Source organism: Nicotiana tomentosiformis, chromosome 2 (assembly GCF_000390325.3).
Source record: "Nicotiana tomentosiformis chromosome 2, ASM39032v3, whole genome shotgun sequence".
Taxonomy (NCBI): domain Eukaryota; kingdom Viridiplantae; phylum Streptophyta; class Magnoliopsida; order Solanales; family Solanaceae; genus Nicotiana; species Nicotiana tomentosiformis.
In genome coordinates, this window is record NC_090813.1 from 106455735 (window position 1) to 106526741 (window position 71007).

At 37.7% G+C, this 71007-nt stretch overlaps 6 protein-coding genes across 16 annotated transcripts; 3 read left to right on the forward strand and 3 right to left on the reverse strand.

Moving 5' to 3' along the window:
• Positions 1 to 5132: 5132 nt before the first annotated feature.
• Positions 5133 to 8604, reverse strand: LOC138905349 (uncharacterized). The gene is made up of 4 exons (XM_070193858.1): positions 6920 to 8604; positions 6679 to 6739; positions 6183 to 6563; positions 5133 to 5435 (listed from the first exon to the last, which is right to left on the reverse strand). Exons 1-4 carry the CDS (start codon positions 8602 to 8604, stop codon positions 5133 to 5135), a joined length of 2430 nt encoding a protein of 809 aa, XP_070049959.1.
• A 13918-nt stretch (positions 8605 to 22522) lies between these two features.
• On the reverse strand, positions 22523 to 34746 carry LOC104120120 (probable starch synthase 4, chloroplastic/amyloplastic). 4 transcript variants are annotated; one of them, XM_070195939.1, is made up of 21 exons: positions 34536 to 34609; positions 34107 to 34392; positions 33472 to 33519; positions 33337 to 33361; positions 33170 to 33248; positions 32950 to 33078; positions 31696 to 31900; positions 31125 to 31259; positions 30540 to 30644; positions 30236 to 30334; positions 28343 to 28472; positions 27863 to 27913; positions 27654 to 27764; positions 27206 to 27315; positions 26860 to 27028; positions 26106 to 26192; positions 25678 to 25749; positions 24271 to 24384; positions 23299 to 23360; positions 23090 to 23186; positions 22523 to 22912 (listed from the first exon to the last, which is right to left on the reverse strand). In XM_070195939.1, the coding sequence occupies exons 5-21, from the start codon at positions 33234 to 33236 to the stop codon at positions 22793 to 22795; spliced, it is 1863 nt and encodes a 620-aa protein (XP_070052040.1). In that variant the 5' UTR covers positions 33237 to 33248; positions 33337 to 33361; positions 33472 to 33519; positions 34107 to 34392; positions 34536 to 34609; the 3' UTR covers positions 22523 to 22792. The 4 variants fall into 4 exon arrangements, with proteins under 4 accessions (XP_070052040.1, XP_070052039.1, XP_009630115.1 ...); XM_070195938.1 differs by lacking the exon at positions 34107 to 34392 and having other exon boundaries at positions 26860 to 27021; positions 27202 to 27315; positions 34536 to 34746; XM_009631820.4 differs by lacking the exon at positions 34107 to 34392 and having other exon boundaries at positions 34536 to 34745.
• Positions 34747 to 35115: 369 nt separating this feature from the next.
• Positions 35116 to 40340, reverse strand: LOC104120121 (protein spt2-like). Of its 8 annotated transcripts, XR_004503386.2 has the most exons (11): positions 39959 to 40340; positions 39182 to 39264; positions 38850 to 39088; positions 38151 to 38268; positions 37773 to 37850; positions 37531 to 37654; positions 36939 to 37423; positions 36649 to 36776; positions 36436 to 36522; positions 36138 to 36224; positions 35340 to 35487 (listed from the first exon to the last, which is right to left on the reverse strand). XR_004503386.2 is itself a non-coding variant. In XM_009631830.4 (10 exons), exons 2-9 carry the CDS (start codon positions 39200 to 39202, stop codon positions 36154 to 36156), a joined length of 1284 nt encoding a protein of 427 aa, XP_009630125.1. In that variant the 5' UTR covers positions 39203 to 39264; positions 39959 to 40339; the 3' UTR covers positions 35116 to 35487; positions 36138 to 36153. The 8 variants fall into 8 exon arrangements, 7 of the variants coding, with proteins under 7 accessions (XP_009630125.1, XP_009630122.1, XP_018634536.1 ...); XM_009631830.4 differs by lacking the exon at positions 36436 to 36522 and having other exon boundaries at positions 35116 to 35487; positions 36629 to 36776; positions 39959 to 40339; XM_009631827.4 differs by lacking the exon at positions 36436 to 36522 and having other exon boundaries at positions 35116 to 35487; positions 37785 to 37850; positions 39959 to 40337.
• Positions 40341 to 50740: 10400 nt separating this feature from the next.
• Positions 50741 to 51616, forward strand: LOC138905350 (uncharacterized). Its single transcript, XM_070193859.1, has 2 exons — positions 50741 to 50924; positions 51063 to 51616. The coding sequence occupies exons 1-2, from the start codon at positions 50741 to 50743 to the stop codon at positions 51614 to 51616; spliced, it is 738 nt and encodes a 245-aa protein (XP_070049960.1).
• Positions 51617 to 51891: 275 nt separating this feature from the next.
• Positions 51892 to 53534, forward strand: LOC138905351 (uncharacterized). Its single transcript, XM_070193861.1, has 3 exons — positions 51892 to 52311; positions 52400 to 52483; positions 52650 to 53534. Exons 1-3 carry the CDS (start codon positions 51892 to 51894, stop codon positions 53532 to 53534), a joined length of 1389 nt encoding a protein of 462 aa, XP_070049962.1.
• Positions 53535 to 62890: 9356 nt separating this feature from the next.
• LOC108949207 (uncharacterized) lies at positions 62891 to 64272 on the forward strand. The gene is made up of 2 exons (XM_070193862.1): positions 62891 to 63654; positions 64131 to 64272. Exons 1-2 carry the CDS (start codon positions 62891 to 62893, stop codon positions 64270 to 64272), a joined length of 906 nt encoding a protein of 301 aa, XP_070049963.1.
• Positions 64273 to 71007: the final 6735 nt, after the last annotated feature.

The window sequence follows — 71007 nt, forward strand, 5'->3', positions numbered from 1 at the left end:
TTTTGAATGTGCAACTTTTTCTAATATCCACCATATAACAGGTAGCCCCTACTTAATGATACATTGTTCCCTCAAAACCCAACTTAAAACAAGTAAGGGTTAACAAAAGAACTTCTTGTTCTAAAGATATCAAGCTTCAAATAAGATTAATCATCAACTTAGTAAATACTACAGGCTTAAAATTTAGAAGAAGCTTATACGAAAATCAGCTGTGGTCCATATCTCTTCAGACTGAAATGACAGAATTACACTATCAGTTGATGACACAAATGTGTGTGTATGTGTTGGGGGTGTCAAACCTCCCTTTTTCCGAGGGGTAGGGGTAGGAAGTTTTTCCAATTAAAGTGACATTATTCGAAATGGGATTATTTGTTTCGGTGAGAGTCGCCACTTGAAATAATTTATGGTGTCTCAAGTCACTGGTATATTTTAAATCCCAAATCGAGGAAATTTGACTCTATTTTTGTGGTCTGCGAATACAGAAGACCGGGTAAGGAATTCTGTTAACCCAGGAGAAGGTGTAAGGCACTCCCGAGTTCCGTGGTTTTAGCACGGTCGCTCAACTATTAATGATTGGCCTAATTATCTGATTTAATACATGCTTAAAACCTATTGTGCATTTTTAACTTTTAACTGCTTTTAATTATTTATGAAACTTATTTGAACAAGTCGCGATGTCGCACACTCATTTATTTTTGTACATATTGCGTCACGTGAAATGCACCCGCGATTTACAATATGCTTATTTTTATTATTATTCGAAGTTGAAGTCAAGTCGCTGAAATGCGCACTTAAGTTGGGGTTTACTTATCGTGACTATACCACGGGAGTCGTACCAATAGTCACGATAATTTATTAATGTCACGCCCCAAACTAGGGGAGGCACGACTGGCACTCGATACTATATTCGATCGAGTTAGCCACTAAACATACTAGCTAACTAGACTGGGGGCCCAACAGATCGGGCAGCACAACATTTGAAATACTAAGCCTGGACCGTAAGGTTATGACATGAATAACAATAAGCCATATAAACATAGGTAGACAAGCCAAAATAATAAAATACTAGCTGGCCGACGAGGCCGCGACTGAAGACATACATGCCTACACACCTATATATACATGCCAAGCCTATGGGCTGGAGACTGAAAGCAGCCAAAAGAAACCCAGAATATTGTGTCTACAATAGCCTCTAAGAGTGTCATAAGCACTGTCGGGATAAGGCCCCAACTATACCCAAACTGTACAACAAAAGTAACCATCCTATGAAAGCTCCAGGAAGAGGTGGAGCTTACCAACTCACAGCTGAACCCCGAAATCCTAGCGGAGGGGTCGATCAGAGTCCCTACCTGGACCTGCACGCACGAAACAAAAATGCAGTGTCCCCAGGCAACGGGACATCAGTACGAATAAAAATATACTGGTATGTAAGGCAGAAAGTAGAATCATACATAGCTGATGTAAAAAGGTAATAAAGATACCACCTGACACTGAAACTCTGATAGCCTCCATGGCCGACATCCGACCTCATAGTAATAAAATATGTATGGTATGCTCGTGTAATCGTATGTCGTGAATACATATATATTGATGTAAATGCATGACATACCCAACCAAATGCTAGCAATGGCGGTCTCTCCCGGTAGCTAACCGGTATCATATTGTCAACCTGTGGCCATCTGTACAATATATATAGTCTTTCGGGCAAATAGACCCCTTACCTCCGATTATAGCTCGAAATCCATGCATAATATGCCATGTATGATATGAACTTTGAATGCACATAATAGGCCATAACAAGAACTTAGCCAACATTGGCTCATTGGTACTCTTATTCTCATAATCTCATAATTACCTTCATATCGCATACAAATGTCTCGTGGAACCTCATATCTTTTTTAATAAGTTTGAAAACTTAACTCGACTTTTAGAAAGATAACTTAACTCTGAATATGTTCAGAAAAAGCTTAAGGTGCTTCACTTAGTCCTTATACCTGATTTCTTGATAATTAGTAAAAAAAAAAAAAAGTATTTTAAAAAAAATCAAATGTTTTAGTAGTTTAAACAAAAAAATTATATTTGAGAATTTTGAAATCGATGTGTCACTTTAGAGATTTTAAAATATACTTTAACAAGGAAGAAGTACTGATCGCAAATACTAAATGCCTTTATTTTTAAGTCACACAACCCAAAGACGAATAAGAATTCATATATATGGACATATATTTAAGAAAGCCGACAAAATGACATATATAGATGTCGAATACCCTTTTTAACCGAACGAGTGGAATATCAACCTAATAGCATCATGAAAATACTTCAGCTACGATACCATTGCCTTTCACAGAAGGTCTTTCTAGCAACAGAATAGTAAAATATCACATTTGGCGTCTTAAGAATTTCCCAAAATCCGTGCTAAAAGGAAAGACGAAACTTAGCCTTAACATACCTCTCCAACGAACGTCCGAATGCCTGTAGTTCCTTCACGAAAGTTGTTCCTTACGTCCTAAGCTTCGAAACCACTATATATATGTAGCTTATACGTACCTATAAACAGTTCATAAATGAGTTTAAATCGACAGATTTGCCATATGACCCTAACTTGACGAAACGCCCGTAGAACTTTGTAAAAACGATCATAAAAGAGTCCCAAGATGATTACCTTGGCAAACCAAGTATAAATACTAAAAAACCAGCAAGAACAACAATTTTCTATCTTCCAAAAATAGCTCCAAACACAGCTAATAGAAGGGGAAAACGATTGCAAAGCGTAGAGATTGTGCTTCTAGGCACGGGGGCAAACTTTAACGATAGAAATCGTTAAAAACGTAACTTAATCACTCAAGAACACCATGAAACCCTCTCTTAAGCTTTCTCACTATTTTGGGACGAAGATGAAATATTTTGGGGTCTTAAAAGTCGGATTTTCCGACTTATACCACTTGTTTGACCCGACCCGGTTCGCGACCCGATTTCAGCCCGGACAGTCCGCGGTAAAACAGTCATAACTTTTCATTCCAATGTTGGTGTGATATGAGATTTCTTTGGTTGGAAACTAGACTCATAGACCTTCGATTTGGTAGGTTGTGGGTCCCATAACTCTTTATATATTAGGAGAAATGATCTGATACATTTGACCGAAAGTTTAGAAAATCTATTAGAGAAATTTACGATAACTTTTGCCGACCTTTATTTCGCAACTTGCTTGAATCCAAAAATTAACATGTGACCAGTGTGATATTATAATACCTCATAACATATTATTCTTAGCATATTATATACTCTTAGTCTTATCCCACAGGTGTAAGTTAACTTAAACCTTCCGAACGCGAGGGGTGCTACCCGAGCCATTTCTTTAACCATGAACCTTTGTTTAAGGGATTCCTTTGACTTAAAGCTTTAGTTTAGTTCCTTGATATTACCACACATTTTCAGTCTTATTCTCCCAATGTGCTATACCCAATCATATATACCTAATATAACCATGCCACGTTACGTATATTACGTAAGAGAAGAGAGAAACACCTGGAGTCTCACAGTCTCCCCCTCCCCCTAAGAACATTCGTCCGCGAATGGGTCAAGTCAATTCTTTGGTTTCATTTCTTGTCCGCTAATACGTTATTTGCGAGGCTATATTTGTTACATTTGCAAAGCATAAATCAAATTCTGAAGATTCCAACTACTAGGCTTCGTATAGCTATCTCGCAATAAGAAATTTAAATTGCACTTTCAAGTCATTTAAAATCCAATTAAGTTGCTGTAAAGAAATAATTGGCAATTATTTAAATGCGACTCACCTTAAGTCGTAAATAGGCGGGGGTACTTCTTCCTCATTTTCTCCTCAACTTCCCAGGTCATTTCCTCGATGTTGTTATTTTGCCATAACACTTTCACGGAAGCCACTTCTTTAGTTCGAAGCTTCCTTACCTGCCGATCTAAAATAACTACTGGTACCTCTGCATAAGATAAGTCTTCAGCAATGTGAATATCCTCAATGGGCGTAATACGTGAAGGATCTCTAATGCACTTCCGCAACATAGATACATGAAACACAGGATGGACTGCTTCCAATTCTAAAGGCAAATCAAGCTCGTACACCACCCTACCAATCCTCCGAATTATCTTATACGGTCCAACATACCTGGTGCTGAGCTTCCCCTTCTTTCCAAATCGCATGACGCCCTTCATAGGCGATACTTTCAGGAAAACCCAATCTTCTACATCAAACTCTAAGTCTCGTCGTCGAACATCTGCATAAGACTTTTGCCGACTTTGTGCTGTACGCAGCCGGTCTCTAATAAGTTTTACCTTTTCCATTGCTTGCTGGACTAAGTTAGGACCTAGCAACTCTGCTTCCCCGACCTCGAACCAACCGATCGGCGACCTACACTTTCGCCCGTATAGTGCTTCGTAAGGAGCCATCTGAATACTAGCTTGGAAGCTATTATTATAAGCGAACTCAATAAGAGGTAGATGATCATCCCAACTTCCTTTAAAATCTAGCACGCAGGCACGTAACATATCCTCAACTGTCTGAATAGTACGCTCTGCCTGTCCATCAGTTTGCGGATGAAAAGCGGTGCTAAGAGTTACCTGCGTGCCTAGACCCTTCTGAAAAGATTTCCAAAAATATGCTGTAAATTGAGCCCCTCGATCAGAGATAATAGATAATGGCACTCCGTGAAGGCGAACAATCTCTCGAATGTAAAGCTTGGCATAATCCTCGACTGAATATATTGTCCTGACTGGCAAGAAATGAGCAGATTTTGTAAGCCTATCAATAATTACCCAAATAGAATCATACCTCCATGGAATGCGAGGCAAACCAGTGATGAAGTCCATATTTATCATGTCCCATTTCCATAATGGAAGCTCAATACACTGAGTTAGGCCTCCAGGCCTCTGATGTTCGGCTTTAACTTGCTGGCAGTTGGGACATTGGGCTACCATCTCCGCGATATCTTTTTTCATTCCATTCCACCAATAGATCTGTCGAAGGTCCCGATACATCTTTGTCGCTCCGGGATGAACTGCATATCTAGAATAATGGGCCTCCGAAAGAATCTTGGCACAGAGCTCTCCTACTGACGGTACACATAAGCGGCCCTGGTATCTAAGGACTCCATCTCCAGTTAGCTCAAATAAAGGTTGTCGCTGCTGTGGAATACTTTCCTCAGTTTTATAAGCTCAGGATCCTCATGTTGTCGCTCTTTCACTTCAGTAACAAAAGAAGATTTTTCCGTATTCTGAACGAGAATGCGTCCACCCTCTACATCTACCAAACGCACATGCAAACTAGCTAGTTGGCATAGATCTTTGGTCATCTTGACCTTATCAGCTTCAACATGGCTTAGACTGCACATGGACTTCCGGCTAAGGGCATCAACAACAATATTAGCTTTGCCGGGATGATATAAAATATCAACATCATAGTCCTTTAGCAATTTTAGCCATCTTCTTTGTCGTAGGTTCAGCTCCCTCTGTTTAAATAAATACTGAAGGCTCTGGTGGTCGGTGAAAACATCAATATGAACCCCATATAGATAATGCCGCCAAATCTTTAGGGCAAATACAACTACGGCTAACTCAAAATCATGCGTAGGATAGTTCTGTTCATGTTTTCGCAACTGTCTGGAGGCGTACGCGATAACCTTACCATGCTGCATAAGAACACAACCTTGGCCAATTATCGAGGCATCACAATATACAACATAACCCTCGGTGCCATCCGGAAGAGTCAAGACAGGTGCCGTAGTAAGCCTTTTCTTTAGTTCCTGAAAACTTTGTTCACATGCCTCAGTCCACTGAAACTTAGCTCTCTTATGTGTCAGTTTCGTCAATGGTGTAGAGATAGAGGAAAATCCCTCCACAAACCTTCGGTAATACCCTGCCAAGCCTAAAAAGCTACGAACCTCTATCGGATTCAAGGGCCTCGGCCAAGTCATCACAACTTCAATCTTTTGGCCATCAACCTTGATACCATCGCCGGTAATAACATGACCAAGAAAAGCTACAGAAGTTAGCCAAAATTTACATTTAGAGAATTTAGCATATAACCTGTAGTCCTGGAGAGTTTGCAATACAGCTCGCAAGTGGTCCGCATGCTCGGCTTCCGATCGTGAATATATCAGGATGTCGTCAATAAACACAATCACAAATTCATCCAAGAATGGTTTGAATACCCGGTTCATAAGATCCATAAAGGCTGTTGGGGCATTTGTAAGCCCGAAAGAGATGACAAGGAATTCAAAATGGCCATACCTCGTCCTAAATATTGTTTTTGGGATATCAATATCCCTGACTCGTAGCTGATGATAACCGGATCGTAAGTCGATCTTCGAAAAGCATTTGGCACCTTGTAACTGATCGAACAAGTCATCAATCCGTGGAAGAGGATATTTATTCTTGATAGTGACTTTATTTAGTTGCCTGTAGTCAATGCACATCCACAAGGACCCATCTTTCTTTCGAACAAAGAGCACCGGAGCACCCCATGGGGATGTACTTGGCCTAATAGAGCCTTTATCGAGCAAGTCCTTCAGTTGTTCCTTCAATTCCCTTAGCTATGCAGGAGCCATTCTGTAGGGAGGAATGGATATAGACTGCGCATCAGGAAGCAAATCTATAGCGAAATCGATTTCCTTTCGGGGGAATTCCTGGAAGCTCGTCAGGGAATACCGTCGGGAATTCATTCACAATAGGAACCGACTGAAGAGTCGCTGGCTCCTTATCTATATCCCTAACATGAACCAGATAGTATATACAACCTTTAGCAATAAACTTCCGAGCCCTAAGGTATGAAATAAACTTACCCTTGGGCGTGGCTGCATTACCTTTCCATTCAAGGACAGGCTCACCAGGAAAATGAAATCGGACCAACTTTGCACGACAATCAATATTAGCATAACAAGCTACCAACCAATCCATACCCATAATGACATCGAAGTCTAGCATAACCAATTCAACTAAATCAACAGAGGTTGGACGGTCATTAATTAACACTGTACAATCTCGATAGACATGATTATCTACAATAGAGTCGCCAACTGGCGTAGCCACCTCAACTGGCTGTGGCAACAACTCAGATCTCATGTCAAGCTTACCAGCAATAAATGGAGTAATATATGAAAATGTAGAGCCGGGATCCATCAATGCATAAATGGCATGAGAATGTATTGTCAATATACATGTGACAACATCTGGGGATGCCTCTGAATCCTGTCGGCCTGTGAGTGCATAAAAGCGGTTCTGGCCACCACTAGAACCTGAGGTGTCTCCTCCACCTCTCCCCCTACCACGACCCTGAGTAGACTGTGGACCTGGTCGGGGAGCACGGACTGAGGGCGAAGAGGCTGCTTTGAATCCTGAAGGCTGAGCTGGTGTACCTCTGCCTAACCCCGGGCACTGGCTAATATAATGTCCTGTCTGCCCATAGTGAAAACATGCACTCGAACCCTGTCTACATTGCCCGGTGTGCAGCTTACCGCACTGAGTACATGGAGGAGTAAGCTGTCTCATCTGTGCAGAATGCTCATGTCGACGGCCCTCAGGCTGGCTTGAGCTCTGCCCCGGTCCTGACTGAATATAACGATCAAACCGCTGGCCCTGCATCTGTGGTGGGAAACTACCTGCTGACCGAGGTGGATATCGATGGAGTGGGGGCCTAAAATCAACTCGTGGCTCCCTATAAGACCCCATAGTACGAGCCCTCTTACTCTGCTCCCTATCCCTGCGAGTATCACGAATCCTACGGGAAAGGTCCTCTGTAGTCTGAGCGAAAGCATGTATGCGGGAAATATCTACATCATCCGATAGGGATGCAACCCTACAGTCTCTAATCAGATGATCCCCCAAACCATCCACATAATGATGAACTCTAGCCCTCATGGTACGTACTATATCTGGTGCATACCTTGCCAAAGAATTAAACTTATGGCTATAATCCCTCACACTCATATCCCCTTGCTTTAGGCTAAGAAACTGGTCAAGACGGGCCTCCCGAACCTCCCGTGGCAAATAATGGGCTAAAAAAGCCTCAGAGAAGTCCTCCCACTCTGCTTGCGGAGCATCAGGTCCTCTAGATCTCTCCCATGCCTCATACCATAGGACGACTACATCACGTAGTCGAAAAGAAACCAACTCCACAGCCTCGGTGACGGAGGCATGCATCACCATCAATACTCTATACATATGATCTATAAAGTCCTGGGGATCCTCAGTGGAACTGGATCCTGTAAATAATGGAGGGGCCAAGTGAAGAAACTCTCGTACCGTCGAGCTTCCTATCCGATCCCTCCGGGCATCTGCTCCTGACTCTAGCTGTCGCTCATGAATAGAAACCATCCTAGTCAGCAACTGAACAACCTCCCTCATCCCCTGCTCCCCAGTCTCTGATAGGGGAACAATAGGTGTTGGAGGTCCTGTGTCTCTAGCTGCCTCAGGTACCAATGGAACTGGTGAGGCTGGGGGTACAGCATCTCCTTGGGCTCCAACAAGTGCTGGGGAAACTGAAACTAGGGGTACTGGAGACTCACTGTGAGCCTCTAAGGGAAATCTATCCCTCTGACCCGGTGGGGAACGACTGGTACCTTCTCCCGGATCCATACCTATCTCTCGCTGTGCTATCTCCTGAGCGTAGGTAGCCTGTTAGATAGGAAACACAAAGCACAATTTAGATTTCATATGTTCTTATAACTTCGCTTTATAGCACGATCTATTAATTGAAAGAAATGTAACCATTCCTAAATGCCTCATAGCCTCCTGATTATAAGTGTGGTGCACAACACACCCATAAGCAAGACTCTACTAGACACGGCTTATGGACTCCCTGGGATACGACCTGCTCTGATACCAAGTTTGTCACGCCCCAAACTAGGGGAGGCACGACTGGCACTCGATACTATATTCGATCGAGTTAGCCACTAAACATACTAGCTAACTAGACTGGGGGCCCAACAGATCGGGCAGCACAACATCTGAAATACTAAGCCTGGACCGTAAGGTTATGACATGAATAACAATAAGCCATATAAACATAGGTAGACAAGCCAAAATAATAAAATACTAGCTGGCCGACGAGGCCGCGACTGAAGACATACATGCCTACACACCTATATATACATGCCAAGCCTATGGGCTGGAGACTGAAAGCAGCAAAAAGAAACCCAGAATATTGTGTCCACAATAGCCTCTAAGAGTGTCATAAGCACTGTCGGGATAAGGCCCCAACTATACCCAAACTGTACAACAAAAGTAACCATCCTATGAAAGCTCCAGGAAGAGGTGGAGCTTACCAACTCACAGCTGAACCCCGAAATCCTAGCGGAGGGGTCGATCAGAGTCCCTACCTGGACCTGCACGCACGAAACAAAAATGCAGTGTCCCCAGGCAACGGGACATCAGTACGAATAAAAATGTACTGGTATGTAAGGGAGAAAGTAGAATCATACATAGATGATGTAAAAAGGTAATAAAGATACCACCTGACACTGAAACTCTGATAGCCTCCATGGCCGACATCCGACCTCATAGTAATAAAATATACATGGTATGCTCGTGTAATCGTATGTCGTGAATACATATATATTGATATAAATGCATGACATACCCAACCAAATGCTAGCAATGGCGGTCTTTCCCGGTAGCTAACCGATATCATATTGCCAACCTGTGGCCATCTGTACAATATATATAGTCTTTCGGGCAAATAGGCCCCTTATCTCCGATTATAGCTCAAAGTCCATGCATAATATGTCATGTATGATATGAACTTTGAATGCACATAATAGGCCATAACAAGAACTTAGCCAACCTTGGCTCATTGGTACTCTTATTCTCATAATCTCATAATCACCTTCGTATCGCATACAAATGTCTCGTGGAACCTCATATCTTTTTTAATAAGTTTGAAAACTTAACTCGACTTTTAGAAAGATAACTTAACTCTGAATATGTTCATAAAAAGCTTAAGGTGCTTCACTTAGTCCTTATACCTGATTTCTTGATAATTAATAAAAGAAAGTATTTCAAAAAAAATTAAATGTTTTAGTAGTTTAAACATAAAAATTATATTTGAGAATTTTGAAATCGACGTGTCACTTTAGAGATTTTAAAATACACTTTAACAAGGAAGAAGGACTGATCGCAAATACTAAATGCTTTTATTTTTAAGTCACACAACCCAAAGACGAATAAGAATTCATATATATAGACATATATTTAAGAAAGCCGACAAAATGATATATATAGATGTCGAATACCCTTTTTAACCGAACGAGTGGAATATCAACCTAATAGCATCATGAAATACTTCAGCTACGATACCAATGCCTTTCACAGAAGGTCTTTCTAGCAACAGAATAGTAAAATATCACATTTGGCGTCTTAGGAATTTTCCAAAATTCGTGCTAAAAGGAAGGACGAAGCTTAGCCTTAACATACCTCTCCAACGAACGTCTGAATGCCTGTAGTTCCTTCACGAAAGTTGTTCCTTACGTCCTAATCTTCGAAATCACTATATATATATATATATATATATATATATATATATATATATATATATATAGCTTATACGCACCTATAAATAGTTCATAAATGAGTTTAAATCGGCAGATTTGCCATATGACCTTAACTTGACGAAACGCCCGTAGAACTTTATAAAAACGATCATAAAAGAGTCACAAGATGATTACCTTGGCAAATCAAGTATAAATCCTGAAGAACCAGCAAGAACAACAATTTCCTATCTTCCAAAAATAGCTCCAAACACAACTAATAGAAGGGGAAAACGATTGCAAAGCATAGAGATTGCGCTTCTAGGCACGAGGGCAAACTTTAACGATAGAAATCGTTAAAAACACACCTTAATCACTCAAGAACACCATGAAACCCTCTCTTAAGCTTTTTCACTCTTTTGGGACGAAGATGAAATATTTTGGGGTCTTAAAAGTCGGATTTTCCGACTTATACCACTTATTTGACCCGACTCGATTCGCGACACGATTTCAGTCCGGACAGTCCGCGGTAAAATAGTCATAACTGTTTACTCCAATGTCGGTTTGATGTGAGATTTCTTTGGTTGCAAACTAGACTCGTAGACCTTCAATTTGGTAGGTTGTGGATCCCATAACTCTTTACATATTGGGAGAAACGATCTGATACATTTGACCGAAAGTTTAGAAAATCTATTAGAGAAATTTACGATAACTTTTGCCGACCTTTATTTCGCAACTTGCTTGACTCCAAAACTTAACATGTGACCAGTGTGATATTATAATACCTCATAACAATTTATTCTTAGCATATTATACACTCTTAGTCTTATCCCACAGGTACAAGTTAACTTAAACCTTCCGAACACGCGGAGTGCCACCCGAGCCATTTCTTTAACCATGAACCTTTGTTTAAGGGATTCCTTTGACTTAAAGCTTTAATTTAGTTCCTTGATTTTACCATACATTTTCAGTCTTATTCTCTCAATGTGCTATACCCAATCATATATACCTAATATAACCACGCCACATTACGTATATTATGTAAGAGAAGAGAGAAACACCTGGGATCTCACAATTAATCGCGCCTAAAGCAAGCTACGAATGTTTATGAGTCTATCTTCCTAAACTAATTTGAGATTGTTGTGAAGGCCATAGATTATGAAATTTATTTGTGGATGACATGTCTTAATTACTAATGGATCATTTAGTACTTGATGACCAAAAGACTCTTTCAATTCATCTTATAATCTATAGAATATGCCCCAAGTGATAGTAATATATTAATTAATCCAGTCGTTCTTATAATTAAAAAGTAATTCCTAAAGCTCAATCATTTCATGTGAATGTCCAACTCATCTTTCAAGATATTAGTGTATGGCCCAATTAGGAAATAATTCATTTACCAATTAAGCTTTGAGCCCATATTCTTAGCACTAACAATCATTCCAAAATAACGACACCGGTGAAGCAAAACTCACGTCTTAATACCAAAAGAATTAACCAAGGTCTTTAAGGCATGCTAATTAACTAAAACTAAAAACAGTAAGCAATTAGACTAAAATATCCTTAAAAAATAACAAGTGAAACAGTAAACCAATCGCGAATCAATCTTTAAGCAAAACAGAAAAAAAACATTCAAACTTATAGCAAACATAATATGAATTGGAATCCGAAAACTGGAGAACAAGAAATGAACCTTTCAATAGCTAAATATTCTTCGGTACAACATGAACAAAGCTCTGATGGACTTTTGTACGAACTAACCACAACCGAAAACGGTATCGAGAACCTCGACGGAGCTTCTAACCTCGACTGAAACTCTTTTGTTTTAGTGTTTAGGTAAGTTTCAGCTGGTGGTTCATGGAGGAAGATGAGGTGTTAGGTGTTGGCTTTTTGCTGGAATTTTAGGCTGGATTTTCGAAAGAAAGACGAAGAAAGAATGACACAAGTAGAAATTCCTTATCCTAGAAGAAGAAAATAAATTTCTCTCAATTCCCTCCTCCCTTTTTTTCTCTCCTCTCCCTCCTCTTTTTTCCCCTCACATTTCTCTTCTATTTATAGAAAAAATTTCGGAATTTTCAGATTTTTTTATTTTTATTTTTGTTTTTTTGTTTTCTAATTAAAAGAATTTTCACTTCCCATTTTTCTTATTTTTTTTAAAAAATAATTCCCCACTTACCTTTACTTTTATTTTTTAATTTTTCACTTTTTTTACTTTTAATATATTTAGAATCCCACTTTTTTTACTTTTCTTTTTTTATTTCCCACTTATTTTACTTTTCTTTTTTATTTTCCACTTATTTTACTTTACTTTTTTTTTTTAATTTCCACTTACTTTTAATTTTATTAAAAAAAATCAGATACCCTTACTTTTATTTTTTAATTCCAACTTTATTTTACTTTTTATTTTTTTAAATTTCGACATTCTTTTACTTTTATTTTTTTAAATTTTCCACTTTCTTTTACCTTTTTATTAAATAATTTCTAACTACTTTTACTTTTATTTTTTTAATTTTATATTTCTAATTTTCCTATTTTTTAATTCCCATCCGAAATATATATTTTTTTAAAATTAATTAATTAATTTTTATTTATTTTCGGTTTTTAATTCATTTTATTTAAAAATAAAGATTAAAAAAATACTAATAGTAATAATTGACCTTTTAAATTAAAATTAATTTGAACCCATATATATATATATATATATATATATATATATATATATATATATATATATATATATATATATATATATATATATATATATATATAAAAGTGTAACAAAGCTAAAAAATATATATTAAATTTTTGAAAAAAATTACATAGTAGATGGTGATAAAAATTCAAATATAGTCAAAAATTAGGTGCTCACAGCTGCCCCTCTTTGCTTGGAAATATGAAGAGTTTTCAGGCAAAGACCAGGTGAGCCATGTGACTAATTTTTGACCAAACTATTATTCAAAAGGAAAAAAAAATAAAAGATAGGGTGCAACCGAGCCTTGGTTTTGGACAGCCTACATATCTCGGGTTATAGAGGAATCGGGTCGCGTGTAGTTCAAGGAGAATGGTGGAATGATGAGTTGAGGAGTCGAGTGAAGTTCCGCCGAGGCTCCGGTCCACGGTCCTGCTATTATATCAAAATAAAAAAGAAACTAAACAAGTCTATCAGTTATGAGTTACAAGATTCCTATCTATGAGTCTTCAGAAACTTGATCTTGAGTTTTGACTGGTTCTTCATGCAGACTCTAATCTAAACATTGATGCTAGCTAGCTGTAGGTTCTAGTTCATTGTTCTATAGCTTCTTCTAATCAAAACGGGACTCCAATGCTCGTGGTTTCAGTCATGTCTTGAGCATTCCACATCTTTTCAATTGCTTTTGCATTTTGGATTCACTTATTTTTTCTTTTCTTTTATTCTGAATTGAGACTTCTTCTTTTGGTCATCTCGAACCCTGTGCCTTGAGGTAAAACCTACTCAGACACCAAAACAAACAAACGAACGAAATTTTTCTGTCCCAGTTTGCACTAGGAAAATTTCGTGAGTTATTGTAACAAAATTCTAAACTACTTCTTTATTGAAAACAATAAAAGGTCGGGAGTGGTGTACCCTGAAAAAGTCATGTTTTTTTTGTATGATGTTCTTTTATTGTCAAAAGGATGTCTCAACTAAGGATTGGTGTACCTTATATTGGGAAAATGTGGCCAGGGAATGGGATACCCTATATTGGCAAAGATATCGGGGAGTGGTGTACCCTGCATTTAAGATCAAATCAACTAGGGAGTGAAGACCCTATGTTGGAAAACTAGATTAGGGAGTGGAGACCCTATGTCTAAAAACATCAACTAAGAAGTGGAGACCCTATGTTGGAAAAGCGACTAGGGAGTGGAGACCCTATGTCTAAAATAATCATCAACTAGGGAGTGGAGACCCTATGTTGGAAAAGAGACTAGGGAGTGGAGACCCTATGTCTAAAATAAAATCAACTAGGGAGTGGAGACCCTATGTTGGAAACATCAACGAGGGAATGGAGACCCTATGTCTAAAAACATCAACTAGGGAGTGGAGACCCTATGTTGGAAAAGAGACTAGGGAGTGGAGATCTTATGTCTAAAATAAAATCAACTAGAGAGTGGAGACCCTATGTTGGAAACATCAACTAGGGAGTAGAAACTCTATGTTGGGAAAGAAACTAGGGAGTAAAGACCCTATGTTGGAAAAGAGACTAGGGAGCGGAGATTCTATGTCTAAAAATAAAATCAACTAGGGAGTGAAGACCCCATGTTGGAAAAACGACTAGGGAGTAGAGACCCTATGTCTAAAAACATCAACTAGGGAGTGGAGACCCTATGTTGGAAAAGCAGACTAGGGAGTGGAGACCCTATGTTTAAAAATCATCAGCTAGGGAGTGGAGACCCTATGTTGGAAAAGCGACTAGGGAGTGGAGACTCTACGTCTAAAAACATCAACTAAGTAGTGGAGACCCTATGTTGGAAAATCAAACTAGGGAGTGGAGACCCTATGTCTAAAAATCATCAACTAGGGAATGGAGACCTTATGTTGGAAAAGCGACTAGGGAGTGGAGACCATACGTCTAAAAACATCAACTAGGGTGTGGAGACCCTATGTTGGAAAATCAGACTAGGGAGTGGAGACCTTATGTTGGAAAAGAGACTAGGGAGTGGAGACCCTATGTCTATAATAAAATCAACTAGGGAGTGGAGACCTTATGTTGGGAAAGAGACTAGGGAGTAGAGACCCTATGTCCAAAATAACTTCAACTAGGGAGTGGAGACCCTATGTTGGAAAAGAGACTAGGGAGTGGAGACCCTATGTCCAAAATAACTTCAACTAGGGAATGTAGACCCTATGTGTTGGAAAAGCAGACTTGGGAGTGGAGACCCTATGTCTAAAAATATCAACTAGGGAGTGGAGACCTTATGTTGGAAAAGTAACTAGGGAGTGGAGACCCTATGTCTAAAATAGAATTAACTAGGGAGTGGAGACCCTATGTTGGAAAAACGCATCTAGGGATTGGAGACCCTATACTACCATGATTTTGAACTTTTTTTTTTTTTTTGGTTATCCTTTTCATCATAATTTTTTTTTTGTTTTCTTTTTTATTTCAGAGAATGAGTAAATGCGGGAAAGAATTTTTTAGAGAAGACTTCCCTGTTGGAGTGGTTGCTGCAAAACTGTTTCTAGCCTTTGCGCAATTTCTTTTTGGTTGCACCTACTTCTTGCAAGGTTGCTTTTAGATTGCACCTGTTTCCTGTTTTTTTTTTCAAACAAAGAACAATTTGTCAGTTTGAAATGGTGGTTGGTTTTGTGGCCTTGATTGTTTCAGTCACTTGATCTCGGCCCTTTCAGCTGCAACTGGTTGTTTCCTGAATACTGATTGCATTTCTGGCCCCGGAGAACCCTTGGCTTTTCCAAAACCTTACCATGACGGTTGGTCGCGTGGGACTTAACCTTTTTCAGCTTCATTTTGCCTTTGTAGGATTTTCACTTCTTTCTTCTAAATTTAACTTCAGAGCATTGGGGAACCTTTGGCTTTTCAAACTTTGCCAAGACGGTTAGCTACGTGGGACTTAACCTTTTCAACTTTATTTTGACTTTGTGGGCATTTGACTTTGCTTTTCTTATTTCAAGAGTCTTTGACTTCGAGTCATTGATTATCATTGCTAGTCGGAGTCGACTTGATGCCCCTACCGAGGCTGGGTGCCCTTTTGCATATTGGCTTGTATCAAATGAGAATCATGTAAATCAATCTTGCCATCCCTTCTTTGCCTCAGTTTGGAATAGAGTTAGACCGAAAGAGATTCAAAGAAAAACAAACAATGGAATGGATAATGAATTTAGACAAGAGGTGTCCCTTTCGGGGAAGAGAAAAAAGGACTTATCTGGAGTACATGCGGACTTCAATGAACATGACATGCCTTTTTGACTGGATGCCTGATCTGTGTGAATCGTTAGACTCTAAGAAATTCATCACATCTTTTGCCTCGAAACCGAGAGACCTTGCCCAAGACTGTGTCGGTGCCAGTGACTGTGAGGATCCTCTTTTCGATCAGAGGCGCCCTTTGCGGGTTTTCACCAATTGACCTTTCTCATTTCTCTTCTCACAATCGCCTTATAGTGCTCTTTGTGAGTTTTCACTAACAAGACTCTCTCATTTTCAATTTCTCTGCTTACCATCGCCTTACGGTGCACGTGAGGTTTTCACCAATAAGACTCTCTTATTTTATTTCTCTCATTTTGTTGTATCAGTTCCGAGTAACTGTATCCTCCCATTTTGAATCTCTTTGCCGATTGATCGGAAGGACTTGAAAAGGATTTGGGTAAAAAGGATTTGGATTGAATTACAACTTTGGAACCTTTCAGACAAAACCATCGCCAAACCATTATAACATCTGCCCCAGTTTCACTTTTGAGGGAATTTGGGTTTTTGTTTTGGTGTGACTGAACCCCAGAGAGAGGCTGCCTACGTATCCTTTTGGAATCAAGTCGAACGTAGTTCAAGGACGAAAACTTTGTTTTTGATTCTCTTTTGTTTTGGTTTTCTTTTCTGTTTTGGTTTCTTCTATTTCTTTTTCCTTTCCTTTTTTCTCTTTTTTTTCATTTTTTATTTCATTTTCTTTGTCTTTTCTTCCTTTTTTTGTATATTTCTTTTTCTTCTCTTTTCATTTTTTTTTTCATTTTTCATTCATTTTATTTTTTAATAATGACTTTCGGGTTCCAATGAGGGTAATCAAAGAATGGGAGCCAGCTCAAAAGGGTTTGCAAAGGGTTAAATATTTAAATAGTGAGAAAGAAAGCCTTCTTCATCTCAACCGGAGAACATTAATGCTATATAGAGGATCCAACATAGTACCTTTTGACTGCACCTGCGTTGACACTTGTTTCAGGGACATTTTCTTCGATGTATCCCAAGTATAACACTCTCTTTTGGCAGTACTCTTGTTTAATGTATGGACCTTTCCAACCTGAAGCCAATTTTCCTTTAGCTGTTCCGATTCTTTATTTTATTTCCTTAAATCTATCTTCATTGCATTCTGATTCTTGATTCATTATTTCGAAGTCTGACAGCGTTTTATGATCGGGGCATGAAGTCTGCAAGCATGCCATGTTATTGAAATCTGCATTTAACAGAACTGTAAAAAGAATAAGAGAAGTGACAAAATTAAGAAAAGAGACATTCCTCGATAATGAAATATTAATTTCATTTGATTTTGTTCCTTTTTTTTTTTTTTTTCGATTGATTTTTTTTTGAATTTTAAAGATAGATGGGTTTACACCAAAAGTAAAATATCCAGATCACACCCTGAGATAATTCGGACGCAGAAAGGATAGCAAGACTAGCTACTGAGACTCCCGTGTGATAGAAAACTTTCAGGCTTGGCGACCATTTTTGGCTTTTCCTCTGTCTCGGCAAGGGCCTTCAGTGCCATATCAAATTCCTCATCTCTCCAATTTCTGTTCATCAAACCCTCTGAACCACTCTGAACAGCCTGTGATGTGGTCTTAAAGGCAGCATGACTCAAGATTTGGCCCGTTTTTAAATTATTTTCGACCATCTCCCCAATTTTGATAGCCTCGGCGAACGGATTACCCATAACAGACATCATTTTCTGGAAGTAGTTCGCCTCTTGGGCTTGTAGGAAGATCGTAGCCATTTCTGTTTTGTCCATTGGAGGCTTTCCCCTGACGGCTTGCTCGCGTCATATGACAGCATATTCACAAAAATATTCTGCGGTTTCTTTTTCAATCTGTACACAAAGTTCTCTTTTTGAATTTTTCACTCTTGCTTTTTCTTTTTTTTTTCTACATTTTTTTTCTCTTTGTTTTTTTTTCGCTCTTTGTTTTTTTTTCCTCTTTTCCTTCTTTTTCTTCCTTCTCTTTTTTTTTTTCACTCAGTTTATTTGATGTCAATGATCGAATCCGATGGGGATTGCCTACGTATCATGACGCCGCATGAATCAGATCTTGCGTAGTTCGGAAAAGATCAAGAATAAAGTAAACAAACTAACACTTTTTTCCTTTATTTGTTTTTATTCATACACAAAACAGACCATGGAAACTTCTAACAAGAAACATATTTTTGATATTTTCTTTTTTGGAGGGGAATTTTTGAAAGGAAAACTTCTTTAAGAGTAAAGAAAATATTTTTGGATTTTAATTTTTTTTTTGTTATGTTTTTTTAAATATATTTCTTTTCTTTTTTTTTGAGAATTTTTGAAAAGAAAGACTTCTAAAGAAGAAAGATTTTTTTTTTTTGAATTTCGATTTTTATTTTATTTTTTCTGAAGAAAGACTTCTAAAAAAAATATATATATTTTTGAATTTTGATTTGATTTTTTTTTCGAATGAAAGACTTCTAAAAAGAAAGAAAATATTTTTGGTTTTAATTTTTTTTATTTGGGATTTTCTAAAGAAGGAATTAAATAAAAATATTTTTGGATTTTTGAAAATTGGGGCCGGAACCGATGAGGTTTGCCTACATATCTCATATCCGGTGAGAATCAGACCCGCATAGTTCGGTAATTTTGACACAACAAGAAAACATGACTTTTGTAAACATTGGCTTATTTTCTTTCTTTTTTAAAAAAAAATTCGTCAGAGTTTCAGAATTTTTTAAATACCTACCTTTCACTCTTTTTTTTTTTTCTTTCCCTATTCTAGAAACCGGTCAACATGCAAGCCGAAACAAACATATGCACAAGTAGCACGTAAAAATGTATCAGGATGGTCTTTTATATTTGGTACACCTATCCTAGACGAACACAACCCGTGTGTTGAGTCCCCAAAGTTAAATGCACGTGATGCAAACAAATGTACCTACTAGGGATCCGGTATGAGGTTATGTCATTCTAAGTTTAAATCCTGGGTGTATTGTTCTAGACTTGATTTATCCGAGCGGACAACTCGAGCCGAAGTGGGGCAGCGTACCGGGAATACAGAAGCTTCACCGGCTTTGCAACTTGTCCGATCTTCGTTCTAAAATTAGGGTATGAGTCTAACAGAAAAGAAGCCACGCGAAGCGCACGCTTCCGAGAAGATTTAGAAGACTCGGAGAGAATAAGGGTTTTCGTAATAGTTTATATACAGTTCACGACAATATCAAAGCGGTAAAGAGCAGCAATTAGCACATTAGGCTCAAACATATAAAAAAATCAGATAATAAACAAAAACAAAGTATAAAAGTCATCTAAACTCGAATTCTGAACCCTGAACCAGAGATTTTGGGTTCGTTTTCCCATCAGAGTCGCCATAGCTGTTACACCTCCTTTTTTCCGAGGGATAGGGGTAGGAAGTTTTTCCAATTAAAGCGACATTATTCGAAATGAGATTATTTGTTTTGGTCAGAGGCGCCACTTGAAATAATTTATGGTGTCCCAAGTCACCGGTTTATTTTAAATCCCAAATCGAGGAAATTTGACTCTATTTTTGTGGTCTGCGAATATAGAAGACCGGGTAAGGAATTCTGTTAACCCAGGAGAAGGTGTAAGGCACTCCCGAGTTCCGTGGTTTTAGCACGGTCGCTCAACTATTAATGATTGGCCTAATTATCTGATTTAATACATGCTTAAAACCTATTGTGCATTTTTAACTTTTAACTGCTTTTAATTATTTATGGAACTTATTTGAACAAGTCGCGATGTCGCACACTCATTTGTTTTTGTACATATTGCGTCACGTGAAACGCACCCGCGATTTACAACATGCTTATTTTTATTATTATTCGAAGTTGAAGTCAAGTCGCGTAAAACGCGCACTTGAGTTGGGGTTTACATATCGTGACTATGTCACGGGAACCGTACCCATATTCACGATGATTTATTAATCGCGCCTAAAGCAAGCTACGAATGTTTATGAGTCTATCTTCCTAAACTAATTTGAGATTGTTGTGAAGGCCATAGATTATGGAATTTATTTGTGGATGACATGTCTTAATTACTAATGGATCATTTAGTACTTGATGACCAAAAGACTCTTTCAATTCATCTTATAATCTATAGAATATGCCCCAAGTGATAGTAATATATTAATTAATCCAGTCGTTCTTATCATTAAAAAGTAATTCTTAAAGCCCAATCATTTCATGTGAATGTCCAACTCATCTTTCAAGATATTAGTGTATGGCCCAATTAGGAAATAATTTATTTACCAATTAAACTTTGAGCCCATATTCTTAGCACTAACAATCATTCCAAAATAACGATACTGGTGAAGCAAAACTCACGTCTTAACACCAAAAGAATTAACCAAGGACTTCAAGGCATGCTAATTAACTAAAACTAAAAACAGTAAGCAATTAGACTAAAATATCCTTAAAAATAACAAGTGAAACAGTAAACCAATCGCGAATCAATCTTTAAGCAAAACAGAAAAAAAAAATATTCAAACTTATAGCAAACATAATATGAATTGGAATCCGAAAACTGGAGAATAAGAAATGGACCTTTCAATAGCTAAATATTCTTCGGTACAACATGAACAAAGCTCTGATGAACTTTTGTACGAACTAACCACAACCGGAAACGGTATCGAGAACCTCAACGGAGCTTCTAACCTCTACTGAAACTCTTTTGTTTTAGTGTTTGGGTAAGTTTCAGCTGGTGGTTCATGGAGAAAGATGAGGTGTTAGGTGTTGGCTTTTTGCTGGAATTTTAGGCTGGATTTTCGAAAGAAAGACGAAGAAAGAATGACACAAGTAGAAATTCCCTTATCCTAGAAGAAGAAAATAAATTTCTCTCAATTCCCTCCTCACTTTTTTTCTCTCCTCTCCCTCCTCTTTTTTTCCCTCACATTTCTCTTCTATTTATAGAAAAAAATTCGGAATTTTCAGTTTTTTTTGTTTTTTTTTTGTTTTTTTATTTTTTAATTAAAAGAATTTTCACTTCCCATTTTTCTTATTTTTTTAAAAAAAATAATTCCCCACTTTCCTTTATTTTTTAATTTCTCACTTTTTTTTACTTTTAATATATTTAGAATCCCACTTTTTTTACTTTTCTTTTTTTATTTTCCACTTATTTTACTTTTCTTTTTTTATTTTCCACTTATTTTACTTTTCTTTTTTTTTTTTTAATTTCCACTTACTTTTACTTTTATTAAAAAAAATCAGATACCCTTACTTTTATTTTTTAATTCCAACTTTATTTTACTTTTTATTTTTTTTAATTTCCACATTCTTTTACTTTTATTTTTTTAAATTTTCCACTTTCTTTTACCTTTTTATTAAATAATTTCTACCTACTTTTACTTTTATTTTTTTAATTTTATATTTCTACTTTTCCTATTTTTTAATTCCCATCCGAAATATATTTTTTTTAAAATTAATTAATTAATTTTTATTTATTTTCGGTTTTTAATTCATTTTATTTAAAAATAAAGATAAAAAAATACTAAAAAAATAATACTAATAGTAATAATTGACCTTTAAAATTATTATTAATTTTTACCCTTTATATATATATAAGTGTAACAAAGCTAAAAATATATATATTAAATTTCTGAAAATATTTACACAGTAGAAGGTAATAAAAATTCAAATATAGTCAAAAATTAGGTCTCACAAGGGTTGTGTCAGCCCACTTACATTTGAAAAAGGCAAATTGTAAGCTCTGATAAGATTCGACAATATTAGCAAAGTGACTTCGAATATCAACTTAATTAACCAGCACAAAAAAAATATTAGTTTAGCTTATGTTTCTATTCAGCCCAAAAGAATGATGACATAAGTTGTCCTATACGCATAAAGCAGGGTGGAAAAGGCAAAGTAAAGGAAAAGCTGATCAAGGTTTTCCTTATCTCTTTTCATTCTTTTAAACATTTACGTTTTCGGACTTTCTCATTAAGGCGGAGAAAGTCTCTCGGGTCTATCGGAAATAACCTCTCTACTCCCTCGGAGTAGGGGTAAAGTCTGTGTACACACTACTCTCACCAACCCCAGTGAAATTTCACTGGGTGGTTGTTGTCATTTATGTGGAGAGACTGGGGGACGGGGGTTGGGGTGTCATAGAAGAGGGGAAAGACAGAACAGGCAATGTTTTTTAGATGTACTCCTTCATATCGACTATTCATTAGAGAGGACATTCAATTATTCGTTAGAATAGGCAATGCCCGCACTTATGTCCGTACTATTGACTAAAACAATTGACTCTAAAAGGATAGACGTTTTAATCTCTTTTTTTTTCTTTCTTAAGATAACAAAAGCCCCTCCCCTCTAGACTATATGTAATAGGTACCTCCAAGGCGTGGTCAAAGATATAAATGCATGAATATGTACAGAAAATCTATTTTACAAGTTCTTTATTGCTGTATATGCAGAGATATGAATGTCACAGCACTCTGCCTCCCACGAAAAATCCGTTGTCATGGCATCGACAATCTTCTTGTCCCATTTTGATTGGTTGTTCTTCTGTAATAACATGACATAAAGCAAGATTAAAAGGCCTGCTCTTTTCTGGGTAGTAAAGTACTTAAAAGGAGCAGACAGCTGAATAAGAGTAAAGTTTTTTCATACTCATTTATTAAGTTATTTCGGGCGCATGGGAAGGGAAGAGGGGAAGGGGGTGAGAAAGACTCAAGTACGTACAAGTTCTTCAATTGCTTGGTTCAGGGACATATTGCCGAAGGTATCTTTGATATAACGAGAGAATTTGGTGCCCTCAAGATCACGGTCCATAAAGTGCCTGTTTATCCATGAAAGACGTGAACTTTCTCAACAGGCAAAGAAATAACAAACCATAAATAAAGACACAGGATGAAAATTTTCAGCTCATTTTGCATATGTTGTTAACTAACCCGAATTTGCTCTCCGTAAAATTCAGTAGAATAGGCACAGCTCCATATCTCATGGCCTTGAGCTACAGACATATAAACAGAGAAAACATCAGAAGCATTAAAATTTCAGGATATATAGAAAAAAACAGGCAGATTAAAATCTAAAGACTCTAAAGGGAAGCAAACATGATGTTAATTTATGTGTCAATTAAAAAGGTTAATCAATTCACTGTGGAAAGCAAAAGAATGATACATGTATCACAAGTACTCTTCTAATGACAGTATGTTTCTTCTTCATCTGAAGCAAAATGTGCGGCCAATGTTTGCATGCTAAATTGTAATTCCTGTCTTGCAGTCTCTTAGATAAGGCTTATATGAAAGGGCTGAAATTAAATGTTTTGGTTCTTCGGTGGGCAATGCGACCGATGGTGGCACAGCTGGAGGTAAATGCAAATCAAGCGAAGCAACACTTATTTCTCCTTTTCATAATAAAAGGTTTCAGTATTTCTCAAGGCAGATATATACGCTAGAGTATTGAGAGACACCTAAATCAGGGATCCAACATGCTTGCAAGAACATGATCAGCATGTGGATTATTTAATGAAATTCAGGCCAGTTCCAAGAGGTGTATTGCAAGATTCGTCCCATTGTGATCTTTTTCTGGAACAAAGGATCATTTAGATAAACTGGAAGTTAGTAAGCCTTCTGAGTATTTAAGGGTGTCACGTCCCATTCTGTAATGATTGGGTTAGGCTTATGCTCTTAGCTGTTGGTCTCTCTTTGTAACTTGAAGGCAAGGCTTCAGCTTCAGGCTTCCATAAAACTCCTATTTACTCCTTTAGAGTTATTAGTAAGAAGGTGGGTGGGGGGGCATAACCCCATGGTACGTGGTGGTCTCTTTTTTCTCTTTTAATTAAAATAGCATTTCATTTCTATTTCCACGTTAGCCGACAAAATGATTGCGAAGGATAGAGTTTTACGTAAACCACTTACCGGTACTTGGAGTACTGTATCATCATAAGAAGGGCATAGCATGATGTCAGATCCTGCAAGTACCAAATGTGCTAAAGCTTCGTCATATTTGCTAAGGAATCTCATGTTCTCATCCTGTGGTATTGAAAAATTCAACAATAATTTAGTTCCAATAAATTTTGTAAGCTAATTATACTCTACAATGAAGGTAATCATGTGCACTGCATCTTTAATCTAGTCTGGGAATGTCCATATTAAGATATATTCAACATTGAAATATTGCACATAAAAGTACCAAGAAAATAGAAGCTATCTCATGCAGGCATTAGGAAGAAGAATCACTTTAAGGGATAAGAATTCTGATGCAACTTGTTTCCAATTATGGACTTTGTACTTCACAATTTAGTTATTCCAAACAACAGTTACATCACATCTGTGGTTCTCAATTAGAAGCCAACAGACAAACTGGTTTCTGACCAGTAGCGGCTGAAAATACATCAGGTGAATTTAACAAGTACTTCATTTGTCCCAGGATCTTAGTCCAGTTTCTCTTCCCAAGAGTGAAAGAAATAGATCTTTGACTATAGTACTCAAATTTATTATGTTGTCATTTCTTAGTGGAAAAAGTTGCAGCCTTTAGTACATTTCATCTAGTTTCTATTATCTAAATTTCATTTTTCCAAAGAGTAAATTAATCTATGTCCAATTCAAGACCACAAAAAGGTCGAATTGACCCTTGAAAAGCAAAAACAGACTAAGATTTAGGGAAAAGGTAGTAAACATTTTGCTGCTCAAGAGGGGAAATACTGTAAAGGCTTAAAGAACATGTAAAAAACTCCCAAACATGAGGAAGTAGGCACCTTGTACGGGACTTAACATGGCTAGGAGAAAAGATTGACATGTAAGAAATGCTATCAGATAACTATTCCAGCAATATAAATCCAGTTTTATTTGTCAGACAGGTTCAGGAGAGCACAAAAAAATAAAGAAGCAAATGGAGCTTCCAGCAGCAACAGATGTCTCCTTGTAGCTACAACAATCAAACATACCCAATCCCAGCATTTGGACCCGTGGCATGAGCTAAACAGACTGTAACCTTTGTACGTACTTTTTAGCAGAACCCAAAAGCTTTTGACTCTAGACTTTCTTTATTTTTGTAAGAGAAGAACTTACAAAGAGATTAGCCACAAACTTCACACAACGACAATGACAAAGTTCCATTAGGATAAAGCTTGGGTGGTCGGTTAGGAGTTGAATCATGGCTGACACTTGTGCTACCAGACTACCTAATTGTCTCATTCTAAAAAAAGTAGCTAGCTATGTTCTTTTCAGTTTTCCAGTCACAGATACTGATATAACTAAATGATATGGGTATTACAGGCAGGGTGAGGCACAAATATACCCTGACAAAAGAAGGAATGCAATTACCTTGAGTTCCTCCTCAAAATATTCCAATGCCATATTTAAACCAGGAGTTTGACCCGAGCCCATGAAGACAAACTGCACATCCAATTGAAATTCTCATTGGTTTAACAAACTCCGAAGGAAGAGCAAAATAACAGATATAAAAATTTGTGACATAAAACTCCCTGAAAAAATCATCAGCTAGCTACGAATCAGCAGACAGACATACATAGAACCATGATTTATTTGAGAAAAGCAACAACGACTACGCGTCAGTCCCAAAAGAGTTGGGATCGGCTATATGAATCCTGAATGACCATTTTCTCCATTTAAATTCACCTCAGGCCAAAATTGTACGAAATAGAAATAAAAAAAAGAAGTACAAGAAAAAAAAGGTACAAGAATTTAGTTTATTTGAGAAAAGCACACAAAGCATATTCAGAAGAAACGACCTGAACACCCCTCCTTGAAGCCATCCGAATAAGCGTCTTGAGGTTTTCTAGTTCAACATCAGAGATGTCTGAGAAGATGCATCCTATCTGAAGATACATCATTAGTAGCTAAACATATGCAGATACATTTTTGGAGCACGATATTAAAATTTGAACAACAGCAATAATGTCCTCATCTGGACACACTACAATAGATGGAAGCCTTCTGCAAAAACAAACAAGCTATAATCAAGAATCTATAAGGGATTTCACAGAGAGCAAAAGAGGCGCACATCAAATTGCATGTCATCGATCTTCCACGGAATAATACCTAGGGAAACCTACCAAGAGGAACCATAACTTTCAAAAAGAAAATTCAGCGTTTAGAAGTTCCTAAAAGACATTCAATAGAGTAAGGGATAATATCAAGCAGCAAAGCAGACATTTTCATCAAATTCTATTAAGGACACCTCTATATTCCTCAGCTCAATGTCCTTCATGTACTACATGAAACTAAAATCATCAGTATAAAGTGAAGAAAATGTCTGTTCAAATTTCCAGAAACTCCCCCCCCCAGCTACATCGTCCTTCTAACTTCAGCGTTACTTTCTCTTAGAGTAATATATTATGCCCCTAAATTAGTAGCAGGGTATCTGTTAGGTAGACTGTCCTAGACAATCTCATGAAGCAGAAGCTAAGAGAAGAGAGAAATCCCTATCTATAGTGTTTGGTTACAGACTTTTGCAGGTAAATCTTCAATAAGAGTAACACTTACAAGAATAATGGACGCTTGATCCTGAAACCCCAGATGCTGCTGCAACGAGACTTTGCAGACAGATTTGCCCTTCATATTATCTGCACTATAGTTTTGAGGAAGATACTTATCCGCTGAAGGATCCCAAGCTGAACTATCAAATCCAGGAGGAGCAACTACTAACTTGTCCCTACAATCAAATGAAATGCAGTACCATAAACACCAGAGGAAAAATAAACCTGAGAGACTACTAAAATGTTGCAGCAAGTAAAAACATGTCCGGAGTCTCTAGCAGAGAATAACGACTTGCAAAAGAATCCAAAATTCGTAGCGGTCCTAATTGTAAAACGTTGAGAGGAACACGTACTTGTGTATAGTTAAGGTGGGTTCCAGACCATGACTCATAGCATGAATTATCTGCCCTTTTGTTTGCATGGATGACATTATAATAACTTTATTGGAGTAAACAACCCCAGCCTGGACAAAGGCAAAAAAGGAGCAAAATGTTATATGATGCAGGCCAGACAAGCTCAACTTTATCTGGATATAATCCATTGAACGAGGAAAACAAAAGGCAAAAAACATGACTTCTAGTCTTCAAAGGCAAATATAAATGAAAAGTGTGGATGGAGAGTTCACGGTGCCTACTTTCAGGTTCAAAAGTCTATCTGAAAATCATGTGCATTTAAATATGAGTCAGGAAACCCTTCTAATGCAAACTCAGACATTCCGCTAATTGACCAAATGACGTCCAGTAACTGCATTAAAGCATCCAATGGTGACAAACAGTTAAGAGGTCAGAAAGCATCAAATACCTTCAAAACATTGACAAGATGGGACTTGTTGTTATCTTGCAGACGATCAGAACGATGTAATCTGTGAGGATCAAGTCCACATAGGGCTAACTTCTCAGGTTGCTCTACACACTGTCACATATGACCTTCTGAGATTGTCAAGAGCTTGGTACACTTCAAAGCAATTATAAGAGTAGAATAGTCAATGAACACATAATGGGGGCTCTTGCCTGAGACTCGAAGCTTTGACATGTCAACATTATCCTGGTATCTCCAAGTCCCTGTACATTCAAGAAGGAAGAAAGCATTAGCCACAATGCAGAGAGAAAAGAAAATTTTAACAGAAGCATCAATCGCCATGGTTTGTGCCTAAGATATAAAACAGGTAATTACATCATTCAGAGGAGAACTAGTCAACTGAACCATATAAGAATAAAATTCAGTTGCATGTACGTGGAGTAACCCATTTTAGTTGATACTTACAGAAGAAAGAGATAACCAGACCCATCAAAATTACCACCAAAAAATTGTAGTTTCTTCGTGTCAATTGCCCTTTTGAACAATAAGGTCACGAGGACATTCAGCAAGGAATAATGCAATCAAATGGATCCACGTTGAAGAGAAACAGAGTGATGCCAGATCTATCTAACTACTAGTAAACATGAAGTAAGAAGTTTATCATTGATGAATGCAAATGCTAGGTAGTGAACCTGATCTACAAAAACGTCCCAAAACAATGGACCAACAATAGATGTTTCCCAGTTGTGTATATGAAGCACATCGGGCTGCTTTCCTGCTTTAACTATATAATCCAATGAAGCGCGAGAGAAGTAGGTGAATCTGCCATCAAAGTAGATTTTAGAGGAAATCATGAAAATACATGTCACTACTTGACAACAGAAGAACTAAAGAAACACCACCCAAAGTTTTAAGCGCATGCAGGAAGAACAGATCACAAAACTATACAAACACCACCAACAGTCAAATACAAGTGACTTAGTAACTTCTTCGACCAGCTGGCCAGCTGCATTGCAAAGAGACTGGGGGTGGGGGTGGAGGGGGAGGTGAGGGGTAGAGGTGTACACAAATGCAATGCCCCTCTAGTAGGTGCTTGTTTCTAATAAGACTATGAGATATACAGATATACACCTATGCTTTAAAAAACAACCATCCAAATGGTAATTTATTCCAAATATGGTCCTCAAGTCTTCTATTGTCGTACAATGTGGACAATGCTGTGATGAACATAGTATCTCACGAAGTCGTGGTACATTATTTGCAGCTTTGGCCTCATTTACTCCTATCCCCATGAGAATTAGCCAGAGAACAATTTAAGCAACTGTCCAGGAATTATATCTCAGTTGAATAAAGAGCATTTCAGTAGAGACAGTAGAATCTAATATAAGTTTACCATGATATGGTATCAACACATCCAGTTTAGTGAAACAGAAAAGTATTCAAAAGCTAGCCTCAAGCAGTTAGGAGCTTGTCTTTGGATAAAAAAAGTACAAACAAGTTCAGCAAAATTAAACAACTGTACAGAGACAAGTCATTTTCTACCTGAGTTCAGCTCTAAACAACAAACAAATACTATCATTTTTCCACCGTGACAACTTAAAAAGAGCTAAATTGATATCCCCATTACTTAGCATTAGCACACCAGATTGGATCTTGATGCAAAGAATAGAAGGGTAGAGGTGCGGGAAAATCTGATTGGACCTTGACCACATTTCACAGCGTATGCTATCATCCTGGATGTTACTATTCTTAGAAGATCTTAGAAAGATTTCATAAATGCCAGCTAAGCAGTTATACAGAAAATAAATCTCTTCTTTAGCATGATCAACTGCTTCCAAAGAGTAGTGTAACCATCTTTTCAACATTAGTAATTAGTTCAATATGAATTTGCCGTACTTGTCTAAATCTGTGTGGTTTAGACAAGTGGGAAGCAGGAGAAGTTGCAAAGGCAGCCAATTGAGATTCGTACAACATATTAGGAGTCAGCAAAACTATAAAATGCTGGAAGTATTGTGTTTAAATTAATATTAGATATTAAACAAACAACTGGTGTCTGGAGTATGTTGGTTATTTATAGTTCTTTCCAGTTAGAGTCAAGCACTGTTAACCAAAAATAAGAACTCATAATAAGAGTTGACCAACAAAATCATGAAGCAATCCAACTGAAAGGCCTGCATTCTGAGATGCTTTCAAGTTCTAATTACATTTGATATAAAGAGAGTATTCCAAATCAGACATATACTTCATAAGACAGATATAAAGATAATGTAAACATACTAAGTTGAAGGCATGCATAAATAAGATCCTTTCAATATTTATAAATTAAAAAATAATAGAAACAAAAGGCAATAGTTGCGTATCAAATGGCCCTCTTGCAGAGATGGGGAAGTACACATTAATCACTCAATCAATTATGCATCAAACCAGAACCAGTTGGGATAAGCTATAAGAAGAATGGGGAAAGTACATAATTAGAGGAAAAGGCTTTAAGATGGTAAAAGTTTAAGAAGGGGAGACAATAAGAAGTATGAAATTCTTATCCTATTTCATTCAATTGCAAGGTAATCTTAACAGAATTTACAAACCGTTCAAAATCATTTGAGTAACCATATACTTTCTCGCGGCTGAAAAATGACGAATAGTAGAGAGGTTCTATAAAAGTCACTCCAATGCCATAGACAACCCTGTATAACAAAGAACACAAGGTCACTGCTGTTAGCATCAGGATCAAGATTGATATAAACAGTGTGATATAGTTTAGAGAACAACTGCTCACTCCCAACTTTAAATATCCATGTTCTTCCAGTTCCCTGACAACCAGCCTCGCCCCAGAAAGGAAAATGACCAAATATTTATTTTGACTTTATAACACAGTAAGCAGAAACTCACCCAGTCCAGATTCTGTTTCCGTGCATTTGACCATTAAAGTATGAAAAAAACTCCGCTTCTACTTCTCGTAATCCATGAACTTCATTTAAGTTTAGGCTAGCATACCTGTACAAAATTTATTCAGCAGATTTTTAATTAATTTCACTCATGATTAAAACAGAGTAAACACGAAGAGGCAGTAGGCACAAGATAATATATGAATGAGGACTCCACCTATGTATAGACACATATTGCATAGAAGCTGACGTACACTAAACTAATATATGTCTTGCAAATTGGTGTAAAGAGATCCAATATGAACACAGAGTGTTAGTTCCCCTAGAACTTAGCAGAGAGAAACTTTAAGTAACTTGTGTAACAAGTTAGAATTGCCTTCTAAAAAATAAGATAACCAAAGTAGATCTTTATTTCCTTTAAATAGAGTATTTATACCATCTCTTTTTATCTATATCTGAATATTTATAGTTTCTTATTACCCCTCTTGAGATGATAGTTCAAGAAAAGCATAAATAAAGATGTCCCAGGTGCAACCTTTCATCGTAAACCAACCAAAAATGAGAGCGGAAAATAAATATTCTTGATTACTTGGGTAAGAGAATCTCAACCAGATTTCCGTTTCTTTGCAAGGCACAAGATAAGCCGGTTACATATAGTGCCAAAGATCCAACTGAGACCACTGGTGCCATTTCAGTACAAATGTGGATTATGTGGTAACCTGACCTGAAATCAGTATAAAAAAAACAGATGAAGCCCAGAAAACTCATTTATTATAAATTATCTAGCACTACTGCACACTAGTGGGGACCTACAGTATATAGCAAAAACTTCTAACTGACAGCATTGGGGCGGGAACAAGCTGATTCAAACCATATACCAGAAGAAAAGTTCCAACTCATTCACCCCTGCAACATCTTCGTTATATCCATATCACCCAAAATTTCAGGTCCGTATCACCTTTATGATTAAAACAATTTTAACAATAAATGGATTACTTGAACTAAACTAATCCAAAAAGAAAATCAAGCAATGAAGTATTTGGGTGAAAATTGTAAAATAGAAACTTCTGAACCCATGAAACTTCTCAATGTTTTTCTTCTAAAGTCATATCTTCAGAAAATAGTCACCACATTGGAGAGACACATCGTTGAAAACTTACTTTCTACTTTTCCCGGAGAAGTGACGCATCTCTGCCAGAAGCTCTGTATCCTGTTTATGCATTATATCAGAGAAATAATCAACTATGCTGACTTTTGAATCCATGACCAGCCTTCTAAAGTCTGATGCCTCCTTGCTCCCAATCAAACTGGTAAGAACCATAGAGTCTATCCTTAGAAGTAACTCAGCAGTGATTGAGAACTTATCTGTTTCATGGAACCAACAATGAGCTCTTAGTTTTATTACATACACACTCTCCAGAACATATAACAAGAATCGTCAAATATATTAGGATAGGACAGAACGAGAAGATACCAAAAGTACAAGAAACCGGTTAAGTAAATGCATATAAGTCGGAGACTGACCATTATCTCTACAATCTAGAGCATGTAACAGGAATCACTTTCTACGTCCTAAATGGCATTTGGACATTCCTGTTTTTTAAACTATTATAGACACTAGTCTCGTATTGAAAAGAGAAATGGATAACAAGACACAAACTTTTCAAAGTTAGGGAGATGTGACATAAGATTACACATCCTACACAAACCTAAATCTAGCACTTGTGAAGTATCAAAAGAGACCAAAATGTATTTCAACAATTCATATATTTTCTAACATGATTAACCTAAATATTCTTCCTCTATATCCTTGGCTCACCTTAACCTTAAAATTCTTAATATTGATACTTAAACAATATATTTTCTAAGTGGAAAATTATAATTTCTTTTTCCTAAAGAGAGGGAAACTATAATATATAGTCTCTTTTGGTGTTAAGTTGAGGAAGTTTTGTCTTCCATTTTACTACCATATAGAAGTGTGAGTTCAAAGGCTCTTTTTGGTTCATCTATCTGAGGCTAAATCTTGAACATAAAATTGTGGAGATAATCTCATTGATCAATTGATGGTTCTGCTGGAGGTGACATTTTGGGTAGTTAATTGACTGAATTTGCCCTTTTGTTTTGTGGTAATCCCTTTGATGCGCTAAATAGTCTCTTTAGCCGCTTAGGTGAGGTTATTTTGAGTACTTTGTGTGTCAGCATGTCATTGGTTAAGTTGGTAGCATTATTGTGTTTTTTTAATAGTATGGTCTCATTGACTGAGATTGCTCATCTTATTTTTAGGTATGTCCTTGGCGTCCTTTGTGGGTTTCTTGGCTTTTGATGTGTAGGATATCTATGGGTTTTTCATTGAAGGAAACTCTCTGATTGGTCCTGCAAAAGATACAAGAAGATTGCAAGAATTGTACCGCTACCTTTTCTTGTATTAATCAGCTTTGTTCTCTCTAGTTGCTCGATCTGATCAAGCAATGAACTTTTCTCTCTTTTTACTCTATCAAGCTCTTCCATGGTCATGATGCGTTGTTTGTTCAAGTACAAGATATCTATATGGAAGCCATTCAGTAAAAAAAAGAAAGTGTGTTAACACAGGTCTAAGCAAACTAGGACAGACAAAGTACATCAACAATAACTTACTCTGTTGAGCTTCTCCGAAAAGTTGCCAAATGTCACTACCTTTCTCTTCTAATTCAGCACTCTTCATTTGTGGAATATTCTATAAAAAAGTACATGAATATATTGCAATGGATGGAAACACGTAGTAAAGCAAGATTGAAGCAACTGAAGTAAGAACGCTGCAGTACCTCATCACTACTGTGGTTTCCCAACCTAGGTTGAAAACAATGTAGTAATTTAGTTAATTACATTAAAGGGAAAAACTTTCGTCACACAGAAATGCTAACTTAGATGCGAGGGGAGAAGGATGGATTCGTGCTCACTCCAACTGGAAAGGTCCACTAGTTGAGCCATTACTCTCTGCATTCTTCCTGAAATAAGTCAAACAAAAGAAATTTCAGCCCATTATATGAAGAAACATTGGTGTCTTGAAGTGGAAGAACAGTATCTTCTTTTGCCCCATCTTTTGATTTAATATGTAAATAAGGTACTCCGTAACGCCAAGGCAACTCAAAAAGTCTCAGGGAGCAAGCCACCATATAGGGCCTCCCCACTACAAAGGTTGAGTTATTACATGGGGTAATTGGAACGTCTTATCTTTTGCCCATTATACACTTATCTGCAAGATGAACAAAGATGAGGGCATGCAACACCTGCTCAGCATTTAATTAGAACACAATTTCTAAAATGTTTAAGATCTCCAGCAGTTTGCAACAATTGAGTTTATGATCACTGGCTTATGGGATTCACTCGAACGTGAAGCTCTTGAACCGTTCCACCCATGTATCTCTGACACCCATCTACTATTTTTTTTTTTTGACAACAAAATAAACATAAGGGATTGGCTTTGCTTGGAGTAGGTGGTGGAACTGAAAAGCATAGTAATTAATATTCAGTCAATCTATCATTGAACATGGATACTGAGGTCAGCAAAGCACAGTTATCAAGAGCAGTTTACCTACTTGACAAATAAATGGCTCCCCACCAATCCTTAACCAATAACACGACCCAATTTACCTACACTCATATATCTGTAGGTTTCAACCACATGCTTCTCAGTTCTTTGAAATCCAATTTGCTTTGACAATATCCGAAAATGAAGTTCTCCCCCTGCTAGTGCGGAATAGAGAGAGAGGGCCGTCTTCCACTTGCATTTCTGCAAAGATGTTATTCCCACGCTCCCTCACCTATCTGCCACGAAATGAGCAACTCTACCGTAGCGCAACTTTTTCCCAATTTTCATGCTAAACAAATATTTCTCTGTTATAAACTATCAGGAATAGCATATTTTGCAATTTGAAGACAAGCAAGCAAATGGATGGCTTAAACAGGCAACAAATAAGAGAAAGAAATAGAATCAATGAGTTATACTAGAAAAGAATATTACCCGACGCAACAGATAACCGAAAGTCGGAAAGGTTTGCCGTTAGCCGGAGAGAACATGCGAAGAGGAGGAGGAGTTTTAGCGATCGATAAACTGGAAAGCATCTCCGTGATCATTGTCCAGTAGCGAAGATTGTGTACGACTGTGACAGAGAGAGACGTGAATAGATATGATAAAAAGGAATGGAGTGGAGATTTTGCTAGTTTGTAGAGTCAAAGTGTCACGTGATTTTGCTCCAACATAGCAGATAACGCTTAAAATGACCAAAAAGTCCTCTTAACTGCTTAAACCGCCCGCCATAACCGTCAAATTGCGAAATTCTAATAACATCTTCTATGTCCTAATTCCTAAATTAAATTATTGGGTGGTTTGATTTCACATAACTGATCTTCGACACAGTTAATCTGGAAGAGGAGAATCCAAATGGATAAGCATTAGTCTATTCAAATTCATTGTATCACCGTTCAAATTTTGTCAATTTGACAACAAATAATCCAAATCAGCACAAGTGAAGTTACGGCAAAATATAATGTACAGCAACTAATTCAAAAGCTGTACCACGTGCCCCAAGAATTTTCTCAAATTTAGCTTAGCAAATAGGGGCATTAAATTATTGCAGCTGCAGAATGATAAAAAGATTATGTTACAACTGATTGGGCAATGAGCGGCAACGCTCAAATCTCAATACAACAACCAATAGAAACAAATCAATTGGTAAATTAAGCGGAGACTCAATATTCCTGTACAAATTCCCCACATCCCCCCTTTACTTTGTGGCTAACTAGCAAAAAATGAAAACCTCAATAGTTCTCTCTATCAAGCAATGGAAAACCATCTTTCCCTTCAATGATGACTCAACTTGCGCTTCTTTGCCTGTTTTCTCAACTGCTCCCTCCTCTCTTCTTCTTCTATCTTCCGAAGTTCTTCCTCGTCCTCTTTCCTTGCTATTTTTGCACTGGAAAACAAATTAAAAGTAGGTCAGCATTCAGCACCTTCTCTTACTTGTGCGGGAGACCGTTGAAGCACTCATCTTGACAAGATAAGTACTAACAGGAACACAAAATTGCGAACACACATTGCATAACCTAAATATATATTCTAGAAAATTGCTGCTTCCCATCATAGCAGCAGCCATAAGCATTGGTTAGGTTTTGAAAAGTTTGTACAGGAAAATTCAAAAAAAATCTCATTTTAAAGCCAGAAGGAAAGAAGGTTAACTATAGGTTTGAAATTACCGTTTCCAGTCTTTTTCTGTCTTCGCATCACAGTAAAACAAATGGATATGCAAAAAGAACAGTATTCCACTCAACTTCACCCATGTAGTCAAAAACTAGGTGATGAGGGCATGCCCTGCATGTTAGACCCTCTATATATGAAATGCAAAATAAGATAAAAAAGAAAGACAAAAAAGAAATGCCTAACTAGGAAAGCCTTAAATTTGAACTTCTAGCCAATGAATTAAGTGCATGTTATTCCCTTGAAGGGAAGATGGGAGTAGCAGAGGGAGTGGGATTGCTTACACTAGCAGATCAAGTGAACTAGGCGCTCAGCATGAACTAACAAATGTTGAAAGTAAGTATAGAAATATGAGACAATTTCACCAACCTTCGCTTTTCCTCCCTCAGTATGTCATCAAAATTAGCCTCCATATCACTAGTATCATCATCATCTTGATACCTGTTGGGATTATACCTGCAAAAAAAGACATACTTTCTCAAGCCAACAAAACGAGATGAAATTCAACATTAGGCATTATCAAAGCTAGCAACATCTTGCAGTTTATTGTGATCTTAATTTAACTACATCAAATAAAGAACCAATCAAACAAGTTTTATCTGAATCAACTTTTTTGTATGTGTCCTCAACCGCAAGAGAATCTGATCAGAGAACGTGAATATTTCACCTGATCAGTTTCCACTAGGAAGTTTATCCACTTGTACAAAAAAGTCCTTCAAGACTATAAAGTTTCTGGTCTCACGAACCCTCAACTCTAAAGCAACCAGCAATGTCAGAAATACAAAAGCTAGAGCTTCAAAAAAAAAAAATTGCAAACCAACCTTCCCAAAAGGATAAAAAATCAACTAAAAGAAACTTATAAGGAAGGAATGATAAGTACCCAAACATCCTCCTAATCATACTAATAGCTTCTGCTCCATCACCTTCTTCATCATGTCTCATTGGTTTTCTTGCTGGGCGCCTATCTTCCAAAGAACGGGTTGCAGTTTTAGGAGGCATTTGCTTTATCTGTTAAAATCACAAATTTGGATCAGCAGGTCTCCATCACCACTACTACTGGCAAACCCCCCAACCCAAACCAAAACGGAGGGAAAGCAGCTTCATCTCTGTAACCCAAGGAAAAGATAAAATGGATAACATTAAAAAAAAAAAAAAAAACATAGGTAAGACCTGAGATTTGGATGACGGCACTGCCTGTTTCTGCATCATCCGCTTAGATTTGGATGAAGGCCCAGCTTGATTTGATATCCCCTTTGACTTTCCAGATTGTAGCAGTTCCTTTTTCTGTACTAAGGACTGCCTTGGAATAGAAGGTTGCAACTTTGAAGGGGTTGGCTTATGCAAAGCAGGCACAGTGCTCTTGACGCCTGGTGTCAAAACCCTCTTGCCATTTGGAACCCCTATAACTTTGGGAGGCACCACTTTTGGCCCCAAAGGCCGATCAGGCCCACTCCCTTTACTGCTACTAAGCTGTTTCCTCAAATCTAATGCTAGTTGAGATTGCTTACTAACAGAAACTGATTTCTGAGTCAACAGTTTCGATTGCATTTGGCTGCTTCCTGGTATAGGTTTCCGTACTTCATGATCATTGAGCAGCTTTCTCCGCGTATTGCTTAAAGATTGCTTGCTGCTTGGTGGTAAAGATAATCGTGCATCTTCAATATCACCAAAAAACCTGAATAAATTTTCACAATAAATACAGTACGGCGTACGCCCTGAACCACTAAATAAACAACCAGATTAGCTATGATAGGAAGCGCACCAGAATAAAGGGCAGAGTCTTTATGAGGTACAGAACCTTTTGATGGAGCAGGAAGTTCAGCATCATCAGATAATAGAAATGAGTAATCTCTTGTATTTTTTAACATCTGGACCTTTGTTTTCAACTGCAGAAATTGATATGGCAAAAAATTGTTTAAAAGAAGCATCAGAAAATACAGAGAGTACATCATCAGTAGTAAAACACAATTAAGAGTACATTAATTTCCACTAATAATTCAGTACCCCGTTAGTGACCTTTGGTGCATGGCTGCTAATACCAGATTTTGATACTGCGGGTTTTGATGCAGAGCTCCTATCGTTCTACAAGAACAGAAAACGCTCTGTAACAGATATAATGTAGGCCCTGACATCAATGGAAAGGTATATGTGCCATTCAATGCCCATTGGCTCCAGTGAAGATGAGAATAATTAACCATGCAATAATGGCATGTCATGTGATATTACTAATTTTTCGTAGTGTGGAAGTGGAAGCTAAAGCTGTTGTACACTACTAGAGAGGACTTATAAGGTGATGATGATTTGCAAACCTTCATTAATCGTAGAATTACAAAACTACACTGAGGCACAGGCATCTTCATATGAATTAAAATTGATACATACAGCATGGTTTGATTTCAGGACTTTTGCTGCCAAATTTGGATTCTCCAATAGCGACTTGCTTTCTTGGATTACTCTTTGAGCGATCACAGGCTGGGAAGGTCCAAAGAAGGAACCATAACTGAAAGTGCCGAGAAAGAAACAGGAAGTAAGACCAACAGCATAAGCTTCAAAACTGAAATCAATTAACTTTATTCTAGATGTATACACCAATAAATCTTTATAAAGGGTAAGAGATACATTTCGTGCAACTACACCTTGAAGATTAAAAACACAGAAAATATTAGAATTATAGTATTTTTTAGAATGTAGAAATCAGAATTTGGGAAAAAAATCATATTTATCAATCTTCAGTGGTGAACAATTTCAACTGAAACTAGAGTGGCGGGAAGACAAGGCATATATTCCAAAGAATATGCATAAATAGACACCCAAAAGATCCATTTGACATATGCGGTTTTTTTGAAAATGTATTTGACATATGTGGTTTTTTTTTGAAAATGTATTTGATATATGTGGTTTTGAAAAGCACAATTCCATGCATGAGACAGAACACAGCTAATATTTAGAAATATGCAACAGACTAAGTGAGAGTACATTCATTACACAGAATTGATAAATTCAAAATCCAGCACAAAGTAACATATTGACAAACAAACAAACAAGGGTGTCCAAAATCTGAAACACACTAGTGGCACTCACTTGTCCCTCGGCAAAGCCTTCTTAATTTCAGTTGAACGGCCATTGACAGAACCTAATTCCTTCTTCCTCTGTTTCCTGATATCTTCTTTCAGTCGTTGTCTCAGCTCCAGGTACTCCAACAACTCTTGTGGAGGCTGCTGAGGCTCTTCCTCCTCATATTCCTCTTCGCCCTCCTCGTCCTCTTCTTGCTCTTCACCTTCCTCCTCATATTCATCCAAATCTTCATACTCCTCAAACTCCTGAATGAACACAATAAAGCTGTCATACCAAAGCAGAAGATGAAAATTTCAAAGCAAAAGCAAGGATTTAAAAAAGATATAGTAATAGCTTACGTCTCTTTCATATCCGTGCATAGTTGTTCTGGATCAGCCAAACAAATTCTCAATAACTCATGAGAAGACCAAAAAGCAGATCCCTGATCAGAGAAGGAAGATGAAGTTATGACCACAGTGACAGGCTGATAGGCACACATTGGAAAACCTATAACTTTTTCCACCATAACACATTAAAAAGAAAAATTCCACCAAACTGGTGCACACCAAATTAAGTTAATCAGCGGAAGACAAAAACAATCAACATCTGTCAAAGATCAGATATTGAAACGAATCAGACCTTATTAAATATAAAAATTGAATTGATAGAGAATTTGAACATTTCAAAACCTTCACTGTTTCTCTTCTTCTCCTCCTTCTCCGCAATAGAGTAAGTGAATTATTCGTGACACCCAAATTTGTAGAGTTTCTGAGTCCATACTCAACAAATTACTTTTAGAAAAATAAAAATTGATTGCAACCGAACCACACCAGTTCTATTTACTAATAATTAAGATTTATTGGAAATCGAACACGTAAATGCTTCCAATTTCTTGACTCTTGATCCACTGGAGCCTGAAGGACCTTAAATGGTAATTAAAAAAACTAATTTTTAATCTAGAATAGGAAACCCTAATTGCCACTAATTAATATCCAAATAGCCTACAAATTCACAAAAATTGAAAAAATATTACCTGAATCGATCTGGAATACCGAAACAAAGCAGTTATTCAATGAAAACTCAAAGAAAAAATGGTAAAAATTTAGTAATGTATTGCGTAAATAGATCCGCTATACCTGAAAACCCAAGCAGATCGACTCAAATCCGACGAAAATTACCGAAAGGGGCGTGAATGCGAAGCAAAAACGAAACAATTCTGGATCTGGCAAAACGGCCACAACGGGATTGAGGGTAACGATCCGGCTTCGTCGTGAATGAGCGACGCTGAATGATATAGAAAGACGAGAGCTGGAGGAAGGACCCAGAACATACGGGGCCAAATGCTATCGTGCGCTGGGCGTATATAGCCCGAACCCGAGTTCAGTTTCAACATACTTGTTGGTTTTCCGTAGGAAGATAGGAGAAAAATGCATGCAATAAGGGGATTCGCAACAAGGGTTGCCTGGATGTACTTATTCTTTATTCGTTGGCTTTCTTTTTCATATATTTGCGTTACCAGTGGCTCGTAAAAGAGTTTTGACCAAGTCATTTTGACCTAAAAGAAAGGAAATGAAAGCAAACCACTTCCATCAAACCTACATGCAAATTATTTAAAATATGATTCTAAAGTATCGGTGTGTTAAGTTAGCTTAACCTGCGCCTACCATGGGTAAGAGAGCTCGTATTCCATCTCAAAAAGCTATAATGGCGAGAAAATCAGCTGCCTCTTCGAGCAATGCTCAACGAGGAACCAAGGACAAAATAGTTAGAGAAGAAACTTCGAGTGAAACGCAATTGAGCCCTAATTTTAATGGAACAGTACCAAAAAATAAAAAGAATGAGAATCTCAAGCAAATCGAAATAATTCAACTGTGGAATGAGGTACAAGCCTCTATGAGCAGCGATCAATCTGTGCATGTGAACAATGGAAGGAAATCATGGGCTGATGAAGTAGAAGAGGCACCAGAATTGCAGGGGAGGAAGAGCTCAGTATGGGACAATTTCGATATTAAAAAAATTTCGAATGTTGGTTACAAATTGGAGTATGTGCAGCCTAAATCTCACGGTGAGTCAACTTTTGGTGAAATTGAACTAGATGATATAAGTACAGAAATAGAATATTGGGGGAACACAGTTATTTGCTATGTCCTGAGGGCTCACCCTACATCCAAAGGCTATGGGGTAAACTAGGTATTTACGGGATTGCAATGTTGAAAAATGGAGTAATTGTGGTACTATTTGACACAATAATGGGTAAGCAAGAGGTTATCGAATGGGCATCTACCATTTTGATAATAAACCCTTTATTGTTAAGGCTTGGACACCTGAGCTAGAGTTCACCCGTGAGGAACTACTAACAGTACCAATATGGATCAAATTGCCAGGATTGGATTTCAAGTACTGAAGTCCAAGGGGACTAAGTGAGATAGGAAGTTTGGTGGGTAAACCATTAATGGTAGACCAAAATACAGAGAAAGAAAATGGGCTTAACTTTGCTCGATTATTAGTGAAAGTGAAAATGGATGCTAAACTACATGATGTGGTGAAGTTTAGGAATGAAAAGGGCAGAATAATAGAGCATAGGATCAGCTATGATTGGAAACCAACTTTATGTGCTCATTGTGCGAAATATGGGCATGATGAGGCAGTATGTAGATTAAAAAGAAGGTACCAACGACTGATCAACAGAATAATGTCAAGCCAAATGGTAAACAGGAGGAAAAACAAGTTCAAGTGGAAAATGAAAAAAGGCAGGAGGATCATGAGGCTTCCACAGTAATAAAGAAAACCTTGCTTAGTGCTACATTAGGCAGATCATAGGAGTATGAAGCCAGAGATCAGAATGCAACAAAGGAAAGGGGGGAGGCATCAGGGTGGAAAACTTCACATAAGTTTGGCAAAAATGTTCCAAAGCAGAATGAGCAGCTGGAAAAATCCAATCCATTCCAGATTTTGCACAAACAGGAAACATTATATCAGATGAAGGAAGGGATAGTAGGTGGTAAGATGGGTGGACTAACTATTCCTCATAGTGGGAATGGTTACCTTACTAAGTTAGAATACTATGGGTCTAAATGCCTCTAATAAGCAAAAGGAGGTGAAACTCCTTTGCAATGATGAAAAGGTAAGCTTGATAGGCCTACTATAATCCAAAATAAAAAAGGAAAAGATGGAGTTAATAGCAGATAAACTGTTTACAGGATGGAAGCATATTACTAATTTGGACTGTCACTATAATGGGAGAATCTTGGTCACTCTGAGACCAGATTACTACCAGATTGTTTTGAAATACAAATCAGCTCGGTTGATTACTTGTGAAGTGTTGAGTATCCCACTCCAGTTATCTTTTGAGATGGCATTTGTATATTCTTTTAATACAAAATAGGAGAGAAGAAGTCTGTGGGAGGACCTAGTCATTCATAGCAGGACATGCAGGAAGCCTTGGTTGGTTTGGGGGGGACTTTAACTCAATACTAAGTGCTGAGGATAGAATTGGAGGAAATGAAGTGACTTGGTGTCACGACCCAAACCGATGGGCCGCGACGGGCACCCGGTACCTTACTCAACCGAATACCAAGTTATATATCTTTCTTATTACATCATCATATACATGTGACATACGGGCTTAATAGGCCAACATCATCATTTATAAACTCAAAACATAGGCCGACAAGGCCGTACAATCTTTCACGTATACGACATATGCCTACAAACCTCTAAGAGTACATAATTATCATAAAAGTCGGGACAGAGCCCCGCCATACCAAACCATACACATCTAAATCATACTGACCAAACAAGTAACTCCGAAGCAAATTGAGTGCACCAATATCTTCTGTTTAGCTGATCGCCTACTTGGAGGACTCTCGACCTGTCTATCGAGACCTGCGAGCATGAAACGCAGTGTCCTCAGGCAAAAGGGATGTCAGTACAAATAATGTATCAAGTATGTAAGGAATGAAAATTAGTAAATAATAGAAATGAGAGAAACATGGAGTAAAAGACTCGACATGTACGTGTGCATAACTCTGTGAGTCATTTCATTTTTATAATGTCATGCATATGCATATAAATGTCATACCATGCATAGGTATATACGTTCATAGTATCATCAAGCCTTTGAGGGCATCTCATCATATCATTTCAGTCACTGTGGGCAAATCATCAATGTATACCAGATGATCAGGTGGTGGTGCGTATATAACGCTGTAACCTTTTCCATATCCCATATATATATATATATATATATATATATATATATATATATATATATATATATACACGCACACACACACACAACGTCATCTGGTAATGGGTCAATGTACATGTATAAATGCATGAAATGCATAAGAAACACGTTAATAGGATTTTTCTCGAAATGTCATAAAAATAATATGCCTGTCGGATAAATTTTATCAAATACGTATTTTTCTGAGACCCATGAACAGAAGATATAATAATAATTCACATGGAAAATTAAGAATAATAGACACCCCTAATATTTCTATGAATAGAGTCATTTATAGAAATTGTGCATTTGCTCGTTTCGTTTGTATCGTATTGATCATGCCAAAAAGAAAGAAGGGATAGCCTTAACATACCTGAATCGATTCTCTTTTGCGTAACGGTAGATCAAAGTAGGAAAAAATTCGTATGATATTCTTGAGAAAGATTGTACCGGGCTTTCTTTGAATTCGCAGTTCAGATTAGATCTTGTAGCATTTCAGAGAATTTCACGTTGGACCTTGTAGCATCATCTCTTCAAAGAATTTTCACGTTAGACTTGTACTTGCAAGTTGCAAAGAGCTCCCTTTTGAGATTTTCAGTCATAGTATCATTGTTGCAAACAAAAATATATTCACCCAACAGTTTTATTTCTTGGCAAAGATTCAGCTGGTGGCAAAGTCCTAAACTTTTTATTAACACCATTATGTTTTTCACGTTGGCAGTGATATTTTTCTTCAATGATGTAGGAAGATGCTTTCTTATCAAAGAGAGTGGGCTCCACTTGTGATGATTAGCCACCAAACTCCCCTAACACATACCACATAGTCTTGTAATTTAAGACTCATCATCAAAGTCATATAGGGCTGCCACGTTTGGGGGGTATACTTATCCAAAATATTTTAATCAATCCCTTAATTAACTTGGTAATTCCCCACTAATCCAATAATTAACTAATTACCCACATAATTAAGAATTATTTCCACTTATTTAAAATACTACTCACTTCTCATATACCTTATACTTCGACGAAACTCATTTTTTTCGATTTGCTTACCCTCTCGCCTTCACGAATTTACTCATCACTTATTTGAAATGGCATAATGCTTATAATCTCAAAATAATCTTATTCCCGAGCTTACGTTGATTAACTTACGACGAAACTTTTAACGTACAAAAATGCAGGATATGACATCTCATTTTCGAGCTTTCATCAATTTATTTATGGAGTACTCTCACGTACGAAAATATGGGGTGTAACATCATTTCCCCCTTTGGAACATTCGTCCTAGAATGTTGACTGATGCACTTATCATTCTCATAACCCGTAGCTCTTGCGAATACTTTAATACTCTTCTTGCCATTTAGGAAACTGTTCTTTGAATAAATCCAAAGGATAGGGTATTCCCTCCTTTAGGCCTCTTTATCACACCACGACTCGTGGTCGGAATGATTCCAATCCTGTAATTGTTGCTATCTTTTATCATGCAGTCTGTACTACTTTGACTTTGTAAGTGCGCCTATGTGACTCTTCTTTCCCTTTTCCTCCAGTTTTTAGCCCATCTCTAGGCCTCACTTTGTAAGCATATATAGAGCCTGACAAGATATCCCTCTGGGCATCTATAGGTATACTGAAGTTCTTTGCTTAGTACTTTATCGAACTTATGAATATTGCTATATCTTATTTCATAGGCCCGGTTATCTATCCGCATGACTTTACTGCATCTAGATAGGTCTTACTATACCATAACTCTTACTTCGATTTATCGTTACTGAGGTCTGCTATCAAACTCCAGGTTCTTTTATTTTTTTCGTTTATCCCATATGCATAAATCTAAGTCCTTTAATGCTTCTTCAATACTTGTTCATCTTAAGAACGCCGGCCTAATCTCACCTCATATTTTGTGACTTTTGTCCATCCACTGTTGATTCACCTTAATGTTGATCCATAATTTACCACTGATAACTTGATCTCTTATGTAACACCGCCGCTAGGGCTCGCGTCTCATCGGGGGCATCTGGAGTGATTAGACTGATCCACCTAGGGGTGATACCATGCTTCCATAACCGTAGTTCGTAGCATCCCAATGTGATACACCTTACGTGGGTATTTTAATCTTGTACAATTCATGAACCCCTTCTTTTTCTTTCTTCAAATCATTACTCAATCATAGGCCTAACGTCATCCTTTATCTATTACAATTGCACTCTTATTCTACTATCATGGCAACATTCCATCTCTTTCAAATGCTATTAGTCTTAGACTCTTTTGAGTTCATTCATGCTATATTGAACTTGCTATAACTTAGAGAAACCATCACCGCTCTTGTTTCCATGGGCTTAATTCCGAGTACTTATCCATTTTCGTCACCTTCTCACTTGACCTTTCTTATCCTTAAACCTTGTCATTCTATCATACTTTAGCTTGCGACCGATTTCCTTATGCTTTTCTGGAACATCAAGCGAGACATCACATCGTCCCTAACTCTTCTTTATTCTCTTGACTAGGCCTCTCGAAGGGATTGGAAGGTATATCATCATTCCTGCATGCTGAAACCTCGCGTTTCTAGCATTTTATCCGAAGGATAGACTATTCACAACCTTCTGTATTTGAGTATCATGTATGTTGTTCGCCTTTACCTTCATTACCTTAAAGTCTCGCATCACATTTTCTATCTCGTTCATGACCTCCCCTCCACACAAGTATAATTCGCATCCATGACTTGAAGCTCTATTACAATACTTGCACCTCTGGCATACACAATTCGGTTGGAGCTTCATACTGACTTCTTATGAGGCTGGTACTCTTCTAACTGGCTTTGTCGTAGAGCCGTTATAAAATACGGCTACTATACTATCTCTCTTGTACCTCTGATATTAAGAATGATCCTGCAATGTTCTCAATCACGAGGTCTATAATTTTCTGGGTCCAATAATCAGACTCCTGATTTACTTAGTTGATGTAACTCTTTAGTTTCCTCTTCCCTTTGATCAACTTTTATGTAGGATTAAGCTATCTTCCGATCTGCGGATCATGGTATTACTTTAGTCTTTCATGGACGCTATGGAAAACCATGATACAATCTTCTAATGATTCAATCCTTTGTCTATGACCTGGACCCAATTCCTTCTTTTAACTTATACCGGAATCTCCTACGGCTGATCATTAATCAAATAATTCCTTTCGTTCCATCTCAGCTTTCTTTAAGCGTAAGCTATTACTTTTCCTGGTCTTTCTGCCCCGTTGTTGCATGCATACTTAGCTTATCTTAGCTTCCACGTATGCCGAAATTTTCGTGCAACTCATATGTTCTCGAATATTACTCTTGATTCCCGTTCCTTAGCCATAGTAGGTGCCACTTTCTCATGGAGTGCATACAACGTTGTAGTGAGATTGTTTTTATATGATCATTCCTCACTGTGCTTAGGTTGAAGCCTTCTTCCTTATTTCCTCAGCCAGTCTTTCATTGTAGTACTTAAGGAGACCTTCTGGCTCTTGTAAAGTTACAAGCTTATCACATCGTATACTTGACGGAATTTTTGATGTTCTTCCCCGCCTATAATTATTCGTAGTTACTTATTTCCACGCCCTTGTGCTTGTAGGGTTGCTTCTTAACTAATATTTTAACTGTCTTCCTAGTGTCATTCTCTTTTATTTACCTTTAACTATCCCAACTCCTATCTGAATATATCTCAAGGATCACGATGTCATATCTGCGAGACTGAATTCCCCATGTTGGGGTTCACTATGTTCGTCTTGTACAATCTATTGATTTGTATGTGTCCTCTCATTTAGCCATAACTCGACTCTTCATGAATCAACTACTAACTACTCGTTGACCCATTCTCATATCAATATTCCGCGTAATCTTTCTTGGGTTATTTCCTTGTCTTAACTTACCTCACGTACTGGCTCCTTATCTATCAATAACATCCCGGACAGGAACCCTTACTTCCTTTTCTTCGCATCGTGCTTACATATAGTTCTGGAATCATAGCATATCTGTAACATTTGGATAAGTGCAATCTCATCCCTTTCTCATTTTTTTTCTTCGCATTCTTCCCTTACCATTCCATAACTACTAGAACCACTTAATTCTGACTTAATACCACTCTATATTACCCCCTTTAGGGGAGAATTAAGATTTAGTGTTAAGATGACCTACGTATAGATGTTTTACCTTCTCATCTGTGGCATAGTTTCACATCATCGATGATCCTTACTCACCTCGCAGTAATCCTTTTGTACTAAGGATAACAAAATTCCTCGCTCGCGAGGGTGACACTTAGTGTAACTAGCATATACAATCCCTTAAGCTTAACTTTTCTCACCTTGCTTACTTTGGGGAAACGTCTTCCTGAATGACCTTTAAAGGGTATTCTTCTGTCCTCCATTCTATTATCACCGCGACGCAATCTCTAAAATTCTCATGATGCCGACTACTACTCAGTCCCTTGTTCATGCTTAGTTTATCTTGTTCATCAGTCCATGTTGATTTCTTATTACTCTAGGGTCTAAATTTTTCTTTTGGTAGTCGGGTTGGAGTCACGAACTTATTTCTCGAAATGAGGATATGACTTTATGGCCTATACTCTTTTGTTGTCTCAAGGCCTGTCACCTCTCATATTTTCCTTCACTTGAGTATAGACTCAGTAATACTGTCATCTTTTTTATCTACCGTTATCGTCCATGTATCACATCTTACTCATAATGCTTCATTAACTCTCTTCTTATTTTTCGCTAATATTTATGTCTATTACTTTATTCAGAAAACTTCAACATGACATTCTTTGCTTTTAGCTCCCCTTGCTCCATCCCCTGGCTCTTCGGGTTGCCTAACATTCCCGATCTACTAGGGACGGGAGCCACACTAAGGTAATATTTATCCCTTCAAGGTTTCTAGTGCCTACCTTTGTAGTACTCATATCTAGCTGTACTATTTTAGAGTGTGCCATCTGGGTGTCTCACAAGGAGATCTATTACCACATTTGCAATACCCTTCGAAAATGTCAACTAACACAAACAATCCATTTACTATTTTGGGTTACTCTAACCCCAGCCAGATCCTAATATTATGTCCTTCTCTTATACTATTTTTGTTAGCCCCCATAGGGCATAAATGAGATAGGTGGGACCAATTGTACATACCTCTGTTATTGTTGAAGGTAACTCAAAAGGCTCATATTCCTCTGCGATAATTTTCATTAGCTGGGTAGCTCGTACCCTTTTTCATCTTGCTTCTTTTACTTGCTGAAACTTGTATCTACCTTCTAAATCTCTCATTGCTTTTCACCATATGGATGGATAGATCTTCTTGCCTTAAGGCTCCTTATCAAGAAGCTTACAGTTCTTAGTACCCACATGTTCTGCTGAAGACTTTACATTTACTCATCATAAGCATCATAAAAAAAAAATCGAGTTCCTCTGACACAACTTTTCCATAGCCACATTTAATCTCTTACCAACCATCCTTGTAGATGTAGGCATCGTCGTATTCCGAATAAGATAAAGTTTAGGAAATTGAGTTCTTACAACTGAGCTCTACCACACGATCTAGAGTAAGAAGAAAGAGTGATAGTCCTAAATACCTTGTAGCCTCCTGCTTATAAGTGTGGTGCACAATACACCCATAAACAAGACTCTACTAGATACGGCTTATAGACTCCCTAGGACAGAACTGCTATGATACCACTTTTGTCACGACCCAAACCGATGGACCGCGACGGGCACCCGGTACCTTACTCAACCGAATACCAAGTATTATATCTTTCTTATTACATCATCATATACATGTGACATACATGCTTAATAGGCCAAAATCATCATTTATAAACTCAAAACATAAGCCGACAAGGCCGTACTATCTTTCACGTACACGACATATATCTATAAGCCTCTAAGAGTACATAATTATCATAAAGGTCGGGACAGAGCCCCGCCATACCAAACCATACACATCTAAATCATACTGACCAAACAAGCAACTCCGAAGCAAATGGAGTGCACCAATATCTTCTGCTGAGCTGATCGTCTACTTGAAGGACTCTCGACCTGTCTATCGAGACCTGCGGGCATGAAACGTAGCGTCCCCAGGCAAAAGGGACGCCACTACAAATAATGTACCAAATATGTAAGGAATGAAAATCAGTAAATAATAGAAATGAGAGAAACATGGAGTAAAAGACTTGACATGTGCGTGTGCATAACTCAATGAGTCATTTCATTTTTATAATGTCATGATATGCGTATAAATGTAATACCATGCATAGGTATATGCGTTCATAGCATCATCAAACTTTTGAGGGCATCTCATCATATAATTTCAGCCACTGTGGGCAAATCATCAACGTATACTAGCTGATCAGGTGGTGGTATGTATGTAACGCCGTAACCTTTTCCATATCCCATATATATACATGTATATAACGCCATATAGTCATGCGTCAATATGCATGTATAAATGCATGAAATGCATATGAAACACGTTAATAGGATTTTCTCGGAATGTCATAAAACTAATATGCCTGTCGGATAAATTTTATCAAATACGTATTTTTTTGAGACCCATGAACAGAAGATATAATAATAATTCACATGGGGAATCAAGAATATAGACACCCCTAATATTTTTATGAATAGAGTCATTTATGGAAATTGTGCATTTGCTCGTTTCGTTTGTATCGTATTGATCATGCCAAAAAGAAAGAAGGGATAGCCTTAAAATACCTGAACCGATTCTTTTTTGTGTAATGGCGGATCGAAGTAGGGAAAAATTCGTATGATATTCTTGAGAAATATTATATCAGGCTTTCTTTGAATTCGCATTTCACATTAGATCTTGTAGCATTTTAGAGAATTTCACGTTGGACCTTGTAGCATCATCTCTTCAAAGAATTTTCACGTTGGACTTGTACTTGCAAAGAGCTCCCTTTTGAGATTTTCAGCCATAGTATCATTGTTGCAAACAAAAATATATTCACCAACAGTTTCATTTCTTGGCAAAGATTCAGCTGGTGGCAAAGTCTTAAACCTTTTATTAACACCATTCTGTTTTTCACGTTGGCAGTGACATTTTTCTTCAATTATGTAGGAAGATGCTTTCTTATCAAAGAGAGTGGGCTCCACTTGTGATGACTAGCCACCAAACTCCCCTAACACATGCCACCTAGTCTTGTAATTTAAGATTAATCATCAAAGTCATATAGGGCTGCCACGTTTGGGGGGTAAACTTATACAAAATATTTTAATTAATTACCAATCCCTTAATTAACTTGGTAATTAGCCACTAGTTCAATAATTAATCAATTACCCACATAATTAAGAATTATTTCTACTTACTTAAAATACTACTCACTTCTCACATACCTTATACATCCTACTATCATGGTCATGTGGCACCTTGTATGGTACTAGTCCATAAATACCGGATATTTTAGCTCGGGCCGTATTTTATCCCAAAATATCAAACTTCGACGAAACTCATTTTTTTCGATTTGCTTACCCTCTCGCCTTCATGAATTTACTCATCACTTGTTTGATATGGCATAATGCTTATAATCTCAAAATATTATTATTCCTGAGCTTACGTCGATTAACTTACGACGAAATTTTTAACGTACAAAATTGCGGGATGTGACATCTCATTTTCAAGCTTTTATCAATTTATTTATGGCGTACTCTCACGTACAAAAATATGGGGTGTAACACTTGGGCTGATGTGGTGGATTTTAATAACTGTGTAATGGAATGTGGTCTGTTGGAACTCCCTGCACAGGGTAACAGGTATACTTGGAGTGACAAACATGATGAGCAAAGAAGTTTTTCAAAAATTGACTGGATATTCATTAATGAAGAATGGTTTGATATTATGCCAGATTGTACAGCCAGATTCTTGCCATAAGGAATAAGATATCATTGCCCAGCCAAAATATTCCTAACTACTGAGAGACAGAGAGTTCGAAGATCTTTTCAATTTTTTAATGTGTGGATTAAGCACCGGTAATTCTTGTCCATAGTTAGTGAAGGTTGGAACTACAATATAGAAGGATGTAAAATGTTTGCAGTATTAAGGAGGTTGAAAGTACAAAAGAGAAAGTTGAAAGCCTTGAACACTCAGGCTTTTCATAATATTGTTCCTGAAGCAAGTGAGAACATGATAATACTAAAGCAGGCACAAGTCCAACTTCAAAAGTTCCCGTCCAATCTAGAGTATCAACAAGCAGAAAGAAGCAACGCAACATGGATTAAGCTGAGTGATGATAACACCAGATACTTTTACTTAGTCATCAAGCATCGGAAGCTAAAGCAAGCAATCACACAGCTTAGAGACAGTAGTGGTAATTGGCAAACTAACCCTGATACCATAGCTAAAATATTTGTTGATTATTATGAAGATCTACTAGGGAGGAAATCAAATGGTAGGATACATGCAGTAAGAGGGATCTTAGACAATGGTCCATTGCTCTTAGTGAATCAACAACTGGAGATGATGAAGCCATTTACTGAGAAAGAAGTTAAACATGCTATGTTTCAAATTGACAACAATAATAGCCCTGGTCCTGATGGGTAAGGGAGTGGATTCTATAAATCGACTTGGTCAATAATAGGAAGAGATGTCTCTGATGCTGTGTTGGAATTTTTCCAAACTGGGAAGATGTTGAGGCAAATTAACTCAACCAATATTGCCCTAGTTCCTAAGGTGGAAGTACCAAAAAATACAACTCAATATAGACATATTGCTTGTTGTAATGTCATTTATAAGTGCATTCCCAAAAGAGACTAAAACCAGCAGTGCACCATATAGTGTCAGCTAGCCAATCAACTTTTGTACAAGGTAGGTCTATGATGCGCAATGTGCTAATTTGGCATGACCCACTAAGGCACTACAACAGGAAAACATCTCTAGGATGCTTAATGAAGATAGATCTTAGGAAAGCTTATGACATGGTGAGCTGGGAATTTTTAGAGGAAGCATTGATAGGTTTTGGTTTCCCTGACAGATTCATACAATGGATTATGGTATGTGTGACTACCACAATGTTCACAGTAAAGATAAATAGAGAGGGTCATGGCTACTTTGCAGGGAAGAGAGGATTGAGACAAGGAGATCCACTATCTCCCTTATTATTTATTTTAGTTATGGAATACCTCTCTAGATCTTTGAAGATTATCAGTAGGTTGCCTGATTTTAGGTTCCATCCTATGTGCAAAGAGTTACAGCTGACACATCTCACCTTTGCAGATGATCTGATGATTTTTGTAAAGGTACTGAGAATTCTGTAAATAGAGTCATGGAAGCATTAGATCGTTCTAGCAGAGTCTCAGGCCTGATTGACAATATGAAAAAATCCAGCATGTTTCTAGTCGGAGTAGAAGAAGGAGTCAGGGACATGCTGTTAGCAAAAACAGGATTTGCACTGGGCACATTTCCTATCAGGTACTTAGGTTTACCTCTATCACCAAGGAAATGGAATAAGATTGATTGCCAAATGTTGATAAGGAAGATCACACATAGGATAACTGTCACATACTCTAAGAAGATGTCTTATGCAGGGAGATTATAAATTGTCAATGCAATGCTCTTTTATATACATAGTTTCTAGGGGGATATCTTTATTCTACCCCAAAGTATGTTAAAAGAGGTGGATAAACTATGTAAGGAATATTTGTGGGAGAAGACTGAGGGACAGAAGAAAGTAGCATTGGTTGCATGGGAGAAAGTTTGCTGCCCAAATAAACTAGGAGGTCTGAATGTGAAAGGCTGCAAAGTATGGAACATGGCATCAATAGGAAAGTTACTATGGCAGTTGGTAATGAACAAAGAGTCCCTTTGGGTACGATGGGTTCATGGTGTTTATATGAAAGCCGACCATAATATTTGGACACACAGCCCTCCTATGGATAGTAGTTGGTATTGGAGGGAGTTAAACGCACTAAAAGGAAATATTCAAGGATGGTATTCACAAGACAAATACATCCTACCTTCAGGAGGTAGCTACTCTATAACCAACAACTATCTTGCTATGATAAATCAGCAATCACGACTAGAGATAGCAGACTTGGTATGGACTGTTGTGGCTCTATCTCGACATAGATTTGTCATGTGGTTGGCAATTCAAGGGAGACTACTTACGAAAGACAGACCAATAGGGATGCAAATCCCTGTGGAAAACATAAACTGCAGGTTGTGCGAAGAAGAGCAGCTGGAATCAAAGGAGCATATGTTTGTCGACTGTGGTTGGATTAAAGCAATTAGACAAGAGATCAACCAGTGGATAGGACAGTCAGTACAGGAAGGAGATTTCAAGCCGATATTGAAAAGGATTAAAAGGAAGCATTGGAAGCAGTTTAAAAAAGAGGTGATAGCAGCAATCAATGGAGCAGTGATATACCACACTTGGAGAGCTCAGAATTTTAAAAAATTTCAAGGCAAAAATGTACATAGAATAGAGATAGTAACACAAATAAAGAAGGAAATTACAGAGTGAGTAGATCATATAAGGATGTCAAGGAAAGCTTATAGGTGTAGGAGTTTTGTCCAACGGCTACTGTGTAATTAGATATTATTGAGTTGGGGATCTCGATCTGTGGTCAGATTAAGGTTGCCTTATAAGTGTAATTGTTTTGATGTTAATGGTAATTTTACATTGTTAAAAAAAAGTATCGGTGTGTTTGGTACGAAGGAAAATGTTTTCCTGATAATGAGTGGTTTTATTACTTATTGTCTCTTGTTTGGTTGGTGAATAAAAAAAAATCCGAAAAATATTTTCTAGTGTTTGGTTAGAGAATATAAAATATTTCATGTTTCCTGTACTCCTTTCCACCCTCCGAGACTCTATTTTTTTCAAGAATTTAATTATTCTTTTCACGATTTATACAAACCCAAAGGAACTAATGTGCTATTTTACTTTTTCACACAACAACATTGGAATTTGAGCTCGATAACTAAAAGAAAATACTTTTTTTGTTGAAAAAGAAAGTATCACTTCTACAACATAAAAAGAAATTACTCATTTTGTTGAAAAAATACTTTTTATATCTATCTACAATATATTAAAAACAGGAACCCCTTAATAAAAAGTCAAATTATATCAATACCCTTCTTATTTACTTAAATATATTTTCTGATTAAAAAAAGTAATTTGGTGCCTAAGAAAAGCCAACGCTTCAGCCTTCATACATCACTTTCTAACGTTGCCACCGTTTAGTTGAATGAAGCAATGTCTTTTACAAGACACTGGTCAATTAAAACTCTAATGTGGTGACAAACATTGAGTCCAAATAATATGGACAAATCCAAGGGAATTATCACAGGCATACACTACGATTATACAAACCAACGGAAAAGCAATTCTCTTTAATGGAGAAGTCATTACGAGGGTACTTTTCTTTAGAGAAAATGTGTCTCCTTGGAAAGAATAACAAGCCGCAGATCAATTGCAGTAGCAATGGGGAGAATTCTGGTTGTCAAACAGTTGCTTGGCCCTAAAACACGTAGTTCGGAATCCAAAGTGAAAAAATGGGATGCACAACAATGCAAAGGAATTGATACTGGATAGTGGATATGTGGTGCCCAATTCCAATCCAATTGTCCACAATTTTACGGACTAAAATGGTAAAAGTTAGAGGCAAGTAGCACTAGAAGATTTGTACGGGACTAATCACACAAAGTAAAATCGGTTAAGGAGCAAATGGCAATAAAATCGGGTTCTACCTTCTTAACTTTATTTATTAATGAATTTTTACCCTTCGTGATTTTTGTAAAACTTATTTTCATTATTAATGTAAGCGTCTGTGGCAAAATTAGGAATTTTATTAAGGGATATTAGAATATAGAAAAATAAACACACAAAGAAATAAAGAGAATTTAACATATAGTATACATATAGATAAAATTAAATTTTTTACCTAACTATAGTGTAATTTTTAGGGGAAGAATTGTCAATTGACAAGGTGGCTCTGCAATGATTAGGGTAGATCTCTTATGAGATGAGTTTCTACACATAAGAAAGGAGTTTATAAAAAAAAAACAATTGCACGGAGTTTAGTTTCGTGGACTTAAAAAGAGAAGAAACGCATATAGAAGCGGAAAAATGTGGGCTGCGATTGTTGTCAAGGGAGGAATTATAGTTAGATATATGGTAAAAAATTTTTTAATTAATCTCTTTCATTTTCCGAAAGAAGTTAGTACAAGGTTGTTAAAGTAAACTTTTGGATTTCCTTTTGGTGTTTTTAACCATTTCTCCGTTGGGGTACTTACTCTAACTTTGTCATTTACGAAATATATATCTCATTGAGTTGAAAATTAAAAAATTCTTTTAGGGTGGTTCAATTCAATAGAGGTAAGAGTAGTTGTCGCTACGATATGCCGAACAATTTTCATCTTTGGCTTTATAATTTCTTTTATAAATAAAGTCATAGTTCACTCAACTCTGAGCAATTTTTATTTTTTTTTGGTAAGTAACAAAATTTTATTTACCAAAGAGAACCATTTACAACACAAATCAAACTTTTATTTACTTCTTCTAGGATTGATGCCAAAAAAATGATCTTAATGATTTCAAAATGAAGTACAATTGGTTGATGGTTGTTGGTCCTATATATCTTAATAAGATCTCATAGATAAAGCTTTAGTATATAGGAAAAATTAAAATTAGGCAAAATATTTATTATCCTATATAAGTACATGAGTATGAATCGTTTTGTCGGGAGATGTTTGCATAGTTCTCTTAAAGAAACTTGAGTCCTTTAGTTAAAATCCTATACATATGAGGAGTTTACACGGTAATAGAATTATTACTGTCTAGCTTAAGTTAATAATCTATTTGCAAAGTTTAATATTTGTTTGAAACGAACATTTAAAACTTGATATTTATTTGGAATAAATTTTCATGTGAAGACTATTATTGTTTTTCTTAGATTTACGATTGTATTCCAATGTAAATTTATTTTGTACTCTCCTAATAGGTTACTTGAATTATTTGTTAAAGTTATTTAAGTTATTATCTATTTCTAGAACGAATGTAGTTTTTATGATGAAGTACAATAAAGAATCTCTCTCTCTCTATATATATCTCATAAGCTAAAATACATATTTATCTTTTCTCTCATTTTTTTTGCCATTTCCCCATTCAGTTTATGTTTAATAATTCCAAAAGTCACAACCTAAAACGTTTCCGTTACCAAAAGCCACACACACACACAACCATTTCCACAGGTCACAACCTAAAATGTTCCCGTTATCAAAAGTCACAAAGTAAACCGTTCCTATTATTTAGGAACACCAAAGTCATCAATTTTGTCATGTGGGGTAAATATAAGAATAAGATATAGATGAAACTAAAACTCTATGCTATGTGAGTAGGGTAACAAGAAAAAGGTTGAGCAAGGAGAGTGGAAGATGACAACGATAAAGTATGTTTGCTACTGGGCATGTCATGTTTGTTTTTCTCCTAATTATTTTCTTGCCCTTTAAATCAAAGTATATTTTCATTTACTGGGCATGTTATGATTGTTTTTCTCCTAATTATTTTCTTCCCCTTTAAATATTTTGTTGATATTATCACAACTAACTTCTTTCTCCCTTTAATTTGGTAGCCCGATCCAACAACGAATTGAAATATTTACTTATTTATCTACCAGTTTAATTTTGTCATTTTATTGTTCGTTTATTAATTGCGATGTAGTATTTTATGTTTTGCTTTATTTATTATTTTTGACATCTAATAGATACTATTTTGTTTTTCTTTCTTCTGCCGGTATAGTAATTTCTTTCTGGTTTTATGGATGGAGTAGCTTGGATTCTTTATTTTGCTATATACTTTTACTGCTCCTACATCTATGATCATCTCAACCTTTAAGCTATTTGTGTTGAAAAAGTAAGAGAAACTATTTCAAGAAAAACATTTGGCGATTTTGGATGGGAGATGGGATTGATGTGAAGAAGGGAGGCAAGTGGAAACGGTAACGACTTAGAGACAAAGGAAGAAAGGAAAAAGGGGGGGGAAAAGAGAAAAGTTATGACACGATGACCACATTTTTCCTTTTTCTCCCTTTTTAAAATCTTTTTCCCATAATAGAAAATAAAGAAAATTATACTTACTAGCTACAAAGTAAGAAAACTCACATATATATCTTCTTGCGCTAAAACTAAATAAATAAAAATAGAAGTTACTCTATGTGTATTATTTGTCGTAACTTAAGATGTCTAAATAGTACAAGAATTAAAAAGAAAAACGTATTAATCTATGTTTATTTCCGTTGTAATAAAATAAGAATAAGAATGACCAATCCAAAATAGAATAAAATCTACACTAAAACAAAATTGGACTTCCTAGATTTAAAAATTGGAAGTTCGAAAAGGGACGAAAAAATATAAGTCTGCAACTCTACATCAATAGTGTGAGCAACTAATTTTTGACTATATTTGAATTTTTATTACCTTCTACTATGTAAATATTTTAAGAAATTTAATATATATTTTTTATCTTTGTTACACTTATATATATATATATATATATATATATATATATATATATATATATAGGGTAAAAATTAATAATAATTTAAAAGGTCAATTATTATTAGTAGTAGTATTTTTATTTTTATCTTTATTTTAAAATAAAATAAATTAAAAAATCGGAAATAAATAAATATTTTTTTAAAAAAAATCGGATGGGAATAAAAAAAATAGGAAAAATAGAAATATATAATTAAAAAAATAAAAGTAAAAGAATGTGAAAATTTAAAAAATAAAAAGTAAAAAGAAAGTTGGAATTAAAAAATAAAAGTAAAGGTAGCTGAAAATTTAAAAAATAAAATAAAAGTAAGTGGAAATTTTAAAAAAATATAAAATAAGTGGGAAATAAAAAAAAAAGTAAAAAAAGTGGGAATTTAAATAAAATAAAAGTAAAAAATGTGAAATTTAAAAATAAAAGTAAAGGAAAGTAGGGAATTAATTTTTTTTTTAAAAAAGAAGAAAAATGGGAAGTAGGAATTCTTTTTAATTAAAAATAATAATAAAATTAAAAAATTAAAAAAAAATTGAACAATTCCGAAATTTTTTCTATAAATAGAAGAGAAGGGAAGGAGAAAAAAAAGAGGGAGGAGGGAATTGAGAGAAATTTATTTTTCTTCCTCTAGGATAAAGGAATCTCTACTCGTGTCATTCTTTTTTCGTCTTTCTTTCGAAAAGAATCAGCAGCTTCATCATCTCAAAGCCATCAACCCTTGGCCACTTTTGAGCCATCATTAACCAAAAAACAAAAAAATCCAAAAATAGCCACCAAATCGTCAGTTTTGCAAGGTCGATTGAGGTTGTTGTAAGACGTAATTTTTGACCCGCGCAACTTTTAAAAGTAGTATTTCAAAAACATTTACTTATTTTTATTTTTATAGGATTTTTCATCAACTTTTAATTTTTATTTTAAAACATAAGTTTAAAAACACAAAAATAGTTTATTCTTATTAACTGAGATTAATTAATTTATTTTGATAGTATTTTTATTTTTGTTCAACGAGAAAGAATTGAATTTGGGCCAAAATAATTTATTGGTGAAGCCCATTTTTTCGGACATGAGCCCACTCCTCCCCTCAGCCCATTTACCCATTCCCTAACCCACAACCCTTTTATAATCCCTAAATTAAACCTAATTCTTCTACACTTCAACACCACCCAACAAACACACAAAAGGGGGATAGATAGTGAGAGCACGGGAGATAGAGAGCTAGAGCAAATAGGGGGACAGAAATAGAGAAGAGTAAAAAAAAAAATGAACAAAGCAATAGAGGAGAAGCCAAGAGTAAGAAGGAAAAAGCTGCGCAGCAGCTTGAAAAAGGGAGAGAGCAAAACACAAGGTTGGGAATTCTCCCTTTTTGCTCGATTGATTCTTCTTCCTTAATATAGCATATCCGCCACCAAAGCCTCATCTTTTTCACCATTAAAATCAGTCCATAAAACCTCTATTAAACCACCCTTAAGCTCCATCAAACAGTTCCCCTTTCTTCACCCAAACCCAGCTGCGAAAAATCAAATAAACAGAGTCCTCTTCTCGTGAAAACAGCAGCTCCAAAAATTGAGTTCCTTCCGTCGAGTTTGTCGCCGTCGTCGAGCTCCATTCTGGTTCAAGGTTGTTCGCGTTTTCGATTCCGGCCCGGTTGCTGGGTTTTGGTATTGTTAGCTGAAGCATCATGACTGTTGTACAAAACTCTCTTCTGGATCCTTTTAATATATTGGGAAAAAGTTCTTCTCTTTGGTTCTACAAAAGGTTCAATCTATGTTTCTTTTAATCTCTATTATCATTTCAATCTTTCTTACTAATTAGTATGTCATCTGTTCGTTGTTATTTTTAGGTGCTTGTAGTATTTAGTTGATATTTTCTTATAATCCTGTGCATGTGATTGAATATTTATTTTTATTCCTTTTAGGATTTAAAGACCCAAGTACGATTTTGGTTCTGTTCCTTCAATAACATTTTTTTTCCTTACTAGGTTTGTTTCCTTATATGTTTCTGTGATTAGTTCCCATATTTCATTTTTTTATGTTAACTTATGTTGTTCAAGATTTAATTTGCAATCATCTGAAGTATGACTCTCATATATTACTTATATAATCTGCTAGTGAGGTTCATGGAATTGAGAGTTGAATAAGCATAATTTTATTGATAACGCTTGAACCTTCACATTTCATCTCAAACTCAGAAAGAATTATTCACTCTTGAATACCGTAATTTGCTTTAGGCATGATTAATGAATCATCGTGGCCATGGGTATGGTTCCCGTGGCATGGTCACGATACGCAAATCCCAATTCGAGTGTGCGTTTCACGTGACTCGACCATAACTTCAAATAGTAATAAAAATAAACATGTCATAAATCGTGGGTACATTTCATGTGGCACGGTTTGCAATGTGTACCAAAATGACAAGTGTACGACATCGTGACTTGTTCCAGAAATAATTTTATAAATATTAAATGCGGTTCAAAAGTAAAAAATACACAATAGGTTTCAAACATGTAATAAATCAGATAATTAGGCCAAGTATTAATTGTTAAGCGACCGTGCTAAAACCACGGAACTCGGGAGTGCCTCATACCTTCTCCCGGATTAACAAAATTTCTTACCCGGTCTTCTGTGTTCGCAGACCATAAATAGAGTCAAATTTTCTCGATTTGGGATTTAAAATAAACTGGTGACTTGGGACACCATAATTTATTCCAAGTGGTGACTCTGATCAAATAAATAATCCCATTTCGAATATTGTCACTTTAATTGGAAAAACTCCCCTATCCCCCTCAGAAAAAAGGAGGTGTGACAGCTCTGGCGACTCTGCTGGGGAAAAGAACCCAGAATCTCTCGTTCAGGGTTCAGAATTCAAGCTTAGAATAGCTGTTATAATTGGCTTTCATGATTGTCTGATTTTTACGTGTTTGAGCCTTGTGTGTTAAATGTCGCTTTTTTACCGCTTTGATATTGTGTGAATTGTATATAAACTGCTACGAAACCCTTCTTCTCTCTGAGTCTTCTAAATCTTCTGGAAAGCGTGCGCTTCGCGTGGCTTCTTTTCTGTTAAAGTCATATCCTAATTTTAGAACAAGGTTCGGACAAGTTGTAAAGTCGGTGAAGCTTCTTTATTCCTGGTACGCTGCCTCTCCCCCTCCCCCGGCTCGAGTTGTCCGCTCGGGTAAGCCAGATCTAGAACAATACACCTAGGATTTAAACTTAGAATAACATAGCCTCATACTGGATCCCTAGTACGAACGTTTGTTTGCATCACGTGCATTTGACTTTGGGACTCAACACATGGGTTGGGTCCGTCCAGGACAGGTGTACCCAAATTAAAAGACCATCCTGATGCATTACGTGCTACTTATGTATTCATTTGCTTCGAGTTGTATGTTGACCGACTTCTAGAATAGGGAAAGAAAATCAAGAAAAAAAAACAAGAGTGAGGTAGGTATTTGAAACATTTTTAAACTGTGCCGAAATTTTGAAAAAAAGAAGAAGAAAATAAGCCAATGTTTTCAAAAATTCATGTTTCCCATGTTCCGTCAAAACTGGATGAACTACGCGGGTCTGATTCTCACCGGATGTGAGATACGTAGGCAAACCTCATCGGTTCCGGCCCACAATTTTCAAAAAATTCAAAAATATTTTTCTTTACTTCCTTCTTTAGAAAGTCTTTCTTTTAGACCCCAATTTTTTTAAAAAAAATACAAAAATATTTTCTTTTTAATTTCTTCTCAAAATCCAAAAATATTTTCATTCTTCTTTTGAAAATTGAAAAGAAAATTCAAGATTCAAAAATATTTTCTTTTTTTTTCTTTAGAAGTATTTCTTTCATAAATTCAAAATAAAATTCTAAAAATATTTCCTTCTTGTTTAGAAGTTTTTCTTTCGAAATTTCGGGAAAAAAATCAAAATTCAAAAAAACTATTTTCTTTATTCTTTAGAAGTCGGCACGACTCCTTTTGAGAAAGGACTTCGAGGAAGTCAAACCCACAGGACAAAGGGAGCTTGAATGGGCATACCTGAGGGGGCAGACTCCGGGATGTCTTAAGCCATGATGTGTCATCGGGGACGATGACATTATGAGTGTGGGAGGATGTCAGAACTCGCATTTTGGAGTTGTGATTTCGGCCAAGAACTGGTGAGAAAAGGTCCTTCTGATGGTCTGACGTAGAGCAGTCTACTCGGGCAACTTGGGCTTTTTAATTTTAAGCATATATAAGGGGGTATAGGTGATGAAAGCTCCCGACCTGCCTCCCCCATGCGTGCTGCCACCGAGCCGTATAGAACGAGCTACCTTGGGGGCAACCTCAAGGGCCTGCCTAGATGACTCAAAAGGAGTGTCGAAGGCACCCATAGAGTTTCCCTAACTTATATGGGTGCCTTCGACACTCCTTTTGAGTCATCTAGGCAGGCCCTTGAGGTTGCCCCCAAGGTAGCTCGTTCTATACGGCTCGGTGGCAGCACGCATGGGGGAGGTTCTTTTCAAAAATTCAAAAAAAAAAATAAATAGAAATCCAAAAATATTTTCTTTCTTCTTTATAAGTCTTTCTTTCGGAAATTAGAAGAAAAAAAAAGAGTTAGTTTATTTCCTTTATTTTTGATCTTCCCGAACTACGCACGATCTGATTCATGTTCCCACATGATACGTAGGCAACCCACATCAGGTTCGATCATCCAAAAAAAATGAAAAATGAAATGAAATGAAAATGAAAAAAAATAAAATAAAAAATGATGATGATAATAAGGACCGACTGAGTCCATTCTAACGTGTCTCTTGTTTTGAATCATAGAAGAAAGTTTGAGGTGGTCGGTTTGTGGTAAGCTATCAATACAAGATCTAAAGGAAAAATGTCATTGACAATTGACATTGAAGCTGTTACGAGTGGTCAAGAGACTCAGGGTCAGAGGGTTCAACAAGAGTCTACTATGGTTGAGGAAAATAGAATACTGAAACAGCAAATGACTGAAATATGTCAAGCATCGGCCAATGGTCAAGGACCACCCTTTTCTTATGTTTTCCCAAAATTCACACCCATCTCGACTACTACCACTCATGTCTCATTGTCTGATCGATCCTATCCATTTGGGTTCAGTCTTTATCCCAACTGTATGACTACAGCTGGAACTTCTGTTGCGCGCTCCCAAAGTGCACCATTGACAACTAATCAGACAATCACTATTGTTATGCCCGTTTTCACTATCCCACAGACAACAGTGGTACAAAAGAAAAGTCATGAGTCACAATTTGCTACCCATTAAGGACAATACCATTCTCCTGATTACCACTCATATCTATTTGATATTCCTTCAAAGATTGAGAAGCCTGCCCAAAAGATGGCACAAGAAGAAATGACCCAAAGAGTGAAAAGCTTAGAACAAAAGTTGAAAAACATGCAAGGGTCGGCAGGTCAGAAGAGTATTGCCTTCAAGGATCTATGTATGTTCCCCGGTGTTCGTTTGCCACTTGGTTTCAAGACTCCCAAATTTGAAAAGTATGATAGACATGGAGACCCCATAACCCACCTAAAAAGGTATTGCAATCAGTTAAGAGGTGTGGAGGGAAAAGAAGAACTAGTAATGGCTTATTTCGGGGAAAGCCTGATAGGGGTAGCCTCTGAATGGTTTATGGATCAAGAAACCTCTCACTGGCATGTCTGGGATGACACGGCCCAGGCCTTTGTCAAACAGTTCCAATACAACATCGATATCGCCCCAAACCGCAATTCCCTTTCAAACTTGAAGAAGAAACCAACTGAAAGTTTCAGGGAATATGCCATTAAATGGAGAGAGCAAGCGGCTAGAGTTAAGCCACCCATGGATGACCACGAGCTAATCACTTTCTTCCTTCAGGCTCAAGAGATAAATTATTTTCAAAACATGATGTCCGCAGTGGGCAAATCCTTCTCGAAAGCAATCAAAATTGGGGAAATGGTTGAGAATGGCCTTAAGACAGGCAAAATTATAAGTCAAGCAGTTCTCAAAGCTGCAACTCAGGCTGTCCAGATTGAATTTGATAATTTTAGTGACACAAATGAGAAGGATGAAGAAACCATGATGACAATAAGGTCGAGAAGAGGTCCTAGGAGAACATCTCGAAGGTATGAGCAGCCTCATCAGGTTTTCGATGATTCCCATGAGCACTACTATCCACCTCAAACCCACAATACTCTATTGCTCCACTTCAGTATGTTGTCCAGCCACCAAGACACCCCAGAAGGCGAGCACCAGCACCGCAAAATCTCCACCAGCCTTCACAAATTTTTCAAGTGCCCTATAACCCACATCCAAGCCAGGGGTATAGAGGGGAACAAAGGTTGAAAGATAATTTTACACCAATAGGAGAGTCCTATGCAAGTGTGTTTGAGAAATTAAAGCATTATGACATGATTAAACTTATTCCTCCAAATCATGTGGACCCACGTGTAAGAAGCTTTGACCCTTCTAAAAGGTGTGAATACTATTCCAATGCCCAGGGGCATAATGTTAAAAGTTGTCGGGATTTGAAAAGAGAAATAGAAAGGATGATCCAAGAAAAACTGATTGTGATCCAAGATAATGACACCTAGAATATCAGGCAGAATCTTTTACATGCACATGATGATGCACACTTTGTGGTGATGATGTATGGTGACATGGAGTATGAGAATCCTCTCAGGAACTTGCCGACTGAAATTGGAGAAGGCCATGGTGATTCTGATGAGGAAATTTGTGGCTAAATGTCAAGCTTAGCAATTAAAAAGTCATTCCCTCCTCACTAGGAAGGAATCTTGGTAGCTTGTTTTGATTGTTTTTTCTATTATCTGGGTTATTCCAGGGTGTGATCCAGATTTTATTTGTTTTATTGAGTCAAACCCTTCTATCTCTCTATTTTGTTTGTGTGAGTCTTGTCTGTCCGTTTTGTTGCTATTTTCATTAGCCAGGTTATTTTAGGGTTGTAACTCAGATTTTAGATTGTTTGTCTTGTTACTTACTCAATGAAATACAGTTTGTCCTTTTGTGTCATTCCATGCTTAGTTCTTTTCCCGCTAGTTTTAGTGATATGACATGCATGCGGAATTTTTGGCCAGATCTTAGAAAACTGATTTAAGCTTGAATTGGATAAATGAGAAAAAGGAACTTTAGAGGATGAATAAAGAGTTGAAACACTTTGGAATTAAGCTCGAATAAAATGACCTGTGGAGGTTAATGATCTTTACCTTTAAATCATTGTGAAGGTCGGGTTTGAGGAAGAATCAATTGAAGTTTATTGGAAAGTTTGACATTAATGGGTGAAAAGTGTCTTCTGTCCACGACACACCAAGAAGACAGACATGTTCATCAATGTTATGTCGCGAAAGAAAACCATGATTGGCACTCTAAAGGCTAGGAGGCCCTTGTTATGCTACCCAAACACTTTATACCCTTTGTTACACCTTTTGAGCCTGTGTTATTTTCTTTGATCACCCTCTTTGGGAATCAAGTTTAGAGTCAAAAGTCAAAAAAAAATGAAAAGAAAAATTCATGCTCCCAAAGTACAAACTGGGGAAACTCTTAGAAAGTTCAAGTGAAAAAGAAAAAGAAAAAAAGAACATTTGAAGGTCCATGCCCCTAGAAAATAGAAGCTGGGGCAGTTTGTTTTGGAAAAAAAAAGAGAAGATAGAAGGAAAAAATGAGAAAAAAAGAAAGAAAAAGAAAAAGAAAGAAAGATAAAAAAAAAGGTAGTTTAGAGGTTTGAACTACGTTAGACCTGATTCCTTAAAAAAAAAAAAGGATACATAGGCAGCCTTACACGGTTCGGTCCAACCAAATAAGAAGAAAAAAAAAACCAAAAATCCCCAGTATCAGAAACTGGGACAAAGATTTTATTCCACAGGCGGAATTCTAGTTTTTTGGACGTAAAACGCAAAATAACGAGGAACGGTCATGGAGGGGTGGTGACTATAGTTCCTTAAGTCATATTTGATGGCCCGAAAAAATTTTAGGCAATACGGGCTCGGGGGCCTGGGCCCACTCGGAAGGCGTGGGCTATAGTACACGAAAATATGGGAATCGGGTGGAATTCTAGTTTTTTGGCCGTAAAAAAAGAATAACGAGGAACGGTCATGGCGGGGCGGTGACTATGGTTCTTTAGGTCCTATTTGATGGCCCGAAAATATTTTAAGCGATCCGGGTCCGGGGTCCCGGGCCCACTCTGATGTTTTGGGCTACAACACACGAAAATATGGGAATTGGGCGGAATTTTAGTTTTTTGGCTATAAAACACAAAATAGCAAGGAACGGTCATGGCGGGGCGGTGACTATGGTTCTTTAGGTTGTATTTGATGGCCCGGAAATATTTTAGGCGATCCAGGTCCGGGGTCCCGGCCCACTCGGAAGGCTTGGGCTATAGCACAAGAAAATATGGGAATCATTTAGAATTCTAGTTTTTTGGCCGTAAAATGCAAAACAATGAGGAACGGTCATGGCGGGGCGGTGACTATGGTTCTTCAGGTCATATTTGATGGCCCGAAAGAGTTTTAGGCGATCCGGGTCTGGGGGCCCGGGGCCACTAAGAAGGCGTGGGCTATAGTCGTAAAATGCCAAAAATGAGGAACGATCATGGCAGGGCGGTGACTATGCTTGCTTAGGTCGTATTTGATGTCCCATAAAAGTTTTAGGCGATCCGGGCCTGGGGGCCCGGGCCCACTCGGAAGGCGTGAGCTATAGCATACGAAAATATGGGAATCGGGCAGAATTCTAGTTTTTTAAGCCGTAAACGGCAAAAAGCTAAGGAAAAGCCATGGCGGGGCGGTGATTATGGTTCTTTAGGTCATATTTGGTGGCCCGAAAATTTTTTTGGCGATCCGGGTCCGGAGGGCTCGGGCCCACTTGGAAGGTGTGAGATATATCACTCAAAAATATGGGAATCGAGCGAAATTATAGTATTTTGGCCGTTAAACGCAAAAAAATGAGGAACGGTCATGGCGGGGTGGTGACTATGGTTCTTTAGGTCGTATTTGATAGCCCAAAAATATTTTAGGCTATCCGAGTCCGGGGGGCCCGGCCAACTTGTTAGGCGTGGGCTATTGCACATGCAAATATGAGAATCGAGCGGAATTCTTGTTTGTTGGCCGTAAATATAGGAATCGGGCGAAATTATTTTATTTTGGCCTTTAAACGCAAAAAATGAGGAAAGGTCATTGTGGGGTAGTGACTATGGTTCTTTAAGTTGTATTTGATGGCCCGCAAAAGTTTTAGGCGATTAGGGTCTGGGGGCCCTGCCCACTGGGAAGGCGAGGGCTATAGCACACGAAAGTATGGGAATCGGGCGGAATTCTAGTTTTTTGGCCGTAAAACGCAAAAAAAATAAAAAAGAACCGTCATGGAGGGGCGGTGACTATGGTTCTTTAGGTCGTATTTGATGGCCCGAAAAAGTTTTAGGCGATCCGGGTCTGAGGGCCCGGTCCCACTAAGTAGGCGTGGGCTATAGCACACGAAAATATTATAATCGGGTGGAATTCTAGTTTTTTTGCTGTAAAACGCAAAACAACGAGGAACGGTCATGGCGAGGCGATGACTATGGTTCTTTAGGTCATATTTGATGGCCCGAAAAAATTTTAGGCGATCCGAGTCCAGGGGGCTCGGCCAACTCATTAGGCGTGGGCTATTGCACACGCAAATATGGGAATCGGGCGGAATTCTTGTTTGTTGGTCGTAAAATGCAAAAGACGAGGAACGATTCTTGGCGGGGCAGTGACTATGGTTCCTTAGGTCCTATTTGATGGTTCAAAAAAATTTCAGGTGATTCGGGTCCTGGGGGCCTGGGCCCACTACGATGGCGTGGGCTATAGCACACGAAAATATGGGAATGAGGCAAAATTATAGTATTTTGGCCGTTAAACGCAAACAAATGAGGAAAGGTCATGGTGGGGCGGTGACTATGGTTCTTTAAGTTGTATTTGATGGCCCGCAAAAATTTTAGGCGATTAGGGTCTGGGGGCCCTGCCCACTGGGAAGGCGAGGGCTATAGCACACGAAAGTATGGGAATCGGGCGGAATTCTAGTTTTTTGGCCGTAAAACGCAAAAAAATAAAAAAGAACCGTCATGGAGGGGCGGTGACTATGGTTCTTTAGGTCGTATTTGATGCCCCGAAAAAGTTTTAGGCGATCCGGGTCTGAGGGCCCGGTCCCACTAAGTAGGCGTGGGCTATAGCACACGAAAATATTATAATCGGGTGGAATTCTAGTTTTCTTGCCGTAAAACGCAAAACAATGAGGAACGGTCATGGCGGGGCGGTGACTATGGTTCTTTAGGTCATATTTGAATGCCCGAAAAATTTTTAGGCGATCTGAGTCCGGGGGGCTCGGCCAACTCGTTAGGCTTGGGCTATTGCACACACAAATATGGAAATCGGGCGGAATTCTTGTTTGTTGGCCCTAAAATGCAAAAGACGAGGAACGATTCTTGGCGGGGCAGTGACTATGGTTCCTTAGGTCCTATTTGATGGTCCAAAAAAATTTTAGGTGATCCGGGTCCTGGGGGCCTGAGCCCACTACGATGGCGTGGGCTATAGCACACGAAAATATGGGAATGAGGCAAAATTATAGTATTTTGGCCGTTAAACGCAAACAAATGAGGAAAGGTCATGGTGGGGCGGTGACTATTGTTCTTTAGGTTGTATTTGATGGCCCACAAAAATTTTAGGCGATTAGGGTCTGCGGTCGCTGCCCACTGGGAAGGCGAGGGCTATAGCGCACGAAAATATGGGAATCGGGCGGAATTCTAGTTTTTTTGCCGAAAAACGTAAAAAATGAGGAACGATCATTGCGGGGCGGTGACTATGGTTCCTTAGGTCTTATTTGATGGCCCGAAAAACTTTTAGTCTATCCGAGTCCAGGGGGCCCGGCCCACTCGGAAGGCATGGGCTATAACACACGAAAATATGGGAATCGGGCGAAATTCTAGTTTTATGGCCGAAAAATGTAAAAAATGAGGATCGATCATGACGGGGTGGTGACTATGGTTCCTTAGGTCGTATTTGATGGCCCGAAAAGTTTTTAGGCGATCCCAGTCCAGGGGCCAGGCCCACTCGGAAGGCGTGGGAAATAGCACACGAAAATATGGGAATCGGGCGGAATTCTAGTTGTTTGGCCGATAAACGCAAAAACTAAGGAAGGATCATGACGGGGCGATGAATTTGGTTCCTTAGGTCGTATTTGATGGCCCAGAAAATTTTTAGGCGATCCGGCTTTGGGGGGCCCTACCCACTGGGAAGGCGTGGGCTATAGCACACGAAAATATTGGAATTAGGCGAAATTCTTGTTCTTTAGCCGAAAAAAGATAAAAATGAGGAACGATCATGGCGGGGCGGTGACTATGGTTCTTTAGGTCATAATTTACGGCCCGGAAAAACTTAGGAGAACAGGGTTCGAGGGTCCTGGGACCACTTGGAAGACGTGGGCTATAGCACACGAAAATATGGGAATCGGGCGGAATTCTAGTTTTTTGGCCGTAAAATTCAAAAAGTGAGGAACGATCATGGCAGGGCAGTGACTATGGTTCCTTAGGTCGTATTTAATGGCCCGGTAAAACTTTAGGCGATCCGAGTCCGGGGGTCCCGGGACCACTTGGAAGGAGTGTACTTCAAAAATATGGGAATCAGGCGGAATTCTAGTTTTTTGGCCAAACAACGCAGAAAAAATGAGGAATGGTCATGGCAGGGCGGTGACTATGGTTCTCTAGGTCGTATTTGATGGCCCGGAAAAATTTTAGGCGATCCGAGTCCGGGGAGCCCGGCCCACTCGGAAGGCGTGGGCTATAGCACACAAAAATATGGAAATCGGGCGGAATTCTATTTTTTTATCCGAAAAATGCAAAACAAGAGGGAACGATCATGGCGGGGCGGTGACTATGGTTCCTTAGGTCGTATTTGATGGCCCGGAATATTTTTAGGCGATTAGGGTCCAGGGGGCCAGGGACCACTCGGAAGGCGTGGTCTATAGCACACGAAAATATGGGAATCAGGCGGAAATCTAGTTTTTTGGCCGTAAAACGCAGAAAAACCGACGAATAGTCATGGTGGGGTGGTTACTATGGTTCTATAGGTCATATTTGATGGCCCAGAAAAATTTTAGGCTATCCGAGTCCAGGGGGTCCAACCCATTCGGAAGACGTGGGCTATAACACACGAAAATATGGGAATCAGGCAAAATTTTAGTTTTTTGGCCATGAAATATAAAAAATGAGGAAAGGTCATGGCGGGGAGGTGAGTATGGTTACTTAGGTCGTATTTGATGGCCCGTAAAATTTTTAGGCGATCCGGCTCCGGGGGACCCTACCCACTGGGAAGGCGTGGGCTTTAGCACACGAAAAAATTGGAATCAGGCGAAATTCTAGTTTTTTGGCCGAAAAACGCAAAACATGATGTACGATCATGGCGGGGTGGTGACTATGGTTCTTTAGGTCGTATTTAATCGCCCGGAAAATTTTAGGCGATCGGGGTTCGGGGGTCCCAGGACCACTTGGAAGGCGTATAGCACCCGAAAATATGGGAATCAGACGGAATTCCAGTTTTTTGGCCGTAAAATGCAAAAAATGAGGAAAAGTCATGGCGGGGTGGTCACTATGGATCATTAGGTCGTATTTGATGGCCTAGAAAATTTTTAGGCTATTGGGGTCCGGGGGTCCCGGGACCACTTGGAAGGCATGGGCTATAGCACACGAAAATATGGGAATTTGGCGGAATTTTAGTTTTTGGCCGAAAAACGTAAAAAATGAGAAACGATCATGGCAGGGCAGTGCCTATGGTTCCTTAGGTCGTATTTGATGGCCCGAAATATTTTTAGGTGATCCTAGTCCGGGGGGCCCGGCCCACTCGCAAGGCGTGGGCGCACACAAAATTATAGGAATCGGGCGGAATTCTAGTTGTTTGGCCGTAAACTGCAATAAAATGAGGAACAGTCATGGCGGGGCGTGGCTATGGTTCTTTAAGTTGTATTTTCTGGCTCGAAAATAATTTAGGCGATCCGAGTCTGGGGGGCATGGCCCACTCGGAAGGCATGTGCTATTGCACACGAAAATATGGGAATCGGGCGGAATTCTAGTTTTTTGTCCGTAAAACTCAAAATAACGAGGAATGGTCATGGAGGGGTGGTAACTATAGTTCCTTAAGTCTGATTTGATGGCCCAAAAATTTTTTAGATGATCCGGGTCTGGGGGGCCTGGGCCCACTCGGAAGGCGTGGGATATAGCACACGAAAAAATGGGAATCGTGGGGAATTCTAGTTTTTTGGCCGTAAAACATAAAATAACGAGGAATGATCATGGCGGGCGGTGACTATGGTTCTTTAGGTCCTATTTGATGGCCCGTAAATATTTTAGGTGATCCGGGTCCGGGGTCCCGGGCCCACTCGGAAGGCTTGGGCTATAGCACACGAAAATATGGGAATTGGGCGGAATTCTAGTTTTTTGGCTGTAAAACGCAAAATAGCAA

Coding starts and splice junctions, on each gene's coding strand:
- LOC138905349 (XM_070193858.1), bottom strand. CDS start 8,604: ATGGATCCGGGAGAAGGTACCAGTCGTTCCCCACCGGGTCAGAGGGAT. Junction 6,740..6,919: donor GTCATTATGGGTATGGATTG/GTTGGTAGCTTG, acceptor GGTTCATGTTAG/GGATATAGATAAGGAGCCAG. Junction 6,564..6,678: donor TTGTGAATGAATTCCCGACG/GTATTCCCTGAC, acceptor GCTCCTGCATAG/CTAAGGGAATTGAAGGAACA.
- LOC104120120 (XM_009631820.4), bottom strand. CDS start 34,648: ATGATCACGGAGATGCTTTCCAGTTTATCGATCGCTAAAACTCCTCCT. Junction 27,914..28,342: donor GGGACGTTTTTGTAGATCAG/GTTCACTACCTA, acceptor TTGAATGTACAG/GGACTTGGAGATACCAGGAT. Junction 23,187..23,298: donor TTTACGGAGAGCAAATTCGG/GTTAGTTAACAA, acceptor ATGGATAAACAG/GCACTTTATGGACCGTGATC.
- LOC104120121 (XM_009631823.4), bottom strand. CDS start 39,202: ATGCACGGATATGAAAGAGAC. Junction 39,089..39,181: donor TGCACGGATATGAAAGAGAC/GTAAGCTATTAC, acceptor GTGTTCATTCAG/GAGTTTGAGGAGTATGAAGA. Junction 35,488..36,137: donor CTGAGGGAGGAAAAGCGAAG/GTTGGTGAAATT, acceptor TTTGTTTTCCAG/TGCAAAAATAGCAAGGAAAG.
- LOC138905350 (XM_070193859.1), top strand. CDS start 50,741: ATGGGGTGTAACACTTGGGCTGATGTGGTGGATTTTAATAACTGTGTA. Junction 50,925..51,062: donor GTTTGATATTATGCCAGATT/GTACAGCCAGAT, acceptor TCTTGTCCATAG/TTAGTGAAGGTTGGAACTAC.
- LOC138905351 (XM_070193861.1), top strand. CDS start 51,892: ATGCGCAATGTGCTAATTTGGCATGACCCACTAAGGCACTACAACAGG. Junction 52,312..52,399: donor ATCTGATGATTTTTGTAAAG/GTACTGAGAATT, acceptor GAAAAAATCCAG/CATGTTTCTAGTCGGAGTAG. Junction 52,484..52,649: donor CTGGGCACATTTCCTATCAG/GTACTTAGGTTT, acceptor CATAGTTTCTAG/GGGGATATCTTTATTCTACC.
- LOC108949207 (XM_070193862.1), top strand. CDS start 62,891: ATGGCACAAGAAGAAATGACCCAAAGAGTGAAAAGCTTAGAACAAAAG. Junction 63,655..64,130: donor CCTAGGAGAACATCTCGAAG/GTATGAGCAGCC, acceptor CTAGAATATCAG/GCAGAATCTTTTACATGCAC.